Source organism: Sceloporus occidentalis, unplaced genomic scaffold, assembly GCF_023333645.1.
Source record: "Sceloporus occidentalis isolate IW3139 unplaced genomic scaffold, rSceOcc1.0.p SCAF_98, whole genome shotgun sequence".
Lineage (NCBI taxonomy): Eukaryota > Metazoa > Chordata > Lepidosauria > Squamata > Phrynosomatidae > Sceloporus > Sceloporus occidentalis.
In genome coordinates this window covers 2,486,254-2,558,342 of record NW_028317078.1, presented here as the reverse complement: position 1 = coordinate 2,558,342, position 72,089 = coordinate 2,486,254, and positions in this window count along the sequence as shown.

Below are 72,089 nucleotides of genomic sequence, written 5' to 3'. Positions count from 1 at the left end.
CTGTTACTGTCTATTACACTCTGCTACTGTCTCTTTCACTCTCTTACACTATGTTACACTCTCTTACACTCTGCTGCTGTCTCTTACACTCTGTTACTGTCTCTTACACTCTGTTACTGTCTCTTACACTCTCCTACACTCTGTTACTGTCTCCTACACTCTCTTACACTCTGTTACACTCTCTTACACGCTGTTACACTCTATTACACTCTGTTAATTTCTCTTACACTCTCTTACACTCTGCTACTGTCTCTTACACGCTGCTACTCTCTCTTTCACTCTGTTTCTGTCTCTTACACTCTGCTTCTGTCTCTTATGCTCTGTTACTGTCTCTTATGCTCTGTTACTGTCTCTTACACTCTACTACACTCTCGTACACTCTGTTACTGTCTCTTACACTCTGTTACACTCTCTTACACTCTGTTACTGTCTCTTACACTCTGCTGCTGTCTCTTACACTCTGTTACTGTCTCTTACACTCTCTTATACTCTCCTACACTCTGCTACTGTCTCTTACACCCTCTTACACTCTTACTGTCTCTTACACTCTGTTACTGTCTCTTAAACTCTGCTACTGTCTATAACACTCTCTTACACTCTATTACTGTCTATTACACTCTGCTACTGTCTCTTACACTCTCTTACACTATTTTACACTCTGCTACAGTCTATTACACTCTGCTACTGTCTCTTACACTCTGCTATTGTCCCTTACACTCTGCTACTGTCTATAACACTCTCTTACACTCTCTTACACTCTGCTACTGTCTCTTACACTCTGTTACTGTCTCTTACACTCTCCTACACTATGTTACTGTCTCTTACACTCTCTTACACTCTGTTACACTCTCTTACACTCTGTAACTGTCTCTTACACTCTCTTACACTCTGCTACTGTCTATAACACTCTCTTACACTCTGTTACTGTCTATTACACTCTGCTACTGTCTCTTACACTCTCTTACACTATCTTACACTCTGCTACAGTCTATTACACTCTGCTACTGTCTCTTACACTCTGCTATTGTCTCTTACACTCTGCTACTGTCTATAACACTCTCTTACACTCTGTTACTGTCTATTACACTCTGCTACTGTCTCTTACACTCTCTTACACTCTGCTGCTGTCTATCACACTCTGCTACTGTCTCTTACACTCTGCTATTGTCTCTTACACTCTGCTACTGTCTATAACACTCTCTTACACTCTGTTACTGTCTATTACACTCTGCTACAGTCTCTTACACTGTCTTACACTATGCTACACTCTGCTCCAGTCTATTACACTCTGCTATTGTCTCTTACACTCTGCTACTGTCTATAACACTCTCTTACACTCTGTTACTGTCTATTACACTCTGCGACTGTCTCTTCAACTCTCTTACACTCTTCTGCTGTCTCTTACACTCTGTTACTGTCTCTTACACTATGTTACACTCTCTTACACTCTGTAACTGTCTCTTACACTCTCTTACACTCTGTTACTGTCTCCTATACTCTGTTACTGTCTCCTATACTCTGTTACACTCTCTTACACTCTGCTGCTGTCTCTTACACTCTGTTACTGTCTCTTACACTCTGTTACTGTCTCTTACACTCTCTTACACTCTCTTACACTCTCCTACACTCTGCTACTGTCTCTTACACCCTCTTACACTCTGTTACTGTCTCTTACACTCTGTTACTGTCTCTTAAACTCTGCTACTGTCTATAACACTCTCTTACACTCTGTTACTGTCTATTATACTCTGCTACTGTCTCTTACACTCTCTTACACTATGTTACACTCTGCTACAGTCTATTACACTCTGCTACTGTCTCTTACACTCTGCTATTGTCTCTTACACTCTGCTACTGTCTATAACACTCTCTTACACTCTGTTACACTCTCTTACATGCTGTTACACTCTCCTACACTCTGTTACTGTCTATTACACTCTGCTACTGTCTCTTTCACTCTCTTACACTATGTTACACTCTCTTACACTCTGCTGCTGTCTCTTACACTCTGTTACTGTCTCGTACACTCTGTTACTGTCTCTTACACTCTGTTACACTCTCTTACACTCTGTTACTGTCTCTTACACTCTTACACTCTGCTGCTGTCTCTTACACTCTGTTACTGTCTCTTACACTCTGTTACTGTCTCTTACACTCTGTTACTGTCTCTTACACTCTCCTACACTCTGTTACTGTCTCTTACACTCTCTTACACTCTGTTACACTCTCTTACACGCTGTTACACTCTCCTACACTCTGTTACTGTCTATTACACTCTGCTACTGTCTCTTTCACTCTCTTACACTATGTTACACTCTCTTACACTCTGCTGCTGTCTCTTACACTCTGTTACTGTCTCTTACACTCTGTTACTGTCTCTTACACTCTCTTACACTCTGTTACCGTCTCCTATACTCTGTTACTGTCTCCTATGCTCTGTCACACTCTCTTACACTCCGCTACTGTCTCATATACTCTTTTACTGTCTCTTACACAGGTTTACGATGTCTACGCGAAGAGATCCCCAAAGACGTTCACAGTATACTGAGATCATTCAGGACTATGTGATCCTAGAGGACGGTATATGCCATGTGACACTCTGGTACACTCTACTACACTCTACTACTGCCTCTTTCACTCTGCTACTGTCTCTTACACTCTGTTACTGTCTCTTACACTTTGCTACTGTATCTTACACTCTGCTATTGTCTCTTACACTCTGCTACTGTCTATAACACTCTCTTACACTCTGTTACTGTCTATTACACTCTGCTACTGTCTCTTTCACTCTCTTACACTATGTTACACTCTCTTACACTCTGTTACTGTCTCTTACACTCCGTTACTGTCTCTTACACTCTCCTACACTCTGTTACTGTCTCTTACACTCTGTTACACTCTCTTACTGTCTCTTACACTCTGTTACACTCTCTTACACGCTGTTACACTCTCTTACACTCTGTTACTGTCTCTTACACTCTTACACTCTGCTACTGTCTCTTACACTCTGCTACTGTCTCTTACACTCTGCTACTCTCTCTTTCACTTTGCTTCTGTCTCTTACACACTGCTACTGTCTCTTACGCTCTGTTACTGTCTCTTACACTCTACTACACTCTCGTATACTCTGTTACTGTCTCTTACACTCTGTTACTGTCTCTTACACTCTGTTACTGTCTCGTACACTCTGTTACTGTCTCTTACACTCTGTTACACTCTCTTACTGTCTCTTACACTCTCTTACACTCTGCTGCTGTCTCTTACACTCTGTTACTGTCTCTTACACTCTGTTACTGTCTATTACACTCTCTTACACTCTCCTACACTCTCCTACACTCTTCTACTGTCTCTTACACCCCCTTACACTCTGTTACTGTCTCTTACACTCCCTTACACTCTGTTACACTCTCTTACATGCTGTTACACTCTCTTACACGCTGTTACACCCTCTTACACACTGTTACTGTCTCTTACACTCTCTTACACTCTGCTACTATCTCTTACACTCTGTTACTGTCTCTTACACTCTGCTACTGTCTCTTACACTCTACTACTGTCTCTTTCACTCTGCTACTGTCTCTTACACTCTGCTACTATCTCTTACGCTCTGTTACTGTCTCTTACACTCTACTACACTCTCATACACTCTGTTACTGTCTCTTACACTATGTTACTGTCTCTTACACTCTGTTACTGTCTCTTACACTCTGCTATTGTCTCTTACACTCTGCTACTGTCTATAACACTGTCTTACACTCTGTTACTGTCTATTACACTCTGCTACTGTCTCTTTCACTCTCTTACACTATGTTACACTCTCTTACACTCTGCTGCTGTCTCTTACACTCTGTTACTGTCTCTTACACTCTGTTACTGTCTCTTACACTTTCCTACACTCTGTTACTGTCTCCTACACTCTCTTACACTCTGTTACACTCTCTTACACGCTGTTACACTCTATTACACTCTGTTAATTTCTCTTACACTCTCTTACACTCTGCTACTGTCTCTTACACTCTGCTACTGTCTCTTTCACTCTGTTTCTGTCTCTTACACTCTGCTTCTGTCTCTTATGCTCTGTTACTGTCTCTTATGCTCTGTTACTGTCTCTTACACTCTACTACACTCTCGTACACTCTGTTACTGTCTCTTACACTCTGTTACACTCTCTTACACTCTGTTACTGTCTCTTACACTCTGCTGCTGTCTCTTACACTCTGTTACTGTCTCTTACACTCTCTTATACTCTCCTACACTCTGCTACTGTCTCTTACACCCTCTTACACTCTTACTGTCTCTTACACTCTGTTACTGTCTCTTAAACTCTGCTACTGTCTATAACACTCTCTTACACTCTATTACTGTCTATTACACTCTGCTACTGTCTCTTACACTCTCTTACACTATTTTACACTCTGCTACAGTCTATTACACTCTGCTACTGTCTCTTACACTCTGCTATTGTCCCTTACACTCTGCTACTGTCTATAACACTCTCTTACACTCTCTTACACTCTGCTACTGTCTCTTACACTCTGTTACTGTCTCTTACACTCTCCTACACTATGTTACTGTCTCTTACACTCTCTTACACTCTGTTACACTCTCTTACACTCTGTAACTGTCTCTTACACTCTCTTACACTCTGCTACTGTCTATAACACTCTCTTACACTCTGTTACTGTCTATTACACTCTGCTACTGTCTCTTACACTCTCTTACACTATGTTACACTCTGCTACAGTCTATTACACTCTGCTACTGTCTCTTACACTCTGCTATTGTCTCTTACACTCTGCTACTGTCTATAACACTCTCTTACACTCTGTTACTGTCTATTACACTCTGCTACTGTCTCTTACACTCTCTTACACTCTGCTGCTGTCTATTACACTCTGCTACTGTCTCTTACACTCTGCTATTGTCTCTTACACTCTGCTACTGTCTATAACACTCTCTTACACTCTGTTACTGTCTATTACACTCTGCTACAGTCTCTTACACTGTCTTACACTATGCTACACTCTGCTCCAGTCTATTACACTCTGCTATTGTCTCTTACACTCTGCTACTGTCTATAACACTCTCTTACACTCTGTTACTGTCTATTACACTCTGCGACTGTCTCTTCAACTCTCTTACACTCTTCTGCTGTCTCTTACACTCTGTTACTGTCTCTTACACTATGTTACACTCTCTTACACTCTGTAACTGTCTCTTACACTCTCTTACACTCTGTTACTGTCTCCTATACTCTGTTACTGTCTCCTATACTCTGTTACACTCTCTTACACTCTGCTGCTGTCTCTTACACTCTGTTACTGTCTCTTACACTCTGTTACTGTCTCTTACACTCTCTTACACTCTCTTACACTCTCCTACACTCTGCTACTGTCTCTTACACCCTCTTACACTCTGTTACTGTCTCTTACACTCTGTTACTGTCTCTTAAACTCTGCTACTGTCTATAACACTCTCTTACACTCTGTTACTGTCTATTATACTCTGCTACTGTCTCTTACACTCTCTTACACTATGTTACACTCTGCTACAGTCTATTACACTCTGCTACTGTCTCTTACACTCTGCTATTGTCTCTTACACTCTGCTACTGTCTATAACACTCTCTTACACTCTGTTACACTCTCTTACATGCTGTTACACTCTCCTACACTCTGTTACTGTCTATTACACTCTGCTACTGTCTCTTTCACTCTCTTACACTATGTTACACTCTCTTACACTCTGCTGCTGTCTCTTACACTCTGTTACTGTCTCGTACACTCTGTTACTGTCTCTTACACTCTGTTACACTCTCTTACACTCTGTTACTGTCTCTTACACTCTTACACTCTGCTGCTGTCTCTTACACTCTGTTACTGTCTCTTACACTCTGTTACTGTCTCTTACACTCTGTTACTGTCTCTTACACTCTCCTACACTCTGTTACTGTCTCTTACACTCTCTTACACTCTGTTACACTCTCTTACACGCTGTTACACTCTCCTACACTCTGTTACTGTCTATTACACTCTGCTACTGTCTCTTTCACTCTCTTACACTATGTTACACTCTCTTACACTCTGCTGCTGTCTCTTACACTCTGTTACTGTCTCTTACACTCTGTTACTGTCTCTTACACTCTCTTACACTCTGTTACCGTCTCCTATACTCTGTTACTGTCTCCTATGCTCTGTCACACTCTCTTACACTCCGCTACTGTCTCATATACTCTTTTACTGTCTCTTACACAGGTTTACGATGTCTACGCGAAGAGATCCCCAAAGACGTTCACAGTATACTGAGATCATTCAGGACTATGTGATCCTAGAGGACGGTATATGCCATGTGACACTCTGGTACACTCTACTACACTCTACTACTGCCTCTTTCACTCTGCTACTGTCTCTTACACTCTGTTACTGTCTCTTACACTTTGCTACTGTATCTTACACTCTGCTATTGTCTCTTACACTCTGCTACTGTCTATAACACTCTCTTACACTCTGTTACTGTCTATTACACTCTGCTACTGTCTCTTTCACTCTCTTACACTATGTTACACTCTCTTACACTCTGTTACTGTCTCTTACACTCCGTTACTGTCTCTTACACTCTCCTACACTCTGTTACTGTCTCTTACACTCTGTTACACTCTCTTACTGTCTCTTACACTCTGTTACACTCTCTTACACGCTGTTACACTCTCTTACACTCTGTTACTGTCTCTTACACTCTTACACTCTGCTACTGTCTCTTACACTCTGCTACTGTCTCTTACACTCTGCTACTCTCTCTTTCACTTTGCTTCTGTCTCTTACACACTGCTACTGTCTCTTACGCTCTGTTACTGTCTCTTACACTCTACTACACTCTCGTATACTCTGTTACTGTCTCTTACACTCTGTTACTGTCTCTTACACTCTGTTACTGTCTCGTACACTCTGTTACTGTCTCTTACACTCTGTTACACTCTCTTACTGTCTCTTACACTCTCTTACACTCTGCTGCTGTCTCTTACACTCTGTTACTGTCTCTTACACTCTGTTACTGTCTATTACACTCTCTTACACTCTCCTACACTCTCCTACACTCTTCTACTGTCTCTTACACCCCCTTACACTCTGTTACTGTCTCTTACACTCCCTTACACTCTGTTACACTCTCTTACATGCTGTTACACTCTCTTACACGCTGTTACACCCTCTTACACACTGTTACTGTCTCTTACACTCTCTTACACTCTGCTACTATCTCTTACACTCTGTTACTGTCTCTTACACTCTGCTACTGTCTCTTACACTCTACTACTGTCTCTTTCACTCTGCTACTGTCTCTTACACTCTGCTACTATCTCTTACGCTCTGTTACTGTCTCTTACACTCTACTACACTCTCATACACTCTGTTACTGTCTCTTACACTATGTTACTGTCTCTTACACTCTGTTACTGTCTCTTACACTCTGCTATTGTCTCTTACACTCTGCTACTGTCTATAACACTGTCTTACACTCTGTTACTGTCTATTACACTCTGCTACTGTCTCTTTCACTCTCTTACACTATGTTACACTCTCTTACACTCTGCTGCTGTCTCTTACACTCTGTTACTGTCTCTTACACTCTGTTACTGTCTCTTACACTCTCCTACACTCTGTTACTGTCTCCTACACTCTCTTACACTCTGTTACACTCTCTTACACGCTGTTACACTCTATTACACTCTGTTAATTTCTCTTACACTCTCTTACACTCTGCTACTGTCTCTTACACTCTGCTACTCTCTCTTTCACTCTGTTTCTGTCTCTTACACTCTGCTTCTGTCTCTTATGCTCTGTTACTGTCTCTTATGCTCTGTTACTGTCTCTTACACTCTACTACACTCTCGTACACTCTGTTACTGTCTCTTACACTCTGTTACACTCTCTTACACTCTGTTACTGTCTCTTACACTCTGCTGCTGTCTCTTACACTCTGTTACTGTCTCTTACACTCTCTTATACTCTCCTACACTCTGCTACTGTCTCTTACACCCTCTTACACTCTTACTGTCTCTTACACTCTGTTACTGTCTCTTAAACTCTGCTACTGTCTATAACACTCTCTTACACTCTATTACTGTCTATTACACTCTGCTACTGTCTCTTACACTCTCTTACACTATTTTACACTCTGCTACAGTCTATTACACTCTGCTACTGTCTCTTACACTCTGCTATTGTCCCTTACACTCTGCTACTGTCTATAACACTCTCTTACACTCTCTTACACTCTGCTACTGTCTCTTACACTCTGTTACTGTCTCTTACACTCTCCTACACTATGTTACTGTCTCTTACACTCTCTTACACTCTGTTACACTCTCTTACACTCTGTAACTGTCTCTTACACTCTCTTACACTCTGCTACTGTCTATAACACTCTCTTACACTCTGTTACTGTCTATTACACTCTGCTACTGTCTCTTACACTCTCTTACACTATGTTACACTCTGCTACAGTCTATTACACTCTGCTACTGTCTCTTACACTCTGCTATTGTCTCTTACACTCTGCTACTGTCTATAACACTCTCTTACACTCTGTTACTGTCTATTACACTCTGCTACTGTCTCTTACACTCTCTTACACTCTGCTGCTGTCTATTACACTCTGCTACTGTCTCTTACACTCTGCTATTGTCTCTTACACTCTGCTACTGTCTATAACACTCTCTTACACTCTGTTACTGTCTATTACACTCTGCTACAGTCTCTTACACTGTCTTACACTATGCTACACTCTGCTCCAGTCTATTACACTCTGCTATTGTCTCTTACACTCTGCTACTGTCTATAACACTCTCTTACACTCTGTTACTGTCTATTACACTCTGCGACTGTCTCTTCAACTCTCTTACACTCTTCTGCTGTCTCTTACACTCTGTTACTGTCTCTTACACTATGTTACACTCTCTTACACTCTGTAACTGTCTCTTACACTCTCTTACACTCTGTTACTGTCTCCTATACTCTGTTACTGTCTCCTATACTCTGTTACACTCTCTTACACTCTGCTGCTGTCTCTTACACTATGTTACTGTCTCTTACACTCTGTTACTGTCTCTTACACTCTCTTACACTCTCTTACACTCTCCTACACTCTGCTACTGTCTCTTACACCCTCTTACACTCTGTTACTGTCTCTTACACTCTGTTACTGTCTCTTAAACTCTGCTACTGTCTATAACACTCTCTTACACTCTGTTACTGTCTATTATACTCTGCTACTGTCTCTTACACTCTCTTACACTATGTTACACTCTGCTACAGTCTATTACACTCTGCTACTGTCTCTTACACTCTGCTATTGTCTCTTACACTCTGCTACTGTCTATAACACTCTCTTACACTCTGTTACACTCTCTTACATGCTGTTACACTCTCCTACACTCTGTTACTGTCTATTACACTCTGCTACTGTCTCTTTCACTCTCTTACACTATGTTACACTCTCTTACACTCTGCTGCTGTCTCTTACACTCTGTTACTGTCTCGTACACTCTGTTACTGTCTCTTACACTCTGTTACACTCTCTTACACTCTGTTACTGTCTCTTACACTCTTACACTCTGCTGCTGTCTCTTACACTCTGTTACTGTCTCTTACACTCTGTTACTGTCTCTTACACTCTCCTACACTCTGTTACTGTCTCTTACACTCTCTTACACTCTGTTACACTCTCTTACACGCTGTTACACTCTCCTACACTCTGTTACTGTCTATTACACTCTGCTACTGTCTCTTTCACTCTCTTACACTATGTTACACTCTCTTACACTCTGCTGCTGTCTCTTACACTCTGTTACTGTCTCTTACACTCTGTTACTGTCTCTTACACTCTCTTACACTCTGTTACCGTCTCCTATACTCTGTTACTGTCTCCTATGCTCTGTCACACTCTCTTACACTCCGCTACTGTCTCATATACTCTTTTACTGTCTCTTACACAGGTTTACGATGTCTACGCGAAGAGATCCCCAAAGACGTTCACAGTATACTGAGATCATTCAGGACTATGTGATCCTAGAGGACGGTATATGCCATGTGACACTCTGGTACACTCTACTACACTCTACTACTGCCTCTTTCACTCTGCTACTGTCTCTTACACTCTGTTACTGTCTCTTACACTTTGCTACTGTATCTTACACTCTGCTATTGTCTCTTACACTCTGCTACTGTCTATAACACTCTCTTACACTCTGTTACTGTCTATTACACTCTGCTACTGTCTCTTTCACTCTCTTACACTATGTTACACTCTCTTACACTCTGCTGCTGTCTCTTACACTCTGTTACTGTCTCTTACACTCTGTTACTGTCTCTTACACTCTACTACACTCTGTTACTGTCTCTTACACTCTCTTACACTCTGTTACACTCTCTTACATGCTGTTACACTCTCTTACACTCTGTTACTGTCTCTTACACTCTCTTACACTCTGCTACTGTCTCTTACACTCTGCTACTCTCTCTTTCACTCTGTTTCTGTCTCTTTCACTCTGCTTCTGTCTCTTATGCTCTGTTACTGTCTCTTATGCTCTGTTACTGTCTCTTACACTCTACTACACTCTCGTACACTCTGTTACTGTCTCTTACACTCTGTTACTGTCTCTTACACTCTGCTGCTGTCTCTTACACTCTGTTGCTGTCTCTTACACTCTGTTACTGTCTCTTACACTCTCTTACACTCTCCTACACTCTGCTACTGTCTCTTACACCCTCTTACACTCTGTTACTGTCTCTTACACTCTGTTACTGTCTCTTAAACTCTGCTACTGTCTATAACACTCTCTTACACTCTATTACTGTCTATTACACTCTGCTACTGTCTCTTACACTCTCTTACACTATTTTACACTCTGCTACAGTCTATTACACTCTGCTACTGTCTCTTACACTCTGCTATTGTCCCTTACACTCTGCTACTGTCTATAACACTCTCTTACACTCTCTTACACTCTGCTACTGTCTCTTACACTATGTTACTGTCTCTTACACTCTCCTACACTATGTTACTGTCTCTTACACTCTCTTACACTCTGTTACACTCTCTTACACTCTGTAACTGTCTCTTACACTCTCTTACACTCTGCTACTGTCTATAACACTCTCTTACACTCTGTTACTGTCTATTACACTCTGCTACTGTCTCTTACACTCTCTTACACTCTGCTGCTGTCTATTACACTCTGCTACTGTCTCTTACACTCTGCTATTGTCTCTTACACTCTGCTACTGTCTATAACACTCTCTTACACTCTGTTACTGTCTATTACACTCTGCTACAGTCTCTTACACTCTCTTACACTATGTTACACTCTGCTCCAGTCTATTACACCCTGCTATTGTCTCTTACACTCTGCTACTGTCTATAACACTCTCTTACACTCTGTTACTGTCTATTACACTCTGCGACTGTCTCTTCAACTCTCTTACACTCTTCTGCTGTCTCTTACACTCTGTTACTGTCTCTTACACTATGTTACACTCTCTTACACTCTGTAACTGTCTCTTACACTCTCTTACACTCTGTTACTGTCTCCTATACTCTGTTACTGTCTCCTATACTCTGTTACACTCTCTTACACTCTGCTGCTGTCTCTTACACTCTGTTACTGTCTCTTACACTCTGTTACTGTCTCTTACACTCTCTTACACTCTCCTACACTCTGCTACTGTCTCTTACACCCTCTTACACTCTGTTACTGTCTCTTACACTCTGTTACTGTCTCTTAAACTCTGCTACTGTCTATAACACTCTCTTACACTCTGTTACTGTCTATTACACTCTGCTACTGTCTCTTACACTCTCTTACACTATGTTACACTCTGCTACAGTCTATTACACTCTGCTACTGTCTCTTACACTCTGCTATTGTCTCTTACACTCTGCTACTGTCTATAACACTCTCTTACACTCTGTTACTGTCTATTACACTCTGCTACTGTCTCTTACACTCTCTTACACTCTGCTGCTGTCTATTACACTCTGCTACTGTCTCTTACACTCTGCTATTGTCTATAACACTCTGCTACTGTCTATAACACTCTCTTACACTCTGTTACTGTCTATTACACTCTGCTACTGTCTCTCACACTCTCTTACACTCTGCTGCTGTCTCTTACACTCTGTTACTGTCTCTTACACTCTGTTACACTCTCTTACACTCTCTTACACTCTGTAACTGTCTCTTACACTCTCTTACACTCTGTTACTGTCTCCTATATCTGTTACACTTTCTTACACTCCACTACTGTCTCATATACTCTTTTACTGTCTCTTACACAGGTTTACGAGGTCTACGCGAAGAGATCCCCAAAGACGTTCACAGTATACTGAGATCATTCAGGACTATGTGATCCTAGAGGACGGTATATGCCATGTGACACTCTCTTACACTCTACTACACTCTACTACTGTCTCTTTCACTCTGCTACTGTCTCTTACACTCTGTTACTGTCTTTTACACTCTGTTACTGTCTCTTACACTCTGCTACTGTATCTTACACTCTGCTATTGTCTCTTACACTATGCTACTGTCTATAACACTCTCTTACACTCTGTTACTGTCTATTACACTCTGCTACTGTCTCTTACACTCTCTTACACTATGTTACACTCTCTTACACTCTGCTGCTGACTCTTACACTCTGTTACTGTCTCTGACACTCTCCTACACTCTGTTACTGTCTATTACACTCTGCTACTGTCTCTTACACTCTCTTACACTATGTTACACTCTCTTACACTCTGCTGCTGTCTCTTACACTCTGTTACTGTCTCTTACACTCTGTTACTGTCTCTTACACTCTCTTACACTCTGTTACCGTCTCCTATACTCTGTTACTGTCTCCTATGCTCTGTCACACTCTCTTACACTCCGCTACTGTCTCATATACTCTTTTACTGTCTCTTACACAGGTTTACGATGTCTACGCGAAGAGATCCCCAAAGACGTTCACAGTATACTGAGATCATTCAGGACTATGTGATCCTAGAGGACGGTATATGCCATGTGACACTCTGGTACACTCTACTACACTCTACTACTGCCTCTTTCACTCTGCTACTGTCTCTTACACTCTGTTACTGTCTCTTACACTTTGCTACTGTATCTTACACTCTGCTATTGTCTCTTACACTCTGCTACTGTCTATAACACTCTCTTACACTCTGTTACTGTCTATTACACTCTGCTACTGTCTCTTTCACTCTCTTACACTATGTTACACTCTCTTACACTCTGCTGCTGTCTCTTACACTCTGTTACTGTCTCTTACACTCTGTTACTGTCTCTTACACTCTACTACACTCTGTTACTGTCTCTTACACTCTCTTACACTCTGTTACACTCTCTTACATGCTGTTACACTCTCTTACACTCTGTTACTGTCTCTTACACTCTCTTACACTCTGCTACTGTCTCTTACACTCTGCTACTGTCTCTTACACTCTGCTACTCTCTCTTTCACTCTGCTTCTGTCTCTTACACTCTGCTACTGACTCTTACGCTCTGTTACTGTCTCTTACACTCTGTTACACTCTCTTACACTCGGCTGCTGTCTCTTACACTCTGTTACTGTCTCTTACACTCTTACTGTCTCTTACACTCTCTTACACTCTCCTACACTCTGCTACTGTCTCTTACACCCTCTTACACTCTGTTACTGTCTCTTACACTCTGTTACTGTCTCTTACACTCTCCTACACTATGTTACTGTCTCTTACACTCTCTTACACTCTGTTACACTCTCTTACACTCTGTAACTGTCTCTTACACTCTCTTACACTCTGCTACTGTCTATAACACTCTCTTACACTCTGTTACTGTCCATTACACTCTGCTACTGTCTCTTACACTCTCTTACACTATGTTACACTCTGCTACAGTCTATTACACTCTGCTACTGTCTCTTACACTCTGCTATTGTCTCTTACACTCTGATACTGTCTATAACACTCTCTTACACTCTGTTACTGTCTATTACACTCTGCTACTGTCTCTTACACTCTCTTACACTCTGCTGCTGTCTATTACACTCTGCTACTGTCTCTTACACTCTGCTATTGTCTATAACACTCTGCTACTGTCTATAACACTCTCTTACACTCTCTTACTGTCTATTACACTCCGCTACTGTCTCTTACACTCTCTTACACTCTGTTACACTCTGTTACAGTCTATTACACTCGGCTACTGTCTCTTACACTCTGCTATTGTCTCTTGCACTCTGCTACTGTCTATAACACTCTCTTACACTCTGTTACTGTCTATTACACTCTGCTATTGTCTCTTACACTCTCTTACACTCTGTTACAGTCTATTACACTCTGCTACTGTCTCTTACACTCTATTACACTCTGTTACTGTCTATTACACTCTGCTACTGTCTCTTACACTCTCTTACACTATGTTACACTCTCTTACACTCTGCTGCTGTCTCTTACACTCTGTTACTGTCTCTTACACTCCGTTACTGTCTCTTACACTCTCCTACACTCTGTTACTGTCTCTTACACTCTGTTACACTCTCTTACTGTCTCTTACACTCTGTTACACTCTCTTACACGCTGTTACACTCTCTTACACTCTGTTACTGTCTCTTACACTCTTACACTCTGCTACTGTCTCTTACACTCTGCTACTGTCTCTTACACTCTGCTACTATCTCTTACGCTCTGTTACTGTCTCTTACACTCTACTACACTCTCATACACTCTGTTACTGTCTCTTACACTATGTTACTGTCTCTTACACTCTGTTACTGTCTCTTACACTCTGCTATTGTCTCTTACACTCTGCTACTGTCTATAACACTGTCTTACACTCTGTTACTGTCTATTACACTCTGCTACTGTCTCTTTCACTCTCTTACACTATGTTACACTCTCTTACACTCTGCTGCTGTCTCTTACACTCTGTTACTGTCTCTTACACTCTGTTACTGTCTCTTACACTCTCCTACACTCTGTTACTGTCTCCTACACTCTCTTACACTCTGTTACACTCTCTTACACGCTGTTACACTCTATTACACTCTGTTAATTTCTCTTACACTCTCTTACACTCTGCTACTGTCTCTTACACTCTGCTACTCTCTCTTTCACTCTGTTTCTGTCTCTTACACTCTGCTTCTGTCTCTTATGCTCTGTTACTGTCTCTTATGCTCTGTTACTGTCTCTTACACTCTACTACACTCTCGTACACTCTGTTACTGTCTCTTACACTCTGTTACACTCTCTTACACTCTGTTACTGTCTCTTACACTCTGCTGCTGTCTCTTACACTCTGTTACTGTCTCTTACACTCTCTTATACTCTCCTACACTCTGCTACTGTCTCTTACACCCTCTTACACTCTTACTGTCTCTTACACTCTGTTACTGTCTCTTAAACTCTGCTACTGTCTATAACACTCTCTTACACTCTATTACTGTCTATTACACTCTGCTACTGTCTCTTACACTCTCTTACACTATTTTACACTCTGCTACAGTCTATTACACTCTGCTACTGTCTCTTACACTCTGCTATTGTCCCTTACACTCTGCTACTGTCTATAACACTCTCTTACACTCTCTTACACTCTGCTACTGTCTCTTACACTCTGTTACTGTCTCTTACACTCTCCTACACTATGTTACTGTCTCTTACACTCTCTTACACTCTGTTACACTCTCTTACACTCTGTAACTGTCTCTTACACTCTCTTACACTCTGCTACTGTCTATAACACTCTCTTACACTCTGTTACTGTCTATTACACTCTGCTACTGTCTCTTACACTCTCTTACACTATGTTACACTCTGCTACAGTCTATTACACTCTGCTATTGTCTCTTACACTCTGCTACTGTCTATAACACTCTCTTACACTCTGCTACTGTCTCTTACACTCTCTTACACTCTGCTGCTGTCTATTACACTCTGCTACTGTCTCTTACACTCTGCTATTGTCTCTTACACTCTGCTACTGTCTATAACACTCTCTTACACTCTGTTACTGTCTATTACACTCTGCTACAGTCTCTTACACTGTCTTACACTATGCTACACTCTGCTCCAGTCTATTACACTCTGCTATTGTCTCTTACACTCTGCTACTGTCTATAACACTCTCTTACACTCTGTTACTGTCTATTACACTCTGCGACTGTCTCTTCAACTCTCTTACACTCTTCTGCTGTCTCTTACACTCTGTTACTGTCTCTTACACTATGTTACACTCTCTTACACTCTGTAACTGTCTCTTACACTCTCTTACACTCTGTTACTGTCTCCTATACTCTGTTACTGTCTCCTATACTCTGTTACACTCTCTTACACTCTGCTGCTGTCTCTTACACTCTGTTGCTGTCTCTTACACTCTGTTACTGTCTCTTACACTCTCTTACACTCTCCTACACTCTGCTACTGTCTCTTACACCCTCTTACACTCTGTTACTGTCTCTTACACTCTGTTACTGTCTCTTAAACTCTGCTACTGTCCATAACACTCTCTTACACTCTGTTACTGTCTATTACACTCTGCTACTGTCTCTTACACTCTCTTACACTATGTTACACTCTGCTACAGTCTATTACACTCTGCTACTGTCTCTTACACTCTGCTATTGTCTCTTACACTCTGCTACTGTCTATAACACTCTCTTACACTCTGTTACTGTCTATTACACTCTGCTACTGTCTCTTACACTCTCTTACACTCTGCTGCTGTCTATTACACTCTGCTACTGTCTCTTACACTCTGCTATTGTCTATAACACTCTGCTACTGTCTATAACACTCTCTTACACTCTGTTACTGTCTATTACACTCTGCTACTGTCTCTCACACTCTCTTACACTCTGCTGCTGTCTCTTACACTCTGTTACTGTCTCTTACACTCTGTTACACTCTCTTACACTCTCTTACACTCTGTAACTGTCTCTTACACTCTCTTACACTCTGTTACTGTCTCCTATACTCTGTTACACTTTCTTACACTCCACTACTGTCTCATATACTCTTTTACTGTCTCTTACACAGGTTTACGAGGTCTACGCGAAGAGATCCCCAAAGACGTTCACAGTATACTGAGATCATTCAGGACTATGTGATCCTAGAGGACGGTATATGCCATGTGACACTCTCTTACACTCTACTACACTCTACTACTGTCTCTTTCACTCTGCTACTGTCTCTTACACTCTGTTACTGTCTTTTACACTCTGTTACTGTCTCTTACACTCTGCTACTGTATCTTACACTCTGCTATTGTCTCTTACACTCTGCTACTGTCTATAACACTCTCTTACACTCTGTTACTGTCTATTACACTCTGCTACTGTCTCTTACACTCTCTTACACTATGTTACACTCTCTTACACTCTGCTGCTGACTCTTACACTCTGTTACTGTCTCTGACACTCTCCTACACTCTGTTACTGTCTATTACACTCTGCTACTGTCTCTTTCACTCTCTTACACTATGTTACACTCTCTTACACTCTGCTGCTGTCTCTTACACTCTGTTACTGTCTCTTACACTCTGTTACTGTCTCTTACACTCTCTTACACTCTGTTACCGTCTCCTATACTCTGTTACTGTCTCCTATGCTCTGTCACACTCTCTTACACTCCGCTACTGTCTCATATACTCTTTTACTGTCTCTTACACAGGTTTACGATGTCTACGCGAAGAGATCCCCAAAGACGTTCACAGTATACTGAGATCATTCAGGACTATGTGATCCTAGAGGACGGTATATGCCATGTGACACTCTGGTACACTCTACTACACTCTACTACTGCCTCTTTCACTCTGCTACTGTCTCTTACACTCTGTTACTGTCTCTTACACTTTGCTACTGTATCTTACACTCTGCTATTGTCTCTTACACTCTGCTACTGTCTATAACACTCTCTTACACTCTGTTACTGTCTATTACACTCTGCTACTGTCTCTTTCACTCTCTTACACTATGTTACACTCTCTTACACTCTGCTGCTGTCTCTTACACTCTGTTACTGTCTCTTACACTCTGTTACTGTCTCTTACACTCTACTACACTCTGTTACTGTCTCTTACACTCTCTTACACTCTGTTACACTCTCTTACATGCTGTTACACTCTCTTACACTCTGTTACTGTCTCTTACACTCTCTTACACTCTGCTACTGTCTCTTACACTCTGCTACTGTCTCTTACACTCTGCTACTCTCTCTTTCACTCTGCTTCTGTCTCTTACACTCTGCTACTGACTCTTACGCTCTGTTACTGTCTCTTACACTCTGTTACACTCTCTTACACTCGGCTGCTGTCTCTTACACTCTGTTACTGTCTCTTACACTCTTACTGTCTCTTACACTCTCTTACACTCTCCTACACTCTGCTACTGTCTCTTACACCCTCTTACACTCTGTTACTGTCTCTTACACTCTGTTACTGTCTCTTACACTCTCCTACACTATGTTACTGTCTCTTACACTCTCTTACACTCTGTTACACTCTCTTACACTCTGTAACTGTCTCTTACACTCTCTTACACTCTGCTACTGTCTATAACACTCTCTTACACTCTGTTACTGTCCATTACACTCTGCTACTGTCTCTTACACTCTCTTACACTATGTTACACTCTGCTACAGTCTATTACACTCTGCTACTGTCTCTTACACTCTGCTATTGTCTCTTACACTCTGATACTGTCTATAACACTCTCTTACACTCTGTTACTGTCTATTACACTCTGCTACTGTCTCTTACACTCTCTTACACTCTGCTGCTGTCTATTACACTCTGCTACTGTCTCTTACACTCTGCTATTGTCTATAACACTCTGCTACTGTCTATAACACTCTCTTACACTCTCTTACTGTCTATTACACTCCGCTACTGTCTCTTACACTCTCTTACACTCTCTTACACTCTGTTACAGTCTATTACACTCGGCTACTGTCTCTTACACTCTGCTATTGTCTCTTGCACTCTGCTACTGTCTATAACACTCTCTTACACTCTGTTACTGTCTATTACACTCTGCTATTGTCTCTTACACTCTCTTACACTCTGTTACAGTCTATTACACTCTGCTACTGTCTCTTACACTCTATTACACTCTGTTACTGTCTATTACACTCTGCTACTGTCTCTTACACTCTCTTACACTATGTTACACTCTCTTACACTCTGCTGCTGTCTCTTACACTCTGTTACTGTCTCTTACACTCCGTTACTGTCTCTTACACTCTCCTACACTCTGTTACTGTCTCTTACACTCTGTTACACTCTCTTACTGTCTCTTACACTCTGTTACACTCTCTTACACGCTGTTACACTCTCTTACACTCTGTTACTGTCTCTTACACTCTTACACTCTGCTACTGTCTCTTACACTCTGCTACTGTCTCTTACACTCTGCTACTCTCTCTTTCACTTTGCTTCTGTCTCTTACACACTGCTACTGTCTCTTACGCTCTGTTACTGTCTCTTACACTCTACTACACTCTCGTATACTCTGTTACTGTCTCTTACACTCTGTTACTGTCTCTTACACTCTGTTACTGTCTCGTACACTCTGTTACTGTCTCTTACACTCTGTTACACTCTCTTACTGTCTCTTACACTCTCTTACACTCTGCTGCTGTCTCTTACACTCTGTTACTGTCTCTTACACTCTGTTACTGTCTATTACACTCTGTTACTGTCTATTACACTCTCTTACACTCTCCTACACTCTCCTACACTCTTCTACTGTCTCTTACACCCCCTTACACTCTGTTACTGTCTCTTACACTCCCTTACACTCTGTTACACTCTCTTACATGCTGTTACACTCTCTTACACGCTGTTACACCCTCTTACACACTGTTACTGTCTCTTACACTCTCTTACACTCTGCTACTATCTCTTACACTCTGTTACTGTCTCTTACACTCTGCTACTGTCTCTTACACTCTACTACTGTCTCTTTCACTCTGCTACTGTCTCTTACACTCTGCTACTATCTCTTACGCTCTGTTACTGTCTCTTACACTCTACTACACTCTCATACACTCTGTTACTGTCTCTTACACTATGTTACTGTCTCTTACACTCTGTTACTGTCTCTTACACTCTGCTATTGTCTCTTACACTCTGCTACTGTCTATAACACTGTCTTACACTCTGTTACTGTCTATTACACTCTGCTACTGTCTCTTTCACTCTCTTACACTATGTTACACTCTCTTACACTCTGCTGCTGTCTCTTACACTCTGTTACTGTCTCTTACACTCTGTTACTGTCTCTTACACTCTCCTACACTCTGTTACTGTCTCCTACACTCTCTTACACTCTGTTACACTCTCTTACACGCTGTTACACTCTATTACACTCTGTTAATTTCTCTTACACTCTCTTACACTCTGCTACTGTCTCTTACACTCTGCTACTCTCTCTTTCACTCTGTTTCTGTCTCTTACACTCTGCTTCTGTCTCTTATGCTCTGTTACTGTCTCTTATGCTCTGTTACTGTCTCTTACACTCTACTACACTCTCGTACACTCTGTTACTGTCTCTTACACTCTGTTACACTCTCTTACACTCTGTTACTGTCTCTTACACTCTGCTGCTGTCTCTTACACTCTGTTACTGTCTCTTACACTCTCTTATACTCTCCTACACTCTGCTACTGTCTCTTACACCCTCTTACACTCTTACTGTCTCTTACACTCTGTTACTGTCTCTTAAACTCTGCTACTGTCTATAACACTCTCTTACACTCTATTACTGTCTATTACACTCTGCTACTGTCTCTTACACTCTCTTACACTATTTTACACTCTGCTACAGTCTATTACACTCTGCTACTGTCTCTTACACTCTGCTATTGTCCCTTACACTCTGCTACTGTCTATAACACTCTCTTACACTCTCTTACACTCTGCTACTGTCTCTTACACTCTGTTACTGTCTCTTACACTCTCCTACACTATGTTACTGTCTCTTACACTCTCTTACACTCTGTTACACTCTCTTACACTCTGTAACTGTCTCTTACACTCTCTTACACTCTGCTACTGTCTATAACACTCTCTTACACTCTGTTACTGTCTATTACACTCTGCTACTGTCTCTTACACTCTCTTACACTATGTTACACTCTGCTACAGTCTATTACACTCTGCTATTGTCTCTTACACTCTGCTACTGTCTATAACACTCTCTTACACTCTGCTACTGTCTCTTACACTCTCTTACACTCTGCTGCTGTCTATTACACTCTGCTACTGTCTCTTACACTCTGCTATTGTCTCTTACACTCTGCTACTGTCTATAACACTCTCTTACACTCTGTTACTGTCTATTACACTCTGCTACAGTCTCTTACACTGTCTTACACTATGCTACACTCTGCTCCAGTCTATTACACTCTGCTATTGTCTCTTACACTCTGCTACTGTCTATAACACTCTCTTACACTCTGTTACTGTCTATTACACTCTGCGACTGTCTCTTCAACTCTCTTACACTCTTCTGCTGTCTCTTACACTCTGTTACTGTCTCTTACACTATGTTACACTCTCTTACACTCTGTAACTGTCTCTTACACTCTCTTACACTCTGTTACTGTCTCCTATACTCTGTTACTGTCTCCTATACTCTGTTACACTCTCTTACACTCTGCTGCTGTCTCTTACACTCTGTTGCTGTCTCTTACACTCTGTTACTGTCTCTTACACTCTCTTACACTCTCCTACACTCTGCTACTGTCTCTTACACCCTCTTACACTCTGTTACTGTCTCTTACACTCTGTTACTGTCTCTTAAACTCTGCTACTGTCCATAACACTCTCTTACACTCTGTTACTGTCTATTACACTCTGCTACTGTCTCTTACACTCTCTTACACTATGTTACACTCTGCTACAGTCTATTACACTCTGCTACTGTCTCTTACACTCTGCTATTGTCTCTTACACTCTGCTACTGTCTATAACACTCTCTTACACTCTGTTACTGTCTATTACACTCTGCTACTGTCTCTTACACTCTCTTACACTCTGCTGCTGTCTATTACACTCTGCTACTGTCTCTTACACTCTGCTATTGTCTATAACACTCTGCTACTGTCTATAACACTCTCTTACACTCTGTTACTGTCTATTACACTCTGCTACTGTCTCTCACACTCTCTTACACTCTGCTGCTGTCTCTTACACTCTGTTACTGTCTCTTACACTCTGTTACACTCTCTTACACTCTCTTACACTCTGTAACTGTCTCTTACACTCTCTTACACTCTGTTACTGTCTCCTATACTCTGTTACACTTTCTTACACTCCACTACTGTCTCATATACTCTTTTACTGTCTCTTACACAGGTTTACGAGGTCTACGCGAAGAGATCCCCAAAGACGTTCACAGTATACTGAGATCATTCAGGACTATGTGATCCTAGAGGACGGTATATGCCATGTGACACTCTCTTACACTCTACTACACTCTACTACTGTCTCTTTCACTCTGCTACTGTCTCTTACACTCTGTTACTGTCTTTTACACTCTGTTACTGTCTCTTACACTCTGCTACTGTATCTTACACTCTGCTATTGTCTCTTACACTCTGCTACTGTCTATAACACTCTCTTACACTCTGTTACTGTCTATTACACTCTGCTACTGTCTCTTACACTCTCTTACACTATGTTACACTCTCTTACACTCTGCTGCTGACTCTTACACTCTGTTACTGTCTCTGACACTCTCCTACACTCTGTTACTGTCTATTACACTCTGCTACTGTCTCTTTCACTCTCTTACACTATGTTACACTCTCTTACACTCTGCTGCTGTCTCTTACACTCTGTTACTGTCTCTTACACTCTGTTACTGTCTCTTACACTCTCTTACACTCTGTTACCGTCTCCTATACTCTGTTACTGTCTCCTATGCTCTGTCACACTCTCTTACACTCCGCTACTGTCTCATATACTCTTTTACTGTCTCTTACACAGGTTTACGATGTCTACGCGAAGAGATCCCCAAAGACGTTCACAGTATACTGAGATCATTCAGGACTATGTGATCCTAGAGGACGGTATATGCCATGTGACACTCTGGTACACTCTACTACACTCTACTACTGCCTCTTTCACTCTGCTACTGTCTCTTACACTCTGTTACTGTCTCTTACACTTTGCTACTGTATCTTACACTCTGCTATTGTCTCTTACACTCTGCTACTGTCTATAACACTCTCTTACACTCTGTTACTGTCTATTACACTCTGCTACTGTCTCTTTCACTCTCTTACACTATGTTACACTCTCTTACACTCTGCTGCTGTCTCTTACACTCTGTTACTGTCTCTTACACTCTGTTACTGTCTCTTACACTCTACTACACTCTGTTACTGTCTCTTACACTCTCTTACACTCTGTTACACTCTCTTACATGCTGTTACACTCTCTTACACTCTGTTACTGTCTCTTACACTCTCTTACACTCTGCTACTGTCTCTTACACTCTGCTACTCTCTCTTTCACTCTGTTTCTGTCTCTTTCACTCTGCTTCTGTCTCTTATGCTCTGTTACTGTCTCTTATGCTCTGTTACTGTCTCTTATGCTCTGTTACTGTCTCTTACACTCTACTACACTCTCGTACACTCTGTTACTGTCTCTTACACTCTGTTACTGTCTCTTACACTCTGCTGCTGTCTCTTACACTCTGTTGCTGTCTCTTACACTCTGTTACTGTCTATTACACTCTCTTACACTCTCCTACACTCTGCTACTGTCTCTTACACCCTCATACACTCTTACTGTCTCTTACACTCTGTTACTGTCTCTTAAACTCTGCTACTGTCTATAACACTCTCTTACACTCTATTACTGTCTATTACACTCTGCTACTGTCTCTTACACTCTCTTACACTATTTTACACTCTGCTACAGTCTATTACACTCTGCTACTGTCTCTTACACTCTGCTATTGTCCCTTACACTCTGCTACTGTCTATAACACTCTCTTACACTCTCTTACACTCTGCTACTGTCTCTTACACTCTGTTACTGTCTCTTACACTCTCCTACACTATGTTACTGTCTCTTACACTCTCTTACACTCTGTTACACTCTCTTACACTCTGTAACTGTCTCTTACACTCTCTTACACTCTGCTACTGTCTATAACACTCTCTTACACTCTGTTACTGTCTATTACACTCTGCTACTGTCTCTTACACTCTCTTACACTATGTTACACTCTGCTACAGTCTATTACACTCTGCTACTGTCTCTTACACTCTGCTATTGTCTCTTACACTCTGCTACTGTCTATAACACTCTCTTACACTCTGCTACTGTCTCTTACACTCTCTTACACTCTGCTGCTGTCTATTACACTCTGCTACTGTCTCTTACACTCTGCTATTGTCTCTTACACTCTGCTACTGTCTATAACACTCTCTTACACTCTGTTACTGTCTATTACACTCTGCTACAGTCTCTTACACTGTCTTACACTATGCTACACTCTGCTCCAGTCTATTACACTCTGCTATTGTCTCTTACACTCTGCTACTGTCTATAACACTCTCTTACACTCTGTTACTGTCTATTACACTCTGCGACTGTCTCTTCAACTCTCTTACACTCTTCTGCTGTCTCTTACACTCTGTTACTGTCTCTTACACTATGTTACACTCTCTTACACTCTGTAACTGTCTCTTACACTCTCTTACACTCTGTTACTGTCTCCTATACTCTGTTACTGTCTCCTATACTCTGTTACACTCTCTTACACTCTGCTGCTGTCTCTTACACTCTGTTACTGTCTCTTACACTCTGTTACTGTCTCTTACACTCTCTTACACTCTCTTACACTCTCCTACACTCTGCTACTGTCTCTTACACCCTCTTACACTCTGTTACTGTCTCTTACACTCTGTTACTGTCTCTTAAACTCTGCTACTGTCTATAACACTCTCTTACACTCTGTTACTGTCTATTATACTCTGCTACTGTCTCTTACACTCTCTTACACTATGTTACACTCTGCTACAGTCTATTACACTCTGCTACTGTCTCTTACACTCTGCTATTGTCTCTTACACTCTGCTACTGTCTATAACACTCTCTTACACTCTGTTACACTCTCTTACACGCTGTTACACTCTCCTACACTCTGTTACTGTCTATTACACTCTGCTACTGTCTCTTTCACTCTCTTACACTATGTTACACTCTCTTACACTCTGCTGCTGTCTCTTACACTCTGTTACTGTCTCGTACACTCTGTTACTGTCTCTTACACTCTGTTACACTCTCTTACACTCTGTTACTGTCTCTTACACTCTTACACTCTGCTGCTGTCTCTTACACTCTGTTACTGTCTCTTACACTCTGTTACTGTCTCTTACACTCTGTTACTGTCTCTTACACTCTCCTACACTCTGTTACTGTCTCTTACACTCTCTTACACTCTCTTACACTCTGTTACACTCTCTTACACGCTGTTACACTCTCCTACACTCTGTTACTGTCTATTACACTCTGCTACTGTCTCTTTCACTCTCTTACACTATGTTACACTCTCTTACACTCTGCTGCTGTCTCTTACACTCTGTTACTGTCTCTTACACTCTGTTACTGTCTCTTACACTCTCTTACACTCTGTTACCGTCTCCTATACTCTGTTACTGTCTCCTATGCTCTGTCACACTCTCTTACACTCCGCTACTGTCTCATATACTCTTTTACTGTCTCTTACACAGGTTTACGATGTCTACGCGAAGAGATCCCCAAAGACGTTCACAGTAAACTGAGATCATTCAGGACTATGTGATCCTAGAGGACGGTATATGCCATGTGACACTCTGGTACACTCTACTACACTCTACTACTGCCTCTTTCACTCTGCTACTGTCTCTTACACTCTGTTACTGTCTCTTACACTTTGCTACTGTATCTTACACTCTGCTATTGTCTCTTACACTCTGCTACTGTCTATAACACTCTCTTACACTCTGTTACTGTCTATTACACTCTGCTACTGTCTCTTTCACTCTCTTACACTATGTTACACTCTCTTACACTCTGCTGCTGTCTCTTACACTCTGTTACTGTCTCGTACACTCTGTTACTGTCTCTTACACTCTGTTACACTCTCTTACACTCTGTTACTGTCTCTTACACTCTTACACTCTGCTGCTGTCTCTTACACTCTGTTACTGTCTCTTACACTCTGTTACTGTCTCTTACACTCTGTTACTGTCTCTTACACTCTCCTACACTCTGTTACTGTCTCTTACACTCTCTTACACTCTGTTACACTCTCTTACACGCTGTTACACTCTCCTACACTCTGTTACTGTCTATTACACTCTGCTACTGTCTCTTTCACTCTCTTACACTATGTTACACTCTCTTACACTCTGCTGCTGTCTCTTACACTCTGTTACTGTCTCTTACACTCTGTTACTGTCTCTTACACTCTCTTACACTCTGTTACCGTCTCCTATACTCTGTTACTGTCTCCTATGCTCTGTCACACTCTCTTACACTCCGCTACTGTCTCATATACTCTTTTACTGTCTCTTACACAGGTTTACGATGTCTACGCGAAGAGATCCCCAAAGACGTTCACAGTATACTGAGATCATTCAGGACTATGTGATCCTAGAGGACGGTATATGCCATGTGACACTCTGGTACACTCTACTACACTCTACTACTGCCTCTTTCACTCTGCTACTGTCTCTTACACTCTGTTACTGTCTCTTACACTTTGCTACTGTATCTTACACTCTGCTATTGTCTCTTACACTCTGCTACTGTCTATAACACTCTCGTACACTCTGTTACTGTCTATTACACTCTGCTACTGTCTCTTTCACTCTCTTACACTATGTTACACTCTCTTACACTCTGCTGCTGTCTCTTACACTCTGTTACTGTCTCTTACACTCTGTTACTGTCTCTTACACTCTACTACACTCTGTTACTGTCTCTTACACTCTCTTACACTCTGTTACACTCTCTTACATGCTGTTACACTCTCTTACACTCTGTTACTGTCTCTTACACTCTCTTACACTCTGCTACTGTCTCTTACACTCTGCTACTCTCTCTTTCACTCTGTTTCTGTCTCTTTCACTCTGCTTCTGTCTCTTATGCTCTGTTACTGTCTCTTATGCTCTGTTACTGTCTCTTACACTCTACTACACTCTCGTACACTCTGTTACTGTCTCTTACACTCTGTTACTGTCTCTTACACTCTGCTGCTGTCTCTTACACTCTGTTGCTGTCTCTTACACTCTGTTACTGTCTCTTACACTCTCTTACACTCTCCTACACTCTGCTACTGTCTCTTACACCCTCTTACACTCTTACTGTCTCTTACACTCTGTTACTGTCTCTTAAACTCTGCTACTGTCTATAACACTCTCTTACACTCTATTACTGTCTATTACACTCTGCTACTGTCTCTTACACTCTCTTACACTATTTTACACTCTGCTACAGTCTATTACACTCTGCTACTGTCTCTTACACTCTGCTATTGTCCCTTACACTCTGCTACTGTCTATAACACTCTCTTACACTCTCTTACACTCTGCTACTGTCTCTTACACTCTGTTACTGTCTCTTACACTCTCCTACACTATGTTACTGTCTCTTACACTCTCTTACACTCTGTTACACTCTCTTACACTCTGTAACTGTCTCTTACACTCTCTTACACTCTGCTACTGTCTATAACACTCTCTTACACTCTGTTACTGTCTATTACACTCTGCTACTGTCTCTTACACTCTCTTACACTCTGCTGCTGTCTATTACACTCTGCTACTGTCTCTTACACTCTGCTATTGTCTCTTACACTCTGCTACTGTCTATAACACTCTCTTACACTCTGTTACTGTCTATTACACTCTGCTACAGTCTCTTACACTCTCTTACACTATGTTACACTCTGCTCCAGTCTATTACACCCTGCTATTGTCTCTTACACTCTGCTACTGTCTATAACACTCTCTTACACTCTGTTACTGTCTATTACACTCTGCGACTGTCTCTTCAACTCTCTTACACTCTTCTGCTGTCTCTTACACTCTGTTACTGTCTCTTACACTATGTTACACTCTCTTACACTCTGTAACTGTCTCTTACACTCTCTTACACTCTGTTACTGTCTCCTATACTCTGTTACTGTCTCCTATACTCTGTTACACTCTCTTACACTCTGCTGCTGTCTCTTACACTCTGTTGCTGTCTCTTACACTCTGTTACTGTCTCTTACACTCTCTTACACTCTCCTACACTCTGCTACTGTCTCTTACACCCTCTTACACTCTGTTACTGTCTCTTACACTCTGTTACTGTCTCTTAAACTCTGCTACTGTCTATAACACTCTCTTACACTCTGTTACTGTCTATTACACTCTGCTACTGTCTCTTACACTCTCTTACACTATGTTACACTCTGCTACAGTCTATTACACTCTGCTACTGTCTCTTACACTCTGCTATTGTCTCTTACACTCTGCTACTGTCTATAACACTCTCTTACACTCTGTTACTGTCTATTACACTCTGCTACTGTCTCTTACACTCTCTTACACTCTGCTGCTGTCTATTACACTCTGCTACTGTCTCTTACACTCTGCTATTGTCTATAACACTCTGCTACTGTCTATAACACTCTCTTACACTCTGTTACTGTCTATTACACTCTGCTACTGTCTCTCACACTCTCTTACACTCTGCTGCTGTCTCTTACACTCTGTTACTGTCTCTTACACTCTGTTACACTCTCTTACACTCTCTTACACTCTGTAACTGTCTCTTACACTCTCTTACACTCTGTTACTGTCTCCTATACTCTGTTACACTTTCTTACACTCCACTACTGTCTCATATACTCTTTTACTGTCTCTTACACAGGTTTACGAGGTCTACGCGAAGAGATCCCCAAAGACGTTCACAGTATACTGAGATCATTCAGGACTATGTGATCCTAGAGGACGGTATATGCCATGTGACACTCTCTTACACTCTACTACACTCTACTACTGTCTCTTTCACTCTGCTACTGTCTCTTACACTCTGTTACTGTCTTTTACACTCTGTTACTGTCTCTTACACTCTGCTACTGTATCTTACACTCTGCTATTGTCTCTTACACTCTGCTACTGTCTATAACACTCTCTTACACTCTGTTACTGTCTATTACACTCTGCTACTGTCTCTTACACTCTCTTACACTCTGCTGCTGTCTATTACACTCTGCTACTGTCTCTTACACTCTGCTATTGTCTATAACACTCTGCTACTGTCTATAACACTCTCTTACACTCTGTTACTGTCTATTACACTCTGCTACTGTCTCTTACACTCTCTTACACTCTGCTGCTGTCTCTTACACTCTGTTACTGTCTCTTACACTCTGTTACACTCTCTTACACTCTCTTACACTCTGTAACTGTCTCTTACACTCTCTTACACTCTGTTACTGTCTCCTATACTCTGTTACACTTTCTTACACTCCACTACTGTCTCATACACTCTTTTACTGTCTCTTACACAGGTTTACGAGGTCTACGCGAAGAGATCCCCAAAGACGTTCACAGTATACTGAGATCATTCAGGACTATGTGATCCTAGAGGACGGTATATGCCATGTGACACTCTACTACACTCTACTACTGTCTCTTTCACTCTGCTACTGTCTCTTACACTCTGTTACTGTCTTTTACACTCTGTTACTGTCTCTTACACTCTGCTACTGTATCTTACACTCTGCTACTGTCTATAACACTCTCTTACACTCTGTTACTGTCTATTACACTCTGCTACTGTCTCTTACACTCTCTTACACTATGTTACACTCTCTTACACTCTGCTGCTGACTCTTACACTCTGTTACTGTCTCTGACACTCTCCTACACTCTGTTACTGTCTATTACACTCTCCTACACTCTGTTACTGTCTATTACACTCTGCTACTGTCTCTTTCACTCTCTTACACTATGTTACACTCTCTTACACCCTGCTGCTGTCTCTTACACTCTGTTACTGTCTCTTACACTCTGTTACTGTCTCTTACACTCTACTACACTCTGTTACTGTCTCTTACACTCTCTTACACTCTGTTACACTCTCTTACATGCTGTTACACTCTCTTACACTCTGTTACTGTCTCTTACACTCTCTTACACTCTGCTACTGTCTCTTACACTCTGCTACTGTCTCTTACACTCTGCTACTCTCTCTTTCACTCTGCTTCTGTCTCTTACACTCTGCTACTGTCTCTTACGCTCTGTTACTGTCTCTTACACTCTGTTACACTCTCTTACACTCTGCTGCTGTCTCTTACACTCTGTTACTGTCTCTTACACTCTTACTGTCTCTTACACTCTCTTACACTCTCCTACACTCTGCTACTGTCTCTTACACCCTCTTACACTCTGTTACTGTCTCTTACACTCTGTTACTTTATCTTACACTCTCCTACACTATGTTACTGTCTCTTACACTCTCTTACACTCTGTTACACTCTTTTACACTCTGTAACTGTCTCTTACACTCTCTTACACTCTGCTACTGTCTATAACACTCTCTTACACTCTGTTACTGTCTATTACACTCTGCTACTGTCTCTTACACTCTCTTACACTATGTTACACTCTGCTACAGTCTATTACACTCTGCTACTGTCTCTTACACTCTGCTATTGTCTCTTACACTCTGATACTGTCTATAACACTCTCTTACACTCTGTTACTGTCTATTACACTCTGCTACTGTCTCTTACACTCTCTTACACTCTGCTGCTGTCTATTAAACTCTGCTACTGTCTCTTACACTCTGCTATTGTCTATAACACTCTGCTACTGTCTATAACACTCTCTTACACTCTGTTACTGTCTATTACACTCCGCTACTGTCTCTTACACTCTCTTACACTCTGTTACACTCTGTTACAGTCTATTACACTCTGCTACTGTCTCTTACACTCTGCTATTGTCTCTTGCACTCTGCTACTGTCTATAACACTCTCTTACACTCTGTTACTGTCTATTACACTCTGCTATTGTCTCTTACACTCTCTTACACTCTGTTACACTCTGCTACAGTCTATTACACTCTGCTACTGTCTCTTACACTCTGCTACTGTCTCTTACACTCTATTACACTCTATTACTGTCTATTACACTCTGCTACTGTCTCTTACACTCTCTTACACTATGTTACACTCTCTAACACTCTGCTGCTGTCTCTTACACTCTGTTACTGTCTCTTACACTCCGTTACTGTCTCTTACACTCTCCTACACTCTGTTACTGTCTCTTACACTCTGTTACACTCTCTTACTGTCTCTTACACTCTGTTACACTCTCTTACACGCTGTTACACTCTCTTACACTCTGTTACTGTCTCTTACACTCTTACACTCTGCTACTGTCTCTTACACTCTGCTACTGTCTCTTACACTCTGCTACTCTCTCTTTCACTTTGCTTCTGTCTCTTACACACTGCTACTGTCTCTTACGCTGTGTTACTGTCTCTTACACTCTACTACACTCTCGTATACTCTGTTACTGTCTCTTACACTCTGTTACTGTCTCGTACACTCTGTTACTGTCTCGTACACTCTGTTACTGTCTCGTACACTCTGTTACTGTCTCTTACACTCTGTTACACTCTCTTACACTCTGTTACTGTCTCTTACACTCTTACACTCTGCTGCTGTCTCTTACACTCTGTTACTGTCTCTTACACTCTGTTACTGTATATTACACTCTGCTACTGTCTCTTACACTCTGCTATTGTCTCTTGCACTCTGCTACTGTCTATAACACTCTCTTACACTCTGTTACTGTCTATTACACTCTGCTATTGTCTCTTACACTCTCTTACACTCTGTTACACTCTGCTACAGTCTATTACACTCTGCTACTGTCTCTTACACTCTGCTATTGTCTCTTACACTCTGCTACTGTCTCTTACACTCTATTACACTCTGTTACTGTCTATTACACTCTGCTACTATCTCTTTCACTCTCTTACACTATGTTACACACTCTTACACTCTGCTGCTGTCTCTTACACTCTGTTACTGTCTCTTACACTCTGTTACTGTCTCTTACACTCTCTTACACTCTGTTACACTCTCTTACACTCTGTTACACTCTCTTACTGTCTCTTACACTCTGTTACACTCTCTTACACGCTGTTACACTCTCTTACACTCTGTTACTGTCTCTTACACTCTTACACTCTGCTACTGTCTCTTACACTCTGCTACTGTCTCTTACACTCTGCTACTCTCTCTTTCACTTTGCTTCTGTCTCTTACACACTGCTACTGTCTCTTACGCTGTGTTACTGTCTCTTACACTCTACTACACTCTCGTATACTCTGTTACTGTCTCTTACACTCTGTTACTGTCTCGTACACTCTGTTACTGTCTCGTACACTCTGTTACTGTCTCGTACACTCTGTTACTGTCTCTTACACTCTGTTACACTCTCTTACACTCTGTTACTGTCTCTTACACTCTTACACTCTGCTGCTGTCTCTTACACTATGTTACTGTCTCTTACACTCTGTTACTGTATATTACACTCTGCTACTGTCTCTTACACTCTGCTATTGTCTCTTGCACTCTGCTACTGTCTATAACACTCTCTTACACTCTGTTACTGTCTATTACACTCTGCTATTGTCTCTTACACTCTCTTACACTCTGTTACACTCTGCTACAGTCTATTACACTCTGCTACTGTCTCTTACACTCTGCTATTGTCTCTTACACTCTGCTACTGTCTCTTACACTCTATTACACTCTGTTACTGTCTATTACACTCTGCTACTATCTCTTTCACTCTCTTACACTATGTTACACACTCTTACACTCTGCTGCTGTCTCTTACACTCTGTTACTGTCTCTTACACTCTGTTACTGTCTCTTACACTCTCTTACACTCTGTTACACTCTCTTACATGCTGTTACACTCTCTTACACTCTGTTACTGTCTTACACTCTCTTACACTCTGCTACTGTCTCTTACTCTCTGCTACTGTCTCTTACACTCTGCTACTCTCTCTTTCACTCTGCTTCTGTCTCTTACACTCTGCTACTGTCTCTTACGCTCTGTTACTGTCTCTTACACTCTGTTACACTCTCTTACACTCTGCTGCTGTCTCTTACACTATGTTACTGTCTCTTACACTCTGTTACTGTCTCTTACACTCTCTTACACTCTCCTACACTCTGCTACTGTCTCTTACACCCTCCTACACTCTGCTACTGTCTCTTACACCCTCTTACACTCTGTTACTGTCTCTTAAACTCTGCTACTGTCTATAACACTCTCTTACACTCTGTTAATGTCTATTACACTCTGCTACTGTCTCTTACACTCTCTTACACTGTTACACTCTGCTACAGTCTATTACACTCTGCTACTGTCTCTTACACTCTGCTATTGTCTCTTACACTCTGCTACTGTCTATAACACTCTCTTACACTCTGTTACTGTCTATTACACTCTGCTACTGTCTCTTACACTCTCTTACACTCTGCTGCTGTCTATTACACTCTGCTACTGTCTCTTACACTCTGCTATTGTCTCTTACACTCTGCTACTGTCTATAACACTCTCTTACACTCTGTTACTGTCTATTACACTCTGCTACAGTCTCTTACACTCTCTTACACTATGTTACACTCTGCTCCAGTCTATTACACTCTGCTATTGTCTCTTACACTCTGCTACTGTCTATAACACTCTCTTACACTCTGTTACTGTCTATTACACTCTGCGACTGTCTCTTCAACTCTCTTACACTCTTCTGCTGTCTCTTACACTCTGTTACTGTCTCTTACACTATGTTACACTCTCTTACACTCTGTAACTGTCTCTTACACTCTCTTACACTCTGTTACTGTCTCCTATACTCTGTTACTGTCTCCTATACTCTGTTACACTCTCTTACACTCTGCTGCTGTCTCTTACACTCTGTTACTGTCTCTTACACTCTGTTACTGTCTCTTACACTCTCTTACACTCTCTTACACTCTGCTACTGTCTCTTACACCCTCTTACACTCTTACTGTCTCTTACACTCTGTTACTGTCTCTTAAACTCTGCTACTGTCTATAACACTCTCTTACACTCTATTACTGTCTATTACACTCTGCTACTGTCTCTTACACTCTCTTACACTATTTTACACTCTGCTACAGTCTATTACACTCTGCTACTGTCTCTTACACTCTGCTATTGTCCCTTACACTCTGCTACTGTCTATAACACTCTCTTACACTCTCTTACACTCTGCTACTGTCTCTTACACTCTGTTACTGTCTCTTACACTCTCCTACACTATGTTACTGTCTCTTACACTCTCTTACACTCTGTTACACTCTCTTACACTCTGTAACTGTCTCTTACACTCTCTTACACTCTGCTACTGTCTATAACACTCTCTTACACTCTGTTACTGTCTATTACACTCTGCTACTGTCTCTTACACTCTCTTACACTATGTTACACTCTGCTACAGTCTATTACACTCTGCTACTGTCTCTTACACTCTGCTATTGTCTCTTACACTCTGCTACTGTCTATAACACTCTCTTACACTCTGTTACTGTCTATTACACTCTGCTACTGTCTCTTACACTCTCTTACACTCTGCTGCTGTCTATTACACTCTGCTACTGTCTCTTACACTCTGCTATTGTCTCTTACACTCTGCTACTGTCTATAACACTCTCTTACACTCTGTTACTGTCTATTACACTCTGCTACAGTCTCTTACACTGTCTTACACTATGTTACACTCTGCTCCAGTCTATTACACTCTGCTATTGTCTCTTACACTCTGCTACTGTCTATAACACTCTCTTACACTCTGTTACTGTCTATTACACTCTGCGACTGTCTCTTCAACTCTCTTACACTCTTCTGCTGTCTCTTACACTCTGTTACACTCTCTTACACTCTGTAACTGTCTCTTACACTCTCTTACACTCTGTTACTGTCTCCTATACTCTGTTACTGTCTCCTATACTCTGTTACTGTCTCCTATACTCTGTTACTGTCTCCTATACTCTGTTACACTCTCTTACACTCTGCTGCTGTCTCTTACACTCTGTTACTGTCTCTTACACTCTCTTACACTCTCTTACACTCTCCTACTGTCTCTTACACCCTCTTACACTCTGTTACTGTCTCTTACACTCTGTTACTGTCTCTTAAACTCTGCTACTGTCTATAACACTCTCGTATACTCTGTTACTGTCTATTACACTCTGCTACTGTCTCTTACACTCTCTTACACTATGTTACACTCTGCTACAGTCTATTACACTCTGCTACTGTCTCTTACACTCTGCTATTGTCTCTTACACTCTGCTACTGTCTCTTACACTCTGCTACTGTCTATAACACTCTCTTACACTCTGTTACTGTCTATTACACTCTGCTACTGTCTCTTACACTCTCTTACACTGTTACACTCTGCTACAGTCTATTACACTCTGCTACTGTCTCTTACACTCTGCTATTGTCTCTTACACTCTGCTACTGTCTAACACTCTCTTACACTCTCTTACACTCTGCTACTGTCTCTTACACTCTGTTACTGTCTCTTAAACTCTCCTACACTATGTTACTGTCTCTTACACTCTCTTACACTCTGTTACACTCTCTTACACTCTGTAACTGTCTCTTACACTCTCTTACACTCTGCTACTGTCTATAACACTCTCTTACACTCTGTTACTGTCTATTACACTCTGCTACTGTCTCTTACACTCTCTTACACTATGTTACACTCTGCTACAGTCTATTACACTCTGCTACTGTCTCTTACACTCTGCTATTGTCTCTTACACTCTGCTACTGTCTATAACACTCTCTTACACTCTGTTACTGTCTATTACACTCTGCTACTGTCTCTTACACTCTCTTACACTCTGCTGCTGTCTATTACACTCTGCTACTGTCTCTTACACTCTGCTATTGTCTCTTACACTCTGCTACTGTCTATAACACTCTCTTACACTCTGTTACTGTCTATTACACTCTGCTACAGTCTCTTACACTGTCTTACACTATGTTACACTCTGCTCCAGTCTATTACACTCTGCTATTGTCTCTTACACTCTGCTACTGTCTATAACACTCTCTTACACTCTTACTGTCTATTACACTCTGCGACTGTCTCTTCAACTCTCTTACACTCTTCTGCTGTCTCTTACACTCTGTAACTGTCTCTTACACTCTCTTACACTCTGTTACTGTCTCCTATACTCTGTTACTGTCTCCTATACTCTGTTACTGTCTCCTATACTCTGTTACACTCTCTTACACTCTGCTGCTGTCTCTTACACTCTGTTACTGTCTCTTACACTCTCTTACACTCTCTTACACTCTCTTACACTCTCTTACACTCTCCTACTGTCTCTTACACCCTCTTACACTCTGTTACTGTCTCTTACACTCTGTTACTGTCTCTTAAACTCTGCTACTGTCTATAACACTCTCGTACACTCTGTTACTGTCTATTACACTCTGCTACTGTCTCTTACACTCTCTTACACTATGTTACACTCTGCTACAGTCTATTACACTCTGCTACTGTCTCTTACACTCTGCTATTGTCTCTTACACTCTGCTACTGTCTCTTACACTCTGCTACTGTCTATAACACTCTCTTACACTCTGTTACTGTCTATTACACTCTGCTACTGTCTCTTACACTCTCTTACACTGTTACACTCTGCTACAGTCTATTACACTCTGCTACTGTCTCTTACACTCTGCTATTGTCTCTTACACTCTCTTACACTCTGCTACTGTCTCTTACACCCTCTTACACTCTGTTACTGTCTCTTACACTCTCTTACACTCTGTTACACTCTCTTACACGCTGTTACACTCTCTTACACGCTGTTACACCCTCTTACACACTGTTACTGTCTCTTACACTCTCCTACACTCTGCTACTGTCTCTTACACTCTGTTACTGTTTCTTACACTCTGCTACTGTCTCTAACACTCTGCTACTGTCTCTTTCACTCTGCTACTGTCTCTTACACTCTGCTACTATCTCTTACGCTCTGTTACTGTGTCTTACACTGTACTACACTGTCATACACTCTGTTACTGTATCTTACACTATGTTACTGTATCTTACACTATGTTACTGTCTCGTACACTCTGTTACTGTCTCTTACACTCTGTTACTGTCTCCTATACTCTGTTACTGTCTCTTACACCCTGTTACACTCTCTTACACTCTGCTACTGTCTCTTACACTCTACTACACTCTCGTACACTCTGTTACTGTCTATTACACTCTCTTACACTCTGCTGCTGTCTCTTACACTCTGTTACTGTCTCTTACACTCTGTTACTGTCTCTTACACTCCTATCTCTTACACTCTACTACACTCTACTACTGTCTCTTTCACTCTGCTACTGTCTATTTCACTCTGTTACTGTCTCTTACACTCTGTTACTGTCTCTTACACTCTGCTACTGTCTATAACACTCTCTTACACTATGTTACACTCTGCTACTGTCTCTTACACACTGCTATTGTCTCTTACACTCTGCTACTGTCTCTTACACTCTATTACACTCTGTTACTGTCTATTACACTCTGCTACTGTCTCTTACACTCTCTTACACTATGTTACACTCTCTTACACTCTGCTGCTGTCTCTTACACTCTGTTACTGTCTCTTACACTCTGTTACTGTCTCTTACACTCTCCTACACTCTGTTACTGTCTCTTACACTCTCTTACACTCTCTTACTGTCTCTTACACTCTGTTACACTCTCTTACACGCTGTTACACTCTCTTACACTCTGTTACTGTCTCTTACACTCTCTTACACTCTGCTACTGTCTCTTACACTCTGCTACTGTCTATTACACTCTGCTACTCTCTCTTTCACTTTGCTTCTGTCTCTTACACACTGCTACTGTCTCTTACGCTCTGTTACTGTCTCTTACACTCTACTACACTCTCGTATACTCTGTTACTGTCTCTTACACTCTGTTACTGTCTCTTACACTCTGTTACACTCTCTTACACTCTGTTACTGTCTCTTACACTCTCTTACACTCTGCTGCTGTCTCTTACACTCTGTTACTGTCTCTTACACTCTGTTACTGTCTATTACACTCTCTTACACTCTCCTACACTCTCCTACACTCTTCTACTGTCTCTTACACCCCCTTACACTCTGTTACTGTCTCTTACACTCCCTTACACTCTGTTACACTCTCTTACATGCTGTTACACTCTCTTACACGCTGTTACACCCTCTTACACACTGTTACTGTCTCTTACACTCTCTTACACTCTGCTACTATCTCTTACACTCTGTTACTGTCTCTTACACTCTGCTACTGTCTCTTACACTCTACTACTGTCTCTTTCACTCTGCTACTGTCTCTTACACTCTGCTACTATCTCTTACGCTCTGTTACTGTCTCTTACACTCTACTACACTCTCATACACTCTGTTACTGTATCTTACACTCTGTTACTGTCTCTTACACTCTGTTACTGTCTCTTACACTCTGCTATTGTCTCTTACACTCTGCTACTGTCTATAACACTGTCTTACACTCTGTTACTGTCTATTACACTCTGCTACTGTCTCTTTCACTCTCTTACACTATGTTACACTCTCTTACACTCTGCTGCTGTCTCTTACACTCTGTTACTGTCTCTTACACTCTGTTACTGTCTCTTACACTCTCCTACACTCTGTTACTGTCTCCTACACTCTCTTACACTCTGTTACACTCTCTTACACGCTGTTACACTCTACTACACTCTGTTAATTTCTCTTACACTCTCTTACACTCTGCTACTGTCTCTTACACTCTGCTACTCTCTCTTTCACTCTGTTTCTGTCTCTTACACTCTGCTTCTGTCTCTTATGCTCTGTTACTGTCTCTTATGCTCTGTTACTGTCTCTTACACTCTACTACACTCTCGTACACTCTGTTACTGTCTCTTAAACTCTGTTACACTCTCTTACACTCTGTTACTGTCTCTTACACTCTGCTGCTGTCTCTTACACTCTGTTACTGTCTCTTACACTCTCTTACACTCTCCTACACTCTGCTACTGTCTCTTACACCCTCTTACACTCTTACTGTCTCTTACACTCTGTTACTGTCTCTTAAACTCTGCTACTGTCTATAACACTCTCTTACACTCTATTACTGTCTATTACACTCTGCTACTGTCTCTTACACTCTCTTACACTATTTTACACTCTGCTACAGTCTATTACACTCTGCTACTGTCTCTTACACTCTGCTATTGTCCCTTACACTCTGCTACTGTCTATAACACTCTCTTACACTCTCTTACTGTCTCTTACACTCTGTTACTGTCTCTTACACTCTCCTACACTATGTTACTGTCTCTTACACTCTCTTACACTCTGTTACACTCTCTTACACTCTGTAACTGTCTCTTACACTCTCTTACACTCTGCTACTGTCTATAACACTCTCTTACACTCTGTTACTGTCTATTACACTCTGCTACTGTCTCTTACACTCTCTTACACTATGTTACACTCTGCTACAGTCTATTACACTCTGCTACTGTCTCTTACACTCTGCTATTGTCTCTTACACTCTGCTACTGTCTATAACACTCTCTTACACTCTGTTACTGTCTATTACACTCTGCTACTGTCTCTTACACTCTCTTACACTCTGCTGCTGTCTATTACACTCTGCTACTGTCTCTTACACTCTGCTATTGTCTATAACACTCTGCTACTGTCTATAACACTCTCTTACACTCTGTTACTGTCTATTACACTCTGCTACTGTCTCTTACACTCTCTTACACTCTCCTACACTCTGCTACTGTCTATAACACTCTCTTACACTCTGCTACTGTCTCTTACACTCTGCTATTGTCTCTTACACTCTGCTACTGTCTATAACACTCTCTTACACTCTGTTACTGTCTATTACACTCTGCTACTGTCTCTTACACTCTCTTACACTCTGCTGCTGTCTATTACACTCTGCTACTGTCTCTTACACTCTGCTATTGTCTATAACACTCTGCTACTGTCTATAACACTCTCTTACACTCTGTTACTGTCTATTACACTCTGCTACTGTCTCTTACACTCTCTTACACTCTGCTGCTGTCTATTACACTCTGTTACTGTCTCTTACACTCTGTTACACTCTCTTACACTCTGTAACTGTCTCTTACACTCTCTTACACTCTGTTACTGTCTCCTATACTCTGTTACAATTTCTTACACTCCACTACTGTCTCATATACTCTTTTACTGTCTCTTACACAGGTTTACGAGGTCTACGCGAAGAGATCCCCAAAGACGTTCACAGTATACTGAGATCATTCAGGACTATGTGATCCTAGATGACGGTATATGCCATGTGACACTCTCTTACACTCTACTACACTCTACTACTGTCTCTTTCACTCTGCTACTGTCTCTTACACTCTGTTACTGTCTTTTACACTCTGTTACTGTCTCTTACACTCTGCTACTGTATCTTACACTCTGCTATTGTCTCTTACACTCTGCTACAGTCTATAACACTCTTTTACACTATGTTACACTCTCTTACACTCTGCTGCTGACTCTTACACTCTGTTACTGTCTATTACACTCTGCTACTGTCTCTTACACTCTCTTACACTATGTTACACTCTCTTACACTCTGCTGCTGACTCTTACACTCTGTTACTGTCTCTGACACTCTCCTACACTCTGTTACTGTCTATTACACTCTGCTACTGTCTCTTTCACTCTCTTACACTATACTACACTCTCTTACACTCTGCTGCTGTCTCTTACACTCTGTTACTGTCTCTTACACTCTGTTACTGTCTCTTACACTCTGTTACTGTCTCTTACACTCTCCTACACTCTGTTACTGTCTCTTACACTCTCTTACACTCTGTTACACTCTCTTACACGCTGTTACACTCTCCTACACTCTGTTACTGTCTATTACACTCTGCTACTGTCTCTTTCACTCTCTTACACTATGTTACACTCTCTTACACTCTGCTGCTGTCTCTTACACTCTGTTACTGTCTCTTACACTCTGTTACTGTCTCTTACACTCTCTTACACTCTGTTACCGTCTCCTATACTCTGTTACTGTCTCCTATGCTCTGTCACACTCTCTTACACTCCGCTACTGTCTCATATACTCTTTTACTGTCTCTTACACAGGTTTACGATGTCTACGCGAAGAGATCCCCAAAGGCGTTCACAGTATACTGAGATCATTCAGGACTATGTGATCCTAGAGGACGGTATATGCCATGTGACACTCTGGTACACTCTACTACACTCTACTACTGCCTCTTTCACTCTGCTACTGTCTCTTACACTCTGTTACTGTCTCTTACACTTTGCTACTGTATCTTACACTCTGCTATTGTCTCTTACACTCTGCTACTGTCTATAACACTCTCTTACACTCTGTTACTGTCTATTACACTCTGCTACTGTCTCTTTCACTCTCTTACACTATGTTACACTCTCTTACACTCTGCTGCTGTCTCTTACACTCTGTTACTGTCTCTTACACTCTGTTACTGTCTCTTACACTCTACTACACTCTGTTACTGTCTCTTACACTCTCTTACACTCTGTTACACTCTCTTACATGCTGTTACACTCTCTTACACTCTGTTACTGTCTCTTACACTCTCTTACACTCTGCTACTGTCTCTTACACTCTGCTACTCTCTCTTTCACTCTGTTTCTGTCTCTTTCACTCTGCTTCTGTCTCTTATGCTCTGTTACTGTCTCTTATGCTCTGTTACTGTCTCTTACACTCTACTACACTCTCGTACACTCTGTTACTGTCTCTTACACTCTGTTACTGTCTCTTACACTCTGCTGCTGTCTCTTACACTCTGTTGCTGTCTCTTACACTCTGTTACTGTCTCTTACACTCTCTTACACTCTCCTACACTCTGCTACTGTCTCTTACACCCTCTTACACTCTTACTGTCTCTTACACTCTGTTACTGTCTCTTAAACTCTGCTACTGTCTATAACACTCTCTTACACTCTATTACTGTCTATTACACTCTGCTACTGTCTCTTACACTCTCTTACACTATTTTACACTCTGCTACAGTCTATTACACTCTGCTACTGTCTCTTACACTCTGCTATTGTCCCTTACACTCTGCTACTGTCTATAACACTCTCTTACACTCCCTTACACTCTGCTACTGTGTCTTACACTCTGTTACTGTCTCTTACACTCTCATACACTATGTTACTGTCTCTTACACTCTCTTACACTCTGTTACACTCTCTTACACTCTGTAACTGTCTCTTACACTCTCTTACACTCTGCTACTGTCTATAACACTCTCTTACACTCTGTTACTGTCTATTACACTCTGCTACTGTCTCTTACACTCTCTTACACTCTGCTGCTGTCTATTACACTCTGCTACTGTCTCTTACACTCTGCTATTGTCTCTTACACTCTGCTACTGTCTATAACACTCTCTTACACTCTGTTACTGTCTATTACACTCTGCTACAGTCTCTTACACTCTCTTACACTATGTTACACTCTGCTCCAGTCTATTACACCCTGCTATTGTCTCTTACACTCTGCTACTGTCTATAACACTCTCTTACACTCTGTTACTGTCTATTACACTCTGCGACTGTCTCTTCAACTCTCTTACACTCTTCTGCTGTCTCTTACACTCTGTTACTGTCTCTTACACTATGTTACACTCTCTTACACTCTGTAACTGTCTCTTACACTCTCTTACACTCTGTTACTGTCTCCTATACTCTGTTACTGTCTCCTATACTCTGTTACACTCTCTTACACTCTGCTGCTGTCTCTTACACTCTGTTGCTGTCTCTTACACTCTGTTACTGTCTCTTACACTCTCTTACACTCTCCTACACTCTGCTACTGTCTCTTACACCCTCTTACACTCTGTTACTGTCTCTTACACTCTGTTACTGTCTCTTAAACTCTGCTACTGTCTATAACACTCTCTTACACTCTGTTACTGTCTATTACACTCTGCTACTGTCTCTTACACTCTCTTACACTATGTTACACTCTGCTACAGTCTATTACACTCTGCTACTGTCTCTTACACTCTGCTATTGTCTCTTACACTCTGCTACTGTCTATAACACTCTCTTACACTCTGTTACTGTCTATTACACTCTGCTACTGTCTCTTACACTCTCTTACACTCTGCTGCTGTCTATTACACTCTGCTACTGTCTCTTACACTCTGCTATTGTCTATAACACTCTGCTACTGTCTATAACACTCTCTTACACTCTGTTACTGTCTATTACACTCTGCTACTGTCTCTCACACTCTCTTACACTCTGCTGCTGTCTCTTACACTCTGTTACTGTCTCTTACACTCTGTTACACTCTCTTACACTCTCTTACACTCTGTAACTGTCTCTTACACTCTCTTACACTCTGTTACTGTCTCCTATACTCTGTTACACTTTCTTACACTCCACTACTGTCTCATATACTCTTTTACTGTCTCTTACACAGGTTTACGAGGTCTACGCGAAGAGATCCCCAAAGACGTTCACAGTATACTGAGATCATTCAGGACTATGTGATCCTAGAGGACGGTATATGCCATGTGACACTCTCTTACACTCTACTACACTCTACTACTGTCTCTTTCACTCTGCTACTGTCTCTTACACTCTGTTACTGTCTTTTACACTCTGTTACTGTCTCTTACACTCTGCTACTGTATCTTACACTCTGCTATTGTCTCTTACACTCTGCTACTGTCTATAACACTCTCTTACACTCTGTTACTGTCTATTACACTCTGCTACTGTCTCTTTCACTCTCTTACACTATGTTACACTCTCTTACACTCTGCTGCTGTCTCTTACACTCTGTTACTGTCTCTTACACTCTGTTACTGTCTCTTACACTCTACTACACTCTGTTACTGTCTCTTACACTCTCTTACACTCTGTTACACTCTCTTACATGCTGTTACACTCTCTTACACTCTGTTACTGTCTCTTACGCTCTGTTACTGTCTCTTACACTCTGTTACACTCTCTTACACTCTGCTGCTGTCTCTTACACTCTGTTACTGTCTCTTACACTCTTACTGTCTCTTACACTCTCTTACACTCTCCTACACTCTGCTACTGTCTCTTACACCCTCTTACACTCTGTTACTGTCTCTTACACTCTGTTACTGTCTCTTACACTCTCCTACACTATGTTACTGTCTCTTACACTCTCTTACACTCTGTTACACTCTCTTACACTCTGTAACTGTCTCTTACACTCTCTTACACTCTGCTACTGTCTATAACACTATCTTACACTCTGTTACTGTCTATTACACTCTGCTACTGTCTCTTACACTCTCTTACACTATGTTACACTCTGCTACAGTCTATTACACTCTGCTACTGTCTCTTACACTCTGCTATTGTCTCTTACACTCTGATACTGTCTATAACACTCTCTTACACTCTGTTACTGTCTATTACACTCTGCTACTGTCTCTTACACTCTCTTACACTCTGCTGCTGTCAATTACACTCTGCTACTGTCTCTTACACTCTGCTATTGTCTATAACACTCTGCTACTGTCTATAACACTCTCTTACACTCTGTTACTGTCTATTACACTCCGCTACTGTCTCTTACACTCTCTTACACTCTGTTACACTCTGTTACAGTCTATTACACTCTGCTACTGTCTCTTACACTCTGCTATTGTCTCTTGCACTCTGCTACTGTCTATAACACTCTCTTACACTCTGTTACTGTCTATTACACTCTGCTATTGTCTCTTACACTCTCTTACACTCTGTTACACTCTGCTACAGTCTATTACACTCTGCTACTGTCTCTTACACTCTGCTACTGTCTCTTACACTCTATTACACTCTGTTACTGTCTATTACACTCTGCTACTGTCTCTTACACTCTCTTACACTATGTTACACTCTCTAACACTCTGCTGCTGTCTCTTACACTCTGTTACTGTCTCTTACACTCCGTTACTGTCTCTTACACTCTCCTACACTCTGTTACTGTCTCTTACACTCTGTTACACTCTCTTACTGTCTCTTACACTCTGTTACACTCTCTTACACGCTGTTACACTCTCTTACACTCTGTTACTGTCTCTTACACTCTGCTACTGTCTCTTACACTCTGCTACTGTCTCTTACACTCTGCTACTCTCTCTTTCACTTTGCTTCTGTCTCTTACACACTGCTACTGTCTCTTACGCTCTGTTACTGTCTCTTACACTCTACTACACTCTCGTATACTCTGTTACTGTCTCTTACACTCTACTACACTCTCGTATACTCTGTTACTGTCTCTTACACTCTGTTACTGTCTCGTACACTCTGTTACAGTCTCGTACACTCTGTTACTGTCTCTTACACTCTGTTACACTCTCTTACACTCTGTTACTGTCTCTTACACTCTTACACTCTGCTGCTGTCTCTTACACTCTGTTACTGTCTCTTACACTCTGTTACTGTCTATTACACTCTGCTACTGTCTCTTACACTCTGCTATTGTCTCTTGCACTCTGCTACTGTCTATAACACTCTCTTACACTCTGTTACTGTCTATTACACTCTGCTATTGTCTCTTACACTCTCTTACACTCTGTTACACTCTGCTACAGTCTATTACACTCTGCTACTGTCTCTTACACTCTGCTATTGTCTCTTACACTCTGCTACTGTCTCTTACACTCTATTACACTCTGTTACTGTCTATTACACTCTGCTACTATCTCTTTCACTCTTTTACACTATGTTACACACTCTTACACTCTGCTGCTGTCTCTTACACTCTGTTACTGTCTCTTACACTCTGTTACTGTCTCTTACACTATCTTACACTCTGTTACACTCTCTTACACGCTGTTACACTCTCTTACACTCTGTTACTGTCTATTACACTCTCTTACACTCTGCTACTGTCTCTTACACTCTGCTACTCTCTCTTTCACTCTGCTTCTGTCTCTTACACTCTGCTACTGTCTCTTACGCTCTGTTACTGTCTCTTACACTCTGTTACACTCTCTTACACTCTGCTGCTGTCTCTTACACTCTGTTACTGTCTCTTACACTCTGTTACTGTCTCTTACACTCTCTTACACTCTCCTACACTCTGCTACTGGCTCTTACACCCTCTTACACTCTGTTACTGTCTCTTACACTCTGTTACTGTCTCTTAAACTCTGCTACTGTCTATAACACTCTCTTACACTCTGTTAATGTCTATTACACTCTGCTACTGTCTCTTACACTCTCTTACACTGTTACACTCTGCTACAGTCTATTACACTCTGCTACTGTCTCTTACACTCTGCTATTGTCTCTTACACTCTGCTACTGTCTATAACACTCTCTTACACTCTGTTACTGTCTATTACACTCTGCTACTGTCTCTTACACTCTCTTACACTCTGCTGCTGTCTATTACACTCTGCTACTGTCTCTTACACTCTGCTATTGTCTCTTACACTCTGCTACTGTCTATAACACTCTCTTACACTCTGTTACTGTCTATTACACTCTGCTACAGTCTCTTACACTCTCTTACACTATGTCACACTCTGCTCCAGTCTATTACACTCTGCTATTGTCTCTTACACTCTGCTACTGTCTATAACACTCTCTTACACTCTGTTACTGTCTATTACACTCTGCGACTGTCTCTTCAACTCTCTTACACTCTTCTGCTGTCTCTTACACTCTGTTACTGTCTCTTACACTATGTTACACTCTCTTACACTCTGTAACTGTCTCTTACACTCTCTTACACTCTGTTACTGTCTCCTATACTCTGTTACTGTCTCCTATACTCTGTTACACTCTCTTACACTCTGCTGCTGTCTCTTACACTCTGTTACTGTCTCTTACACTCTGTTACTGTCTCTTACACTCTGTTACTGTCTCTTACACTCTCTTACACTCTCTTACACTCTCCTACACTCTGTTACTGTCTCTTAAACTCTGCTACTGTCTATAACACTCTCTTACACTCTGTTACTGTCTATTACACTCTGCTACTGTCTCTTACACTCTCTTACACTATGTTACACTCTGCTACAGTCTATTACACTCTGCTACTGTCTCTTACACTCTGCTATTGTCTCTTACACTCTGCTACTGTCTATAACACTCTCTTACACTCTGTTACTGTCTATTACACTCTGCTACTGTCTCTTACACTCTCTTACACTCTGCTGCTGTCTATTACACTCTGCTACTGTCTCTTACACTCTGCTATTGTCTATAACACTCTGCTACTGTCTATAACACTCTCTTACACTCTGTTACTGTCTATTACACTCTGCTACTGTCTCTTACACTCTCTTACACTCTGCTGCTGTCTCTTACACTCTGTTACTGTCTCTTACACTCTGTTACACTCTCTTACACTCTCTTACACTCTGTAACTGTCTCTTACACTCTCTTACACTCTGTTACTGTCTCCTATACTCTGTTACACTTTCTTACACTCCACTACTGTCTCATATACTCTTTTACTGTCTCTTACACAGGTTTACGAGGTCTACGCGAAGAGATCCCCAAAGACGTTCACAGTATACTGAGATCATTCAGGACTATGTGATCCTAGAGGACGGTATATGCCATGTGACACTCTCTTACACTCTACTACACTCTACTACTGTCTCTTTCACTCTGCTACTGTCTCTTACACTCTGTTACTGTCTTTTACACTCTGTTACTGTCTCTTACACTCTGCTACTGTATCTTACACTCTGCTATTGTCTCTTACACTCTGCTACTGTCTATAACACTCTCTTACACTCTGTTACTGTCTATTACACTCTGCTACTGTCTCTTACACTCTCTTACACTATGTTACACTCTCTTACACTCTGCTGCTGACTCTTACACTCTGTTACTGTCTCTGACACTCTCCTACACTCTGTTACTGTCTAATACACTCTGCTACTGTCTCTTTCACTCTCTTACACTATGTTACACTCTCTTACACTCTGCTGCTGTCTCTTACACTCTGTTACTGTCTCTTACACTCTGTTACTGTCTCTTACACTCTGTTACTGTCTCTTACACTCTCCTACACTCTGTTACTGTCTCTTACACTCTCTTACACTCTGTTACACTCTCTTACACGCTGTTACACTCTCCTACACTCTGTTACTGTCTATTACACTCTGCTACTGTCTCTTTCACTCTCTTACACTATGTTACACTCTCTTACACTCTGCTGCTGTCTCTTACACTCTGTTACCGTCTCCTATACTCTGTTACTGTCTCCTATGCTCTGTCACACTCTCTTACACTCCGCTACTGTCTCATATACTCTTTTACTGTCTCTTACACAGGTTTACGATGTCTACGCGAAGAGATCCCCAAAGACGTTCACAGTATACTGAGATCATTCAGGACTATGTGATCCTAGAGGACGGTATATGCCATGTGACACTCTGGTACACTCTACTACACTCTACTACTGCCTCTTTCACTCTGCTACTGTCTCTTACACTCTGTTACTGTCTCTTACACTTTGCTACTGTATCTTACACTCTGCTATTGTCTCTTACACTCTGCTACTGTCTATAACACTCTCTTACACTCTGTTACTGTCTATTACACTCTGCTACTGTCTCTTTCACTCTCTTACACTATGTTACACTCTCTTACACTCTGCTGCTGTCTCTTACACTCTGTTACTGTCTCTTACACTCTGTTACTGTCTCTTACACTCTACTACACTCTGTTACTGTCTCTTACACTCTCTTACACTCTGTTACACTCTCTTACATGCTGTTACACTCTCTTACACTCTGTTACTGTCTCTTACACTCTCTTACACTCTGCTACTGTCTCTTACACTCTGCTACTCTCTCTTTCACTCTGTTTCTGTCTCTTACACTCTGCTTCTGTCTCTTATGCTCTGTTACTGTCTCTTATGCTCTGTTACTGTCTCTTACACTCTACTACACTCTCGTACACTCTGTTACTGTCTCTTACACTCTGTTACTGTCTCTTACACTCTGCTGCTGTCTCTTACACTCTGTTACTGTCTCTTACACTCTCTTACACTCTCCTACACTCTGCTACTGTCTCTTACACCCTCTTACACTCTTACTGTCTCTTACACTCTGTTACTGTCTCTTACACTCTTACACTCTGCTGCTGTCTCTTACACTCTGTTACTGTCTCTTACACTCTGTTACTGTATATTACACTCTGCTACTGTCTCTTACACTCTGCTATTGTCTCTTGCACTCTGCTACTGTCTATAACACTCTCTTACACTCTGTTACTGTCTATTACACTCTGCTATTGTCTCTTACACTCTCTTACACTCTGTTACACTCTGCTACAGTCTATTACACTCTGCTACTGTCTCTTACACTCTGCTATTGTCTCTTACACTCTGCTACTGTCTCTTACACTCTATTACACTCTGTTACTGTCTATTACACTCTGCTACTATCTCTTTCACTCTCTTACACTATGTTACACACTCTTACACTCTGCTGCTGTCTCTTACACTCTGTTACTGTCTCTTACACTCTGTTACTGTCTCTTACACTCTCTTACACTCTGTTACACTCTCTTACACTCTCTTACACTCTGTTACACTCTCTTACTGTCTCTTACACTCTGTTACACTCTCTTACACGCTGTTACACTCTCTTACACTCTGTTACTGTCTCTTACACTCTTACACTCTGCTACTGTCTCTTACACTCTGCTACTGTCTCTTACACTCTGCTACTCTCTCTTTCACTTTGCTTCTGTCTCTTACACACTGCTACTGTCTCTTACGCTGTGTTACTGTCTCTTACACTCTACTACACTCTCGTATACTCTGTTACTGTCTCTTACACTCTGTTACTGTCTCGTACACTCTGTTACTGTCTCGTACACTCTGTTACTGTCTCGTACACTCTGTTACTGTCTCTTACACTCTGTTACACTCTCTTACACTCTGTTACTGTCTCTTACACTCTTACACTCTGCTGCTGTCTCTTACACTCTGTTACTGTCTCTTACACTCTGTTACTGTATATTACACTCTGCTACTGTCTCTTACACTCTGCTATTGTCTCTTGCACTCTGCTACTGTCTATAACACTCTCTTACACTCTGTTACTGTCTATTACACTCTGCTATTGTCTCTTACACTCTCTTACACTCTGTTACACTCTGCTACAGTCTATTACACTCTGCTACTGTCTCTTACACTCTGCTATTGTCTCTTACACTCTGCTACTGTCTCTTACACTCTATTACACTCTGTTACTGTCTATTACACTCTGCTACTATCTCTTTCACTCTCTTACACTATGTTACACACTCTTACACTCTGCTGCTGTCTCTTACACTCTGTTACTGTCTCTTACACTCTGTTACTGTCTCTTACACTCTCTTACACTCTGTTACACTCTCTTACATGCTGTTACACTCTCTTACACTCTGTTACTGTCTATTACACTCTCTTACACTCTGCTACTGTCTCTTACTCTCTGCTACTGTCTCTTACACTCTGCTACTCTCTCTTTCACTCTGCTTCTGTCTCTTACACTCTGCTACTGTCTCTTACGCTCTGTTACTGTCTCTTACACTCTGTTACACTCTCTTACACTCTGCTGCTGTCTCTTACACTCTGTTACTGTCTCTTACACTCTGTTACTGTCTCTTACACTCTCTTACACTCTCCTACACTCTGCTACTGTCTCTTACACCCTCCTACACTCTGCTACTGTCTCTTACACCCTCTTACACTCTGTTACTGTCTCTTAAACTCTGCTACTGTCTATAACACTCTCTTACACTCTGTTAATGTCTATTACACTCTGCTACTGTCTCTTACACTCTCTTACACTGTTACACTCTGCTACAGTCTATTACACTCTGCTACTGTCTCTTACACTCTGCTATTGTCTCTTACACTCTGCTACTGTCTATAACACTCTCTTACACTCTGTTACTGTCTATTACACTCTGCTACTGTCTCTTACACTCTCTTACACTCTGCTGCTGTCTATTACACTCTGCTACTGTCTCTTACACTCTGCTATTGTCTCTTACACTCTGCTACTGTCTATAACACTCTCTTACACTCTGTTACTGTCTATTACACTCTGCTACAGTCTCTTACACTCTCTTACACTATGTTACACTCTGCTCCAGTCTATTACACTCTGCTATTGTCTCTTACACTCTGCTACTGTCTATAACACTCTCTTACACTCTGTTACTGTCTATTACACTCTGCGACTGTCTCTTCAACTCTCTTACACTCTTCTGCTGTCTCTTACACTCTGTTACTGTCTCTTACACTATGTTACACTCTCTTACACTCTGTAACTGTCTCTTACACTCTCTTACACTCTGTTACTGTCTCCTATACTCTGTTACTGTCTCCTATACTCTGTTACACTCTCTTACACTCTGCTGCTGTCTCTTACACTCTGTTACTGTCTCTTACACTCTGTTACTGTCTCTTACACTCTCTTACACTCTCTTACACTCTGCTACTGTCTCTTACACCCTCTTACACTCTTACTGTCTCTTACACTCTGTTACTGTCTCTTAAACTCTGCTACTGTCTATAACACTCTCTTACACTCTATTACTGTCTATTACACTCTGCTACTGTCTCTTACACTCTCTTACACTATTTTACACTCTGCTACAGTCTATTACACTCTGCTACTGTCTCTTACACTCTGCTATTGTCCCTTACACTCTGCTACTGTCTATAACACTCTCTTACACTCTCTTACACTCTGCTACTGTCTCTTACACTCTGTTACTGTCTCTTACACTCTCCTACACTATGTTACTGTCTCTTACACTCTCTTACACTCTGTTACACTCTCTTACACTCTGTAACTGTCTCTTACACTCTCTTACACTCTGCTACTGTCTATAACACTCTCTTACACTCTGTTACTGTCTATTACACTCTGCTACTGTCTCTTACACTCTCTTACACTATGTTACACTCTGCTACAGTCTATTACACTCTGCTACTGTCTCTTACACTCTGCTATTGTCTCTTACACTCTGCTACTGTCTATAACACTCTCTTACACTCTGTTACTGTCTATTACACTCTGCTACTGTCTCTTACACTCTCTTACACTCTGCTGCTGTCTATTACACTCTGCTACTGTCTCTTACACTCTGCTATTGTCTCTTACACTCTGCTACTGTCTATAACACTATCTTACACTCTGTTACTGTCTATTACACTCTGCTACAGTCTCTTACACTGTCTTACACTATGTTACACTCTGCTCCAGTCTATTACACTCTGCTATTGTCTCTTACACTCTGCTACTGTCTATAACACTCTCTTACACTCTTACTGTCTATTACACTCTGCGACTGTCTCTTCAACTCTCTTACACTCTTCTGCTGTCTCTTACACTCTGTTACTGTCTCTTACACTATGTTACACTCTCTTACACTCTGTAACTGTCTCTTACACTCTCTTACACTCTGTTACTGTCTCCTATACTCTGTTACTGTCTCCTATACTCTGTTACTGTCTCCTATACTCTGTTACACTCTCTTACACTCTGCTGCTGTCTCTTACACTCTGTTACTGTCTCTTACACTCTCTTACACTCTCTTACACTCTCTTACACTCTCTTACACTCTGCTACTGTCTCTTACACCCTCTTACACTCTGTTACTGTCTCTTACACTCTGTTACTGTCTCTTAAACTCTGCTACTGTCTATAACACTCTCGTACACTCTGTTACTGTCTATTACACTTTGCTACTGTCTCTTACACTCTCTTACACTATGTTACACTCTGCTACAGTCTATTACACTCTGCTACTGTCTCTTACACTCTGCTATTGTCTCTTACACTCTGCTACTGTCTCTTACACTCTGCTACTGTCTATAACACTCTCTTACACTCTGTTACTGTCTATTACACTCTGCTACTGTCTCTTACACTCTCTTACACTGTTACACTCTGCTACAGTCTATTACACTCTGCTACTGTCTCTTACACTCTGCTATTGTCTCTTACACTCTCTTACACTCTGCTACTGTCTCTTACACCCTCTTACACTCTGTTACTGTCTCTTACACTCTCTTACACTCTGTTACACTCTCTTACACGCTGTTACACTCTCTTACACGCTGTTACACCCTCTTACACACTGTTACTGTCTCTTACACTCTCCTACACTCTGCTACTGTCTCTTACACTCTGTTACTGTTTCTTACACTCTGCTACTGTCTCTAACACTCTGCTACTGTCTCTTTCACTCTGCTACTGTCTCTTACACTCTGCTACTATCTCTTACGCTCTGTTACTGTGTCTTACACTGTACTACACTGTCATACACTCTGTTACTGTATCTTACACTATGTTACTGTATCTTACACTATGTTACTGTCTCGTACACTCTGTTACTGTCTCTTACACTCTGTTACTGTCTCCTATACTCTGTTACTGTCTCTTACACCCTGTTACACTCTCTTACACTCTGCTACTGTCTCTTACACTCTACTACACTCTCGTACACTCTGTTACTGTCTATTACACTCTCTTACACTCTGCTGCTGTCTCTTACACTCTGTTACTGTCTCTTACACTCTGTTACTGTCTCTTACACTCCTATCTCTTACACTCTACTACACTCTACTACTGTCTCTTTCACTCTGCTACTGTCTCTTTCACTCTGTTACTGTCTCTTACACTCTGTTACTGTCTCTTACACTCTGCTACTGTCTATAACACTCTCTTACACTATGTTACACTCTGCTACTGTCTCTTACACTCTGCTATTGTCTCTTACACTCTGCTACTGTCTCTTACACTCTATTACACTCTGTTACTGTCTATTACACTCTGCTACTGTCTCTTACACTCTCTTACACTATGTTACACTCTCTTACACTCTGCTGCTGTCTCTTACACTCTGTTACTGTCTCTTACACTCTGTTACTGTCTCTTACACTCTCCTACACTCTGTTACTGTCTCTTACACTCTCTTACACTCTCTTACTGTCTCTTACACTCTGTTACACTCTCTTACACGCTGTTACACTCTCTTACACTCTGTTACTGTCTCTTACACTCTCTTACACTCTGCTACTGTCTCTTAAACTCTGCTACTGTCTATTACACTCTGCTACTCTCTCTTTCACTTTGCTTCTGTCTCTTACACACTGCTACTGTCTCTTACGCTCTGTTACTGTCTCTTACACTCTACTACACTCTCGTATACTCTGTTACTGTCTCTTACACTCTGTTACTGTCTCGTACACTCTGTTACTGTCTCGTACACTCTGTTACTGTCTCGTAGACTTTGTTACTGTCTCTTACACTCTGTTACACTCTCTTACACTCTGTTACTGTCTCTTACACTCTTACACGCTGCTGCTGTCTCTTACACTCTGTTACTGTCTCTTACACTCTGTTACTGTATATTACACTCTGCTACTGTCTCTTACACTCTGCTATTGTCTCTTGCACTCTGCTACTGTCTATAACACTCTCTTACACTCTGTTACTGTCTATTACACTCTGCTATTGTCTCTTACACTCTCTTACACTCTGTTACACTCTGCTACAGTCTATTACACTCTGCTACTGTCTCTTACACTCTGCTATTGTCTCTTACACTCTGCTACTGTCTCTTACACTCTATTACACTCTGTTACTGTCTATTACACTCTGCTACTATCTCTTTCACTCTCTTACACTATGTTACACACTCTTACACTCTGCTGCTGTCTCTTACACTCTGTTACTGTCTCTTACACTCTGTTACTGTCTCTTACACTCTCTTACACTCTGTTACACTCTCTTACATGCTGTTACACTCTCTTACACTCTGTTACTGTCTATTACACTCTCTTACACTCTGCTACTGTCTCTTACTCTCTGCTACTGTCTCTTACACTCTGCTACTCTCTCTTTCACTCTGTTTCTGTCTCTTACACTCTGCTTCTGTCTCTTATGCTCTGTTACTGTCTCTTATGCTCTGTTACTGTCTCTTACACTCTACTACACTCTCGTACACTCTGTTACTGTCTCTTACACTCTGTTACTGTCTCTTACACTCTGCTGCTGTCTCTTACACTCTGTTACTGTCTCTTACACTCTCTTACACTCTCCTACACTCTGCTACTGTCTCTTACACCCTCTTACACTCTTACTGTCTCTTACACTCTGTTACTGTCTCTTACACTCTTACACTCTGCTGCTGTCTCTTACACTCTGTTACTGTCTCTTACACTCTGTTACTGTATATTACACTCTGCTACTGTCTCTTACACTCTGCTATTGTCTCTTGCACTCTGCTACTGTCTATAACACTCTCTTACACTCTGTTACTGTCTATTACACTCTGCTATTGTCTCTTACACTCTCTTACACTCTGTTACACTCTGCTACAGTCTATTACACTCTGCTACTGTCTCTTACACTCTGCTATTGTCTCTTACACTCTGCTACTGTCTCTTACACTCTATTACACTCTGTTACTGTCTATTACACTCTGCTACTATCTCTTTCACTCTCTTACACTATGTTACACACTCTTACACTCTGCTGCTGTCTCTTACACTCTGTTACTGTCTCTTACACTCTGTTACTGTCTCTTACACTCTCTTACACTCTGTTACACTCTCTTACACTCTCTTACACTCTGTTACACTCTCTTACTGTCTCTTACACTCTGTTACACTCTCTTACACGCTGTTACACTCTCTTACACTCTGTTACTGTCTCTTACACTCTTACACTCTGCTACTGTCTCTTACACTCTGCTACTGTCTCTTACACTCTGCTACTCTCTCTTTCACTTTGCTTCTGTCTCTTACACACTGCTACTGTCTCTTACGCTGTGTTACTGTCTCTTACACTCTACTACACTCTCGTATACTCTGTTACTGTCTCTTACACTCTGTTACTGTCTCGTACACTCTGTTACTGTCTCGTACACTCTGTTACTGTCTCGTACACTCTGTTACTGTCTCTTACACTCTGTTACACTCTCTTACACTCTGTTACTGTCTCTTACACTCTTACACTCTGCTGCTGTCTCTTACACTCTGTTACTGTCTCTTACACTCTGTTACTGTATATTACACTCTGCTACTGTCTCTTACACTCTGCTATTGTCTCTTGCACTCTGCTACTGTCTATAACACTCTCTTACACTCTGTTACTGTCTATTACACTCTGCTATTGTCTCTTACACTCTCTTACACTCTGTTACACTCTGCTACAGTCTATTACACTCTGCTACTGTCTCTTACACTCTGCTATTGTCTCTTACACTCTGCTACTGTCTCTTACACTCTATTACACTCTGTTACTGTCTATTACACTCTGCTACTATCTCTTTCACTCTCTTACACTATGTTACACACTCTTACACTCTGCTGCTGTCTCTTACACTCTGTTACTGTCTCTTACACTCTGTTACTGTCTCTTACACTCTCTTACACTCTGTTACACTCTCTTACATGCTGTTACACTCTCTTACACTCTGTTACTGTCTATTACACTCTCTTACACTCTGCTACTGTCTCTTACTCTCTGCTACTGTCTCTTACACTCTGCTACTCTCTCTTTCACTCTGCTTCTGTCTCTTACACTCTGCTACTGTCTCTTACGCTCTGTTACTGTCTCTTACACTCTGTTACACTCTCTTACACTCTGCTGCTGTCTCTTACACTCTGTTACTGTCTCTTACACTCTGTTACTGTCTCTTACACTCTCTTACACTCTCCTACACTCTGCTACTGTCTCTTACACCCTCCTACACTCTGCTACTGTCTCTTACACCCTCTTACACTCTGTTACTGTCTCTTAAACTCTGCTACTGTCTATAACACTCTCTTACACTCTGTTAATGTCTATTACACTCTGCTACTGTCTCTTACACTCTCTTACACTGTTACACTCTGCTACAGTCTATTACACTCTGCTACTGTCTCTTACACTCTGCTATTGTCTCTTACACTCTGCTACTGTCTATAACACTCTCTTACACTCTGTTACTGTCTATTACACTCTGCTACTGTCTCTTACACTCTCTTACACTCTGCTGCTGTCTATTACACTCTGCTACTGTCTCTTACACTCTGCTATTGTCTCTTACACTCTGCTACTGTCTATAACACTCTCTTACACTCTGTTACTGTCTATTACACTCTGCTACAGTCTCTTACACTCTCTTACACTATGTTACACTCTGCTCCAGTCTATTACACTCTGCTATTGTCTCTTACACTCTGCTACTGTCTATAACACTCTCTTACACTCTGTTACTGTCTATTACACTCTGCGACTGTCTCTTCAACTCTCTTACACTCTTCTGCTGTCTCTTACACTCTGTTACTGTCTCTTACACTATGTTACACTCTCTTACACTCTGTAACTGTCTCTTACACTCTCTTACACTCTGTTACTGTCTCCTATACTCTGTTACTGTCTCCTATACTCTGTTACACTCTCTTACACTCTGCTGCTGTCTCTTACACTCTGTTACTGTCTCTTACACTCTGTTACTGTCTCTTACACTCTCTTACACTCTCTTACACTCTGCTACTGTCTCTTACACCCTCTTACACTCTTACTGTCTCTTACACTCTGTTACTGTCTCTTAAACTCTGCTACTGTCTATAACACTCTCTTACACTCTATTACTGTCTATTACACTCTGCTACTGTCTCTTACACTCTCTTACACTATTTTACACTCTGCTACAGTCTATTACACTCTGCTACTGTCTCTTACACTCTGCTATTGTCCCTTACACTCTGCTACTGTCTATAACACTCTCTTACACTCTCTTACACTCTGCTACTGTCTCTTACACTCTGTTACTGTCTCTTACACTCTCCTACACTATGTTACTGTCTCTTACACTCTCTTACACTCTGTTACACTCTCTTACACTCTGTAACTGTCTCTTACACTCTCTTACACTCTGCTACTGTCTATAACACTCTCTTACACTCTGTTACTGTCTATTACACTCTGCTACTGTCTCTTACACTCTCTTACACTATGTTACACTCTGCTACAGTCTATTACACTCTGCTACTGTCTCTTACACTCTGCTATTGTCTCTTACACTCTGCTACTGTCTATAACACTCTCTTACACTCTGTTACTGTCTATTACACTCTGCTACTGTCTCTTACACTCTCTTACACTCTGCTGCTGTCTATTACACTCTGCTACTGTCTCTTACACTCTGCTATTGTCTCTTACACTCTGCTACTGTCTATAACACTCTCTTACACTCTGTTACTGTCTATTACACTCTGCTACAGTCTCTTACACTGTCTTACACTATGTTACACTCTGCTCCAGTCTATTACACTCTGCTATTGTCTCTTACACTCTGCTACTGTCTATAACACTCTCTTACACTCTTACTGTCTATTACACTCTGCGACTGTCTCTTCAACTCTCTTACACTCTTCTGCTGTCTCTTACACTCTGTTACTGTCTCTTACACTATGTTACACTCTCTTACACTCTGTAACTGTCTCTTACACTCTCTTACACTCTGTTACTGTCTCCTATACTCTGTTACTGTCTCCTATACTCTGTTACTGTCTCCTATACTCTGTTACACTCTCTTACACTCTGCTGCTGTCTCTTACACTCTGTTACTGTCTCTTACACTCTCTTACACTCTCTTACACTCTCTTACACTCTCTTACACTCTGCTACTGTCTCTTACACCCTCTTACACTCTGTTACTGTCTCTTACACTCTGTTACTGTCTCTTAAACTCTGCTACTGTCTATAACACTCTCGTACACTCTGTTACTGTCTATTACACTTTGCTACTGTCTCTTACACTCTCTTACACTATGTTACACTCTGCTACAGTCTATTACACTCTGCTACTGTCTCTTACACTCTGCTATTGTCTCTTACACTCTGCTACTGTCTCTTACACTCTGCTACTGTCTATAACACTCTCTTACACTCTGTTACTGTCTATTACACTCTGCTACTGTCTCTTACACTCTCTTACACTGTTACACTCTGCTACAGTCTATTACACTCTGCTACTGTCTCTTACACTCTGCTATTGTCTCTTACACTCTCTTACACTCTGCTACTGTCTCTTACACCCTCTTACACTCTGTTACTGTCTCTTACACTCTCTTACACTCTGTTACACTCTCTTACACGCTGTTACACTCTCTTACACGCTGTTACACCCTCTTACACACTGTTACTGTCTCTTACACTCTCCTACACTCTGCTACTGTCTCTTACACTCTGTTACTGTTTCTTACACTCTGCTACTGTCTCTAACACTCTGCTACTGTCTCTTTCACTCTGCTACTGTCTCTTACACTCTGCTACTATCTCTTACGCTCTGTTACTGTGTCTTACACTGTACTACACTGTCATACACTCTGTTACTGTATCTTACACTATGTTACTGTATCTTACACTATGTTACTGTCTCGTACACTCTGTTACTGTCTCTTACACTCTGTTACTGTCTCCTATACTCTGTTACTGTCTCTTACACCCTGTTACACTCTCTTACACTCTGCTACTGTCTCTTACACTCTACTACACTCTCGTACACTCTGTTACTGTCTATTACACTCTCTTACACTCTGCTGCTGTCTCTTACACTCTGTTACTGTCTCTTACACTCTGTTACTGTCTCTTACACTCCTATCTCTTACACTCTACTACACTCTACTACTGTCTCTTTCACTCTGCTACTGTCTCTTTCACTCTGTTACTGTCTCTTACACTCTGTTACTGTCTCTTACACTCTGCTACTGTCTATAACACTCTCTTACACTATGTTACACTCTGCTACTGTCTCTTACACTCTGCTATTGTCTCTTACACTCTGCTACTGTCTCTTACACTCTATTACACTCTGTTACTGTCTATTACACTCTGCTACTGTCTCTTACACTCTCTTACACTATGTTACACTCTCTTACACTCTGCTGCTGTCTCTTACACTCTGTTACTGTCTCTTACACTCTGTTACTGTCTCTTACACTCTCCTACACTCTGTTACTGTCTCTTACACTCTCTTACACTCTCTTACTGTCTCTTACACTCTGTTACACTCTCTTACACGCTGTTACACTCTCTTACACTCTGTTACTGTCTCTTACACTCTCTTACACTCTGCTACTGTCTCTTAAACTCTGCTACTGTCTATTACACTCTGCTACTCTCTCTTTCACTTTGCTTCTGTCTCTTACACACTGCTACTGTCTCTTACGCTCTGTTACTGTCTCTTACACTCTACTACACTCTCGTATACTCTGTTACTGTCTCTTACACTCTGTTACTGTCTCGTACACTCTGTTACTGTCTCGTACACTCTGTTACTGTCTCGTAGACTTTGTTACTGTCTCTTACACTCTGTTACACTCTCTTACACTCTGTTACTGTCTCTTACACTCTTACACGCTGCTGCTGTCTCTTACACTCTGTTACTGTCTCTTACACTCTGTTACTGTATATTACACTCTGCTACTGTCTCTTACACTCTGCTATTGTCTCTTGCACTCTGCTACTGTCTATAACACTCTCTTACACTCTGTTACTGTCTATTACACTCTGCTATTGTCTCTTACACTCTCTTACACTCTGTTACACTCTGCTACAGTCTATTACACTCTGCTACTGTCTCTTACACTCTGCTATTGTCTCTTACACTCTGCTACTGTCTCTTACACTCTATTACACTCTGTTACTGTCTATTACACTCTGCTACTATCTCTTTCACTCTCTTACACTATGTTACACACTCTTACACTCTGCTGCTGTCTCTTACACTCTGTTACTGTCTCTTACACTCTGTTACTGTCTCTTACACTCTCTTACACTCTGTTACACTCTCTTACATGCTGTTACACTCTCTTACACTCTGTTACTGTCTATTACACTCTCTTACACTCTGCTACTGTCTCTTACTCTCTGCTACTGTCTCTTACACTCTGCTACTCTCTCTTTCACTCTGCTTCTGTCTCTTACACTCTGCTACTGTCTCTTATGCTCTGTTACTGTCTCTTACACTCTGTTACACTCTCTTACACTCTGCTGCTGTCTCTTACACTCTGTTACTGTCTCTTACACTCTGTTACTGTCTCTTACACTCTCTTACACTCTCCTACACTCTGCTACTGTCTCTTACACCCTCTTACACTCTGTTACTGTCTCTTACACTCTGTTACTGTCTCTTAAACTCTGCTACTGTCTATAACACTCTCTTACACTCTGTTAATGTCTATTACACTCTGCTACTGTCTCTTACACTCTCTTACACTGTTACACTCTGCTACAGTCTATTACACTCTGCTACTGTCTCTTACACTCTGCTATTGTCTCTTACACTCTGCTACTGTCTATAACACTCTCTTACACTCTGTTACTGTCTATTACACTCTGCTACTGTCTCTTACACTCTCTTACACTCTGCTGCTGTCTATTACACTCTGCTACTGTCTCTTACACTCTGCTATTGTCTCTTACACTCTGCTACTGTCTATAACACTCTCTTACACTCTGTTACTGTCTATTACACTCTGCTACAGTCTCTTACACTCTCTTACACTATTTTACACTCTGCTCCAGTCTATTACACTCTGCTATTGTCTCTTACACTCTGCTACTGTCTATAACACTCTCTTACACTCTGTTACTGTCTATTACACTCTGCGACTGTCTCTTCAACTCTCTTACACTCTTCTGCTGTCTCTTACACTCTGTTACACTCTCTTACACTCTGTAACTGTCTCTTACACTCTCTTACACTCTGTTACTGTCTCCTATACTCTGTTACTGTCTCCTATACTCTGTTACTGTCTCCTATACTCTGTTACTGTCTCCTATACTCTGTTACACTCTCTTACACTCTGCTGCTGTCTCTTACACTCTGTTACTGTCTCTTACACTCTCTTACACTCTCTTACACTCTCTTACACTCTCCTACTGTCTCTTACACCCTCTTACACTCTGTTACTGTCTCTTACACTCTGTTACTGTCTCTTAAACTCTGCTACTGTCTATAACACTCTCGTATACTCTGTTACTGTCTATTACACTCTGCTACTGTCTCTTACACTCTCTTACACTATGTTACACTCTGCTACAGTCTATTACACTCTGCTACTGTCTCTTACACTCTGCTATTGTCTCTTACACTCTGCTACTGTCTCTTACACTCTGCTACTGTCTATAACACTCTCTTACACTCTGTTACTGTCTATTACACTCTGCTACTGTCTCTTACACTCTCTTACACTGTTACACTCTGCTACAGTCTATTACACTCTGCTACTGTCTCTTACACTCTGCTATTGTCTCTTACACTCTGCTACTGTCTAACACTCTCTTACACTCTCTTACACTCTGCTACTGTCTCTTACACTCTGTTACTGTCTCTTACACTCTCCTACACTATGTTACTGTCTCTTACACTCTCTTACACTCTGTTACACTCTCTTACACTCTGTAACTGTCTCTTACACTCTCTTACACTCTGCTACTGTCTATAACACTCTCTTACACTCTGTTACTGTCTATTACACTCTGCTACTGTCTCTTACACTCTCTTACACTATGTTACACTCTGCTACAGTCTATTACACTCTGCTACTGTCTCTTACACTCTGCTATTGTCTCTTACACTCTGCTACTGTCTATAACACTCTCTTACACTCTGTTACTGTCTATTACACTCTGCTACTGTCTCTTACACTCTCTTACACTCTGCTGCTGTCTATTACACTCTGCTACTGTCTCTTACACTCTGCTATTGTCTCTTACACTCTGCTACTGTCTATAACACTCTCTTACACTCTGTTACTGTCTATTACACTCTGCTACAGTCTCTTACACTGTCTTACACTATGTTACACTCTGCTCCAGTCTATTACACTCTGCTATTGTCTCTTACACTCTGCTACTGTCTATAACACTCTCTTACACTCTTACTGTCTATTACACTCTGCGACTGTCTCTTCAACTCTCTTACACTCTTCTGCTGTCTCTTACACTCTGTTACTGTCTCTTACACTATGTTACACTCTCTTACACTCTGTAACTGTCTCTTACACTCTCTTACACTCTGTTACTGTCTCCTATACTCTGTTACTGTCTCCTATACTCTGTTACTGTCTCCTATACTCTGTTACACTCTCTTACACTCTGCTGCTGTCTCTTACACTCTGTTACTGTCTCTTACACTCTCTTACACTCTCTTACACTCTCTTACACTCTCTTACACTCTCCTACTGTCTCTTACACCCTCTTACACTCTGTTACTGTCTCTTACACTCTGTTACTGTCTCTTAAACTCTGCTACTGTCTATAACACTCTCGTACACTCTGTTACTGTCTATTACACTCTGCTACTGTCTCTTACACTCTCTTACACTATGTTACACTCTGCTACAGTCTATTACACTCTGCTACTGTCTCTTACACTCTGCTATTGTCTCTTACACTCTGCTACTGTCTCTTACACTCTGCTACTGTCTATAACACTCTCTTACACTCTGTTACTGTCTATTACACTCTGCTACTGTCTCTTACACTCTCTTACACTGTTACACTCTGCTACAGTCTATTACACTCTGCTACTGTCTCTTACACTCTGCTATTGTCTCTTACACTCTCTTACACTCTGCTACTGTCTCTTACACCCTCTTACACTCTGTTACTGTCTCTTACACTCTCTTACACTCTGTTACACTCTCTTACACGCTGTTACACTCTCTTACACGCTGTTACACCCTCTTACACACTGTTACTGTCTCTTACACTCTCCTACACTCTGCTACTGTCTCTTACACTCTGTTACTGTTTCTTACACTCTGCTACTGTCTCTAACACTCTGCTACTGTCTCTTTCACTCTGCTACTGTCTCTTACACTCTGCTACTATCTCTTACGCTCTGTTACTGTGTCTTACACTGTACTACACTGTCATACACTCTGTTACTGTATCTTACACTATGTTACTGTATCTTACACTATGTTACTGTCTCGTACACTCTGTTACTGTCTCTTACACTCTGTTACTGTCTCCTATACTCTGTTACTGTCTCTTACACCCTGTTACACTCTCTTACACTCTGCTACTGTCTCTTACACTCTACTACACTCTCGTACACTCTGTTACTGTCTATTACACTCTCTTACACTCTGCTGCTGTCTCTTACACTCTGTTACTGTCTCTTACACTCTGTTACTGTCTCTTACACTCCTATCTCTTACACTCTACTACACTCTACTACTGTCTCTTTCACTCTGCTACTGTCTCTTTCACTCTGTTACTGTCTCTTACACTCTGTTACTGTCTCTTACACTCTGCTACTGTCTATAACACTCTCTTACACTATGTTACACTCTGCTACTGTCTCTTACACTCTGCTGTTGTCTCTTACACTCTGCTACTGTCTCTTACACTCTATTACACTCTGTTACTGTCTATTACACTCTGCTACTGTCTCTTACACTCTCTTACACTATGTTACACTCTCTTACACTCTGCTGCTGTCTCTTACACTCTGTTACTGTCTCTTACACTCTGTTACTGTCTCTTACACTCTCCTACACTCTGTTACTGTCTCTTACACTCTCTTACACTCTCTTACTGTCTCTTACACTCTGTTACACTCTCTTACACGCTGTTACACTCTCTTACACTCTGTTACTGTCTCTTACACTCTCTTACACTCTGCTACTGTCTCTTACACTCTGCTACTGTCTATTACACTCTGCTACTCTCTCTTTCACTTTGCTTCTGTCTCTTACACACTGCTACTGTCTCTTACGCTCTGTTACTGTCTCTTACACTCTACTACACTCTCGTATACTCTGTTACTGTCTCTTACACTCTGTTACTGTCTCTTACACTCTGTTACACTCTCTTACACTCTGTTACTGTCTCTTACACTCTCTTACACTCTGCTGCTGTCTCTTACACTCTGTTACTGTCTCTTACACTCTGTTACTGTCTATTACACTCTCTTACACTCTCCTACACTCTCCTACACTCTTCTACTGTCTCTTACACCCCCTTACACTCTGTTACTGTCTCTTACACTCCCTTACACTCTGTTACACTCTCTTACATGCTGTTACACTCTCTTACACGCTGTTACACCCTCTTACACACTGTTACTGTCTCTTACACTCTCTTACACTCTGCTACTATATCTTACACTCTGTTACTGTCTCTTACACTCTGCTACTGTCTCTTACACTCTACTACTGTCTCTTTCACTCTGCTACTGTCTCTTACACTCTGCTACTATCTCTTACGCTCTGTTACTGTCTCTTACACTCTACTACACTCTCATACACTCTGTTACTGTATCTTACACTCTGTTACTGTCTCTTACACTCTGTTACTGTCTCTTACACTCTGCTATTGTCTCTTACACTCTGCTACTGTCTATAACACTGTCTTACACTCTGTTACTGTCTATTACACTCTGCTACTGTCTCTTTCACTCTCTTACACTATGTTACACTCTCTTACACTCTGCTGCTGTCTCTTACACTCTGTTACTGTCTCTTACACTCTGTTACTGTCTCTTACACTCTCCTACACTCTGTTACTGTCTCCTACACTCTCTTACACTCTGTTACACTCTCTTACACGCTGTTACACTCTACTACACTCTGTTAATTTCTCTTACACTCTCTTACACTCTGCTACTGTCTCTTACACTCTGCTACTCTCTCTTTCACTCTGTTTCTGTCTCTTACACTCTGCTTCTGTCTCTTATGCTCTGTTACTGTCTCTTATGCTCTGTTACTGTCTCTTACACTCTACTACACTCTCGTACACTCTGTTACTGTCTCTTAAACTCTGTTACACTCTCTTACACTCTGTTACTGTCTCTTACACTCTGCTGCTGTCTCTTACACTCTGTTACTGTCTCTTACACTCTCTTACACTCTCCTACACTCTGCTACTGTCTCTTACACCCTCTTACACTCTTACTGTCTCTTACACTCTGTTACTGTCTCTTAAACTCTGCTACTGTCTATAACACTCTCTTACACTCTATTACTGTCTATTACACTCTGCTACTGTCTCTTACACTCTCTTACACTATTTTACACTCTGCTACAGTCTATTACACTCTGCTACTGTCTCTTACACTCTGCTATTGTCCCTTACACTCTGCTACTGTCTATAACACTCTCTTACACTCTCTTACTGTCTCTTACACTCTGTTACTGTCTCTTACACTCTCCTACACTATGTTACTGTCTCTTACACTCTCTTACACTCTGTTACACTCTCTTACACTCTGTAACTGTCTCTTACACTCTCTTACACTCTGCTACTGTCTATAACACTCTCTTACACTCTGTTACTGTCTATTACACTCTGCTACTGTCTCTTACACTCTCTTACACTATGTTACACTCTGCTACAGTCTATTACACTCTGCTACTGTCTCTTACACTCTGCTATTGTCTCTTACACTCTGCTACTGTCTATAACACTCTCTTACACTCTGTTACTGTCTATTACACTCTGCTACTGTCTCTTACACTCTCTTACACTCTGCTGCTGTCTATTACACTCTGCTACTGTCTCTTACACTCTGCTATTGTCTATAACACTCTGCTACTGTCTATAACACTCTCTTACACTCTGTTACTGTCTATTACACTCTGCTACTGTCTCTTACACTCTCTTACACTCTGCTGCTGTCTCTTACACTCTGTTACTGTCTCTTACACTCTGTTACACTCTCTTACACTCTCTTACACTCTCTTACACTCTGTAACTGTCTCTTACACTCTCTTACACTCTGTTACTGTCTCCTATACTCTGTTACACTTTCTTACACTCCACTACTGTCTCATATACTCTTTTACTGTCTCTTACACAGGTTTACGAGGTCTACGCGAAGAGATCCCCAAAGACGTTCACAGTATACTGAGATCATTCAGGACTATGTGATCCTAGAGGACGGTATATGCCATGTGACACTCTCTTACACTCTACTACACTCTACTACTGTCTCTTTCACTCTGCTACTGTCTCTTACACTCTGTTACTGTCTTTTACACTCTGTTACTGTATCTTACACTCTGCTACTGTATCTTACACTCTGCTATTGTCTCTTACACTCTGTTACTGTCTATTACACTCTGCTACTGTCTCTTACACTCTCTTACACTATGTTACACTCTCTTACACTCTGCTGCTGACTCTTACACTCTGTTACTGTCTCTGACACTCTCCTACACTCTGTTACTGTCTATTACACTCTGCTACTGTCTCTTTCACTCTCTTACACTATGTTACACTCTCTTACACTCTGCTGCTGTCTCTTACACTCTGTTACTGTCTCTTACACTCTACTACACTCTGTTACTCTCTCTTACACTCTCTTACACTCTGTTACACTCTCTTACATGCTGTTACACTCTCTTACACTCTGTTACTGTCTCTTACACTCTCTTACACTCTGCTACTGTCTCTTACACTCTGCTACTGTCTCTTACACTCTGCTACTCTCTCTTTCACTCTGCTTCTGTCTCTTACACTCTGCTACTGTCTCTTACGCTCTGTTACTGTCTCTTACACTCTGTTACACTCTCTTACACTCTGCTGCTGTCTCTTACACTCTGTTACTGTCTCTTACACTCTTACTGTCTCTTACACTCTCTTACACTCTCCTACACTCTGCTACTGTCTCTTACACCCTCTTACACTCTGTTACTGTCTCTTACACTCTGTTACTGTCTCTTACACTCTCCTACACTATGTTACTGTCTCTTACACTCTCTTACACTCTGTTACACTCTCTTACACTCTGTAACTGTCTCTTACACTCTCTTACACTCTGCTACTGTCTATAACACTCTCTTACACTCTGTTACTGTCTATTACACTCTGCTACTGTCTCTTACACTCTCTTACACTCTGTTACTGTCTCCTATACTCTGTTACTGTCTCCTATACTCTGTTACACTCTCTTACACTCTGCTGCTGTCTCTTACACTCTGTTACTGTCTCTTACACTCTGTTACTGTCTCTTACACTCTCTTACACTCTCTTACACTCTCCTACACTCTGCTACTGTCTCTTACACCCTCTTACACTCTGTTACTGTCTCTTACACTCTGTTACTGTCTCTTAAACTCTGCTACTGTCTATAACACTCTCTTACACTCTGTTACTGTCTATTACACTCTGCTACTGTCTCTTACACTCTCTTACACTCTCCTACACTCTGCTACTGTCTATAACACTCTCTTACACTCTGCTACTGTCTCTTACACTCTGCTATTGTCTCTTACACTCTGCTACTGTCTATAACACTCTCTTACACTCTGTTACTGTCTATTACACTCTGCTACTGTCTCTTACACTCTGCTATTGTCTCTTACACTCTGCTACTGTCTATAACACTCTCTTACACTCTGTTACTGTCTATTACACTCTGCTACTGTCTCTTACACTCTCTTACACTCTGCTGCTGTCTATTACACTCTGCTACTGTCTCTTACACTCTGCTATTGTCTATAACACTCTGCTACTGTCTATAACACTCTCTTACACTCTGTTACTGTCTATTACACTCTGCTACTGTCTCTTACACTCTCTTACACTCTGCTGCTGTCTATTACACTCTGTTACTGTCTCTTACACTCTGTTACACTCTCTTACACTCTGTAACTGTCTCTTACACTCTCTTACACTCTGTTACTGTCTCCTATACTCTGTTACAATTTCTTACACTCCACTACTGTCTCATATACTCTTTTACTGTCTCTTACACAGGTTTACGAGGTCTACGCGAAGAGATCCCCAAAGACGTTCACAGTATACTGAGATCATTCAGGACTATGTGATCCTAGATGACGGTATATGCCATGTGACACTCTCTTACACTCTACTACACTCTACTACTGTCTCTTTCACTCTGCTACTGTCTCTTACACTCTGTTACTGTCTTTTACACTCTGTTACTGTCTCTTACACTCTGCTACTGTATCTTACACTCTGCTATTGTCTCTTACACTCTGCTACAGTCTATAACACTCTTTTACACTATGTTACACTCTCTTACACTCTGCTGCTGACTCTTACACTCTGTTACTGTCTATTACACTCTGCTACTGTCTCTTACACTCTCTTACACTATGTTACACTCTCTTACACTCTGCTGCTGACTCTTACACTCTGTTACTGTCTCTGACACTCTCCTACACTCTGTTACTGTCTATTACACTCTGCTACTGTCTCTTTCACTCTCTTACACTATACTACACTCTCTTACACTCTGCTGCTGTCTCTTACACTCTGTTACTGTCTCTTACACTCTGTTACTGTCTCTTACACTCTGTTACTGTCTCTTACACTCTCCTACACTCTGTTACTGTCTCTTACACTCTCTTACACTCTGTTACACTCTCTTACACGCTGTTACACTCTCCTACACTCTGTTACTGTCTATTACACTCTGCTACTGTCTCTTTCACTCTCTTACACTATGTTACACTCTCTTACACTCTGCTGCTGTCTCTTACACTCTGTTACTGTCTCTTACACTCTGTTACTGTCTCTTACACTCTCTTACACTCTGTTACCGTCTCCTATACTCTGTTACTGTCTCCTATGCTCTGTCACACTCTCTTACACTCCGCTACTGTCTCATATACTCTTTTACTGTCTCTTACACAGGTTTACGATGTCTACGCGAAGAGATCCCCAAAGACGTTCACAGTATACTGAGATCATTCAGGACTATGTGATCCTAGAGGACGGTATATGCCATGTGACACTCTGGTACACTCTACTACACTCTACTACTGCCTCTTTCACTCTGCTACTGTCTCTTACACTCTGTTACTGTCTCTTACACTTTGCTACTGTATCTTACACTCTGCTATTGTCTCTTACACTCTGCTACTGTCTATAACACTCTCTTACACTCTGTTACTGTCTATTACACTCTGCTACTGTCTCTTTCACTCTCTTACACTATGTTACACTCTCTTACACTCTGCTGCTGTCTCTTACACTCTGTTACTGTCTCTTACACTCTGTTACTGTCTCTTACACTCTACTACACTCTGTTACTGTCTCTTACACTCTCTTACACTCTGTTACACTCTCTTACATGCTGTTACACTCTCTTACACTCTGTTACTGTCTCTTACACTCTCTTACACTCTGCTACTGTCTCTTACACTCTGCTACTCTCTCTTTCACTCTGTTTCTGTCTCTTTCACTCTGCTTCTGTCTCTTATGCTCTGTTACTGTCTCTTATGCTCTGTTACTGTCTCTTACACTCTACTACACTCTCGTACACTCTGTTACTGTCTCTTACACTCTGTTACTGTCTCTTACACTCTGCTGCTGTCTCTTACACTCTGTTGCTGTCTCTTACACTCTGTTACTGTCTCTTACACTCTCTTACACTCTCCTACACTCTGCTACTGTCTCTTACACCCTCTTACACTCTTACTGTCTCTTACACTCTGTTACTGTCTCTTAAACTCTGCTACTGTCTATAACACTCTCTTACACTCTATTACTGTCTATTACACTCTGCTACTGTCTCTTACACTCTCTTACACTATTTTACACTCTGCTACAGTCTATTACACTCTGCTACTGTCTCTTACACTCTGCTATTGTCCCTTACACTCTGCTACTGTCTATAACACTCTCTTACACTCTCTTACACTCTGCTACTGTGTCTTACACTCTGTTACTGTCTCTTACACTCTCATACACTATGTTACTGTCTCTTACACTCTCTTACACTCTGTTACACTCTCTTACACTCTGTAACTGTCTCTTACACTCTCTTACACTCTGCTACTGTCTATAACACTCTCTTACACTCTGTTACTGTCTATTACACTCTGCTACTGTCTCTTACACTCTCTTACACTCTGCTGCTGTCTATTACACTCTGCTACTGTCTCTTACACTCTGCTATTGTCTCTTACACTCTGCTACTGTCTATAACACTCTCTTACACTCTGTTACTGTCTATTACACTCTGCTACAGTCTCTTACACTCTCTTACACTATGTTACACTCTGCTCCAGTCTATTACACCCTGCTATTGTCTCTTACACTCTGCTACTGTCTATAACACTCTCTTACACTCTGTTACTGTCTATTACACTCTGCGACTGTCTCTTCAACTCTCTTACACTCTTCTGCTGTCTCTTACACTCTGTTACTGTCTCTTACACTATGTTACACTCTCTTACACTCTGTAACTGTCTCTTACACTCTCTTACACTCTGTTACTGTCTCCTATACTCTGTTACTGTCTCCTATACTCTGTTACACTCTCTTACACTCTGCTGCTGTCTCTTACACTCTGTTGCTGTCTCTTACACTCTGTTACTGTCTCTTACACTCTCTTACACTCTCCTACACTCTGCTACTGTCTCTTACACCCTCTTACACTCTGTTACTGTCTCTTACACTCTGTTACTGTCTCTTAAACTCTGCTACTGTCTATAACACTCTCTTACACTCTGTTACTGTCTATTACACTCTGCTACTGTCTCTTACACTCTCTTACACTATGTTACACTCTGCTACAGTCTATTACACTCTGCTACTGTCTCTTACACTCTGCTATTGTCTCTTACACTCTGCTACTGTCTATAACACTCTCTTACACTCTGTTACTGTCTATTACACTCTGCTACTGTCTCTTACACTCTCTTACACTCTGCTGCTGTCTATTACACTCTGCTACTGTCTCTTACACTCTGCTATTGTCTATAACACTCTGCTACTGTCTATAACACTCTCTTACACTCTGTTACTGTCTATTACACTCTGCTACTGTCTCTCACACTCTCTTACACTCTGCTGCTGTCTCTTACACTCTGTTACTGTCTCTTACACTCTGTTACACTCTCTTACACTCTCTTACACTCTGTAACTGTCTCTTACACTCTCTTACAC